The sequence below is a fragment of the Amborella trichopoda genome, chromosome 1 (assembly GCF_054954075.1).
Source record: "Amborella trichopoda isolate Santa Cruz 75 chromosome 1, AtrichopodaSantaCruz75HAP2 v2.0, whole genome shotgun sequence".
In the NCBI taxonomy this organism is placed as follows: Eukaryota; Viridiplantae; Streptophyta; class Magnoliopsida; order Amborellales; family Amborellaceae; genus Amborella; species Amborella trichopoda.
In genome coordinates, this window is record NC_142336.1 from 58,758,071 (window position 1) to 58,814,808 (window position 56,738).

General features: G+C 34.9%; 2 protein-coding genes and 1 long non-coding RNA gene across 13 annotated transcripts; 1 reads left to right on the forward strand and 2 right to left on the reverse strand.

The window, feature by feature from the left end:
• Positions 1-241: 241 nt before the first annotated feature.
• LOC18440663 (piezo-type mechanosensitive ion channel component) lies at positions 242-25,622 on the reverse strand. 5 transcript variants are annotated; one of them, XR_016042618.1, is made up of 21 exons: positions 24,718-25,622; positions 23,634-23,714; positions 22,356-22,515; positions 21,813-21,970; positions 20,701-20,857; positions 20,397-20,583; positions 17,240-17,355; positions 16,445-16,529; positions 14,862-15,077; positions 14,558-14,735; positions 14,215-14,343; positions 12,291-12,464; positions 11,707-11,943; positions 9,540-11,087; positions 6,321-8,818; positions 4,955-5,350; positions 4,272-4,374; positions 2,878-3,384; positions 2,324-2,465; positions 1,524-1,668; positions 242-804 (listed from the first exon to the last, which is right to left on the reverse strand). XR_016042618.1 is itself a non-coding variant. In XM_020671260.2 (21 exons), exons 1-21 carry the CDS (start codon positions 24,764-24,766, stop codon positions 669-671), a joined length of 7,458 nt encoding a protein of 2,485 aa, XP_020526919.1. In that variant the 5' UTR covers positions 24,767-25,622; the 3' UTR covers positions 242-668. The 5 variants fall into 5 exon arrangements, 4 of the variants coding, with proteins under 4 accessions (XP_020526919.1, XP_020526921.1, XP_020526924.1 ...); XM_020671260.2 differs by having other exon boundaries at positions 4,272-4,430; XM_020671262.2 differs by lacking the exon at positions 4,272-4,374.
• Positions 25,623-33,085: 7,463 nt separating this feature from the next.
• On the forward strand, positions 33,086-37,872 carry RPH1 (resistance to phytophthora 1). Of its 7 annotated transcripts, none has more exons than XR_016042638.1 (7): positions 33,086-33,404; positions 33,560-33,667; positions 34,906-35,116; positions 35,247-35,314; positions 36,453-36,622; positions 36,716-37,012; positions 37,509-37,872. XR_016042638.1 is itself a non-coding variant. In XM_088849578.1 (6 exons), exons 1-5 carry the CDS (start codon positions 33,168-33,170, stop codon positions 36,761-36,763), a joined length of 774 nt encoding a protein of 257 aa, XP_088705704.1. In that variant the 5' UTR covers positions 33,086-33,167; the 3' UTR covers positions 36,764-36,803; positions 37,509-37,872. The 7 variants fall into 7 exon arrangements, 3 of the variants coding, with proteins under 3 accessions (XP_088705704.1, XP_006850863.2, XP_020526997.2); XR_016042637.1 differs by having other exon boundaries at positions 36,716-36,803; XR_966891.2 differs by lacking the exon at positions 36,716-37,012.
• A 3,664-nt stretch (positions 37,873-41,536) lies between these two features.
• LOC110007823 (uncharacterized) lies at positions 41,537-50,606 on the reverse strand. Its single transcript, XR_002282097.2, has 3 exons — positions 50,501-50,606; positions 47,931-48,132; positions 41,537-41,799 (listed from the first exon to the last, which is right to left on the reverse strand). It is a non-coding gene; the product is annotated as an uncharacterized LOC110007823 (long non-coding RNA).
• Positions 50,607-56,738: the final 6,132 nt, after the last annotated feature.

A 56,738-nucleotide genomic window follows, 5' to 3' on the forward strand; every position in this document is an offset into this window, starting at 1 on the left:
AAGCATAATAGAAACGGACTATCATGATGGGCTTATTAAGGCTCTCCATTTAATCAACAAAATTATACTCCATGCCAGTCCTTTTGCTGGTAAATGGAAAATTCAGTGACATACTTTCGTGGGCCTCTTATTTTTTGTGTAATAATTTGCTTGAACAGTGATTTTTAGGTGTGAAAGAATGACAACAAAGAAAAAGAACGAAAAAAAATGAAAAAAATGACCACCAAAAAAAAAATAGAAAGAACGAAAAAAACATTTCCTTTCCAATAACCACCAAAATTTACTCGTGCATATACGTACAACAAATGACGCTGCCCCATTTAGAGCCAGCTCTTGATATACAAATCAAGCCTTGCGTGCTTGGGTGACTTGTGACTGCACTGCATAAATCAGCAGCAAATCAATTATAGAGCTTTCCTATCACCCAATTCTTCAAATAACCAACTGAAAATTTCCACACTCATCCAACATACAGAGAGATAGACAATTGGTGGAGCTCGAAGGACAAGGCAAAGGTTATTCTGAGGAACTCATTTTTTCATAACACGTGGGTGAAATGGCTCCTGTTAATATCTTGAGCAGTTTGCCAATCCTTCCTTAGTGCTCTCTTTTTTTCTGTCTCTCCATCCAACGATTTGATGGCAGTAATAGAAGCTAGTAAAGCATCTTCAATCTGGTTTGGTGTATTCGAGAAGCATATGCGGTGACCTGTATATCTTCACTAATGTCCAGTATAAGACTTCCTCAACTTCTAGCTCACCCTCTGCTCTAGCAGCATAGATGTCCTCACAAATGGCTATCAACCTGTGAAACACATGAACTTCTTCATGGCATAAGGTAATGATCAAATCAACAAAAAATACAAAAACCATAGCAAATTTAGTTCTCAGAATGATTTATATTAACGGATTTTGCTAGTAACATCCCTCACTTGAAATTTCCGAGTTGCCTTGAACAACGGGACTATGTTTTTGGAGGCGATGCCAAATCAATCCTTAGAGAGGTACAAGTTAGTATAGGTCATGGACAGTCAATATCATACTATCAAGAGACTTCTCTCTACGTCTATTTCAGGGCATCATCACATGAGACTATTAATTATATCTTTTTATGATACATAGAGGTTGACTTGCACTCTTTCTCAAGGAGAAACCTTTTAAATGATTATAAATTCTCATTAATGATTTTTTTTCTTAGTAATGAAGTATTAACTTTGAGGGAAAGGGAAGAAAACAACAGGCGTGCTTCTGTTTATACTGACCCTTTTATTCTTAATCTAAAGAGTTAAAGCGAAAAGTACTATTTATCATGTTTGCATGTGTGAACCATCATTCTCAAGTAAAATGCAAAGTTCAAGAAAATAATATACGGCTGGTCTTTTGGGGTCTTCCCAATTTTCATGTTTTTCTTTTTCAATTAGCCAGTTCCATCAGTTTCAAATAATTTGCCTTTCTTACATTGCCAACTTCTAGTATATCAAGAGACAATAAAACACAAAATTGTAAAGAAATTTGTGGCTGTACCTGTCACAGGAAGGTAGATTCTCATAGGGTATTCTCATCCTCAGGTCTGAACACTGCAGCCTGATAAACCGACCAACTGCTAGCACAAATGTCAAATATAGACTCCATATGCTGAACTTGCTGAGAGTTTCACCAAGAATACCCTCTGTTCAAAAGAGAGGGATACATATTAGAAACCCACTAAGAATGATCACTGTAAGTATAGCATGTCCCAATGGAATATTGTATATGCTACATCTAGGCAACATCCACAATCCATTCCCATTGATGAAAGAATGGAGACTATCTGGAGTGGAGCCCACAGGCAGAGTCAACCACATACATCCAGGTACAGTTAATCACCATCCATCCCTCAGAGAAACTGAGGGTTGATAGATCCTTAGTGACAAATACCATAGTAGACTATGGTACATTTTCCCTAATCATAAGAGGAAAAAGAAACATTTTAATAAGAATATACTTATATATATATATATATATATATATATATATATATATATGGAAAACTCTTCCCAACACCTATAAGAAAAAATGAACAGTGATTTCATCTACCCTCATCACCATCCAAACTTCATTGCACGTCACAGTTGTCCGGTACTGTTTCAATTTTCATTTTTTTTTCTACAAATCCAAATTACTTGAAATTTGGAGCGTGTGTACATCTTAGTGAGACGCATCTAATAAAAATATGAAAAAAATAATTCGTAAAATATAAATTGACCAAAATACCTTCGATATTTATTAATTAATGATAACGTACAAGATATAGTTTCAAAAGAACATCAAAGATAGAAACATACGTGGGGTCTCCTCCGAGACAATGATCGCGCTTGGCCCTTTCAGTCCATCGCAGCCTTCAATATCTGATGCATCGATGTCATAAAATGACCACCACTTTGAGCTCCCATTGTTCATAACCAGGTCACCTGTGACCATATTGACCTGGACATTAAAGAACAGTCAGTTTGACCATATTGACCTGGACATTAAAGAACAGTCAGTTTGACCATATTGACCTGGACATTAAAGAACAGTTAGTTTTATAGCGGTCCATGAGGAAAGTCCATAGTGGCATTTGAGTAAGAAGGGTGGAAAGCCCATAATTTCCTGTCAGACTCAAATTCTAATACATGAGATAAAAATTGCTGAAATTGCCATAAAAGTATTTTTTAATCAAGGTTGTGTATTCACCCTTGAAACTTAACATTGCCAATTCTGGCATTTATGTAAGAGAGAGAAAGAGAGGGTGGGGCAGGAAAACGAGGTAATTCATGGGTGTTTGTGTTTTGGGAGGTGGGTGGGTGGGGGGATGGGGGGGGGGGGGGGGGGGGGGGGGTGAGGAGGGAGAATGTACCTGTTCCGCTTGTTCTAAATGTCGCACTTCCCCAGAGCCAGTCACCCTGAAATACCTTGGATAAATATCACATATCCTAACGTGGTCACTGGTCCCATTTAGTACTTCTTTAACTGCTGCTGGCTTTGGTGGATCTTCAACAGGAATTTCATATTTCACCACTTCTTTTCCCTTTGGCCTGTCCCTAGTGAATGCCCAAGAGAAAAAAATAGCCATGTCTCTATCAAGGGATTGCAAAAACTTAGCCTGAACCAAACTAGGAACCATCCATACAGTACTTGCATCAGCTTGGCAACAAATCAACTGAATGTCCTTGACATTGTACGTGTCCAGATAACCTTGAGGGTCCAGATCAAAACCTGCCTCAAGAAGGTTTTCCCATGAAAGCTTTTCACAGAGGGTGGTCTGATAGAGAGTTAGCCTCCCTCCTAATGTTTTGAGGTCAATCTGGACACTCACATCTTTGATTGGGTTTGCAATGTTTGTGGGGTTGCCACTGCTGTATATCTGCAATTCAGAAAGCATTTACTATGTTTACCAACCACATAAGTAACATGGACTAGAGATTTTCTTCAAAAGAAAATGTGCCTCAAAAAAGAAATACGAGCTAAACGAAAACTTAAAGACAGTTTTATTTTCATGGAGAACTAGAAGAAAAATAATCTAACCGTCTGAGAAACAGAATGATAAATTAAACATTCACAAAGTAAGTGCCATAAAAACTTGGATCATTAGAGGGTTCAAATTATTTTCAGTGAATCATACATGCCAAATTTGCAAACAAACAGATGGCTAGAAACACAGGCTCGAACCCAAATCAGTGGTTCTAATCGGCCAGCGCTCACCAAGACCCGGCTGAGTCTTTGTGGAAACACAGGTATTCATGACCCAGTGAGAGTTGGGCAAGTCTCAGGGTTTTTGAACCAGAATCAGCCAAAAGATGGGCCCAGGTTATTCGGGACTCAAGTCTGAGCCTGAGTCACTGTATTTTCAAACACTCGTTAACTGGTCAGTAAAAAATAGCAAAAATTCTGTAATTCAAATTTACTAGCACAAGCTTTGATGATGTTTTCACATGTCACAAAATCTATTATTTACAAGTTTTGCTTATAGCATGAAAGTTCCATCTATAATATGATCACATGTGTGATTTTGTAGGCCAAGTAAATGGTCAAACTCCCTTTCTCAACTTAGTACTGATGAATGTCTCATACTTCTGATTCCAAGTACTACTATATATTTTAAAAAGCAACAAATATTGATACCTCAGAACTATTATATAATGCGCATGACATAAAACATCCACATAAAGTGACCTATGAAATCTAAAAGCATTTGTGCTTAGATATCTTAATGGAAACCATATGATTAGGCTTTTGGTTAGAAAGACTTACCAGCATAGGAGCCCAAATAACACAGATAAGAACAAAAAACAAACATATCCCACTGCAGAATTTGGTCATTTTGGACTGCTTTTCCCCAGTTTGATGTGTTGCCCTGTTCAAATCCGCATCGCATTTGACAAGAAACAAACTTGCATGGATGTCCTCCAACTAAAAGGCATAGAAATGCATGCATGAGAGAAACACAATGGGCATTTTTTCTTTCCATTTCACAGATTAGGCAAGGGAATAGAATGTATGGTGCTATGCATGTGGCAACATTTATCACAAGCATAAATAATACACAACAAATTTTTAAAGTGAACTATTAATAGAACATTCTTTCATGACAGCAAGATATGAACTTGGCAAGATGGATGATAGTAACGGGAAATTTGCGAGGGGATAATAACAATTGTACATTTGCAATGAACTCCTCAGCAACCTATTATTTCTCAAATAAGATAGATATTGCTATCCATAAAGAATTCAAGCCAAATAGAAGAAAAGGGATCAGCAAATTACATAATACATCCATTACTAGAATAGAATCACTAGACGTCCATCCCTTCAAACTAAGAGGGTTCATGTCCTAATTCAATGCTTTTTATCACACAAACTCGTACATAGAAAAAAAAAAAAAAAGTCATTCAAGAAAGAGGTTATTGCAAATGAAGAAAATGAAAGGGGATTACCTTTAGCCAGTCATACATTGTCAAAGATGTAGATGTACATGACCAGTCAAGGACACAACGTAACTCATAAAGGAATGGTAAAGCACGATAAAGTCGAAAACCCAGGTAATTTATCTGGCTGACTTTAGTCGTCAAAAATTGTCGATACAAAGTGCTCTTATGTGGGATTCCATATCTTATTTGCAGTGCCTGAAGTGCAAGAGAAATGGCCTTGGTGAGATAGATGGCACGAAGTGCCAAAGCTCCTGTCCTCTGCTTGTCAAGCTCCATGTACCAAGCATATATGGTGACTGAATATGTAAATAAGATGAGATTGAAAAAGTAGAATATGACTTTCCCTGTGGCAAATGAGCAGAGATAAATGATGCGATCAAGCACGATCAGGAAAAAGAGAATCTGCAATGAAACAAAAATCAGATTAGCTCATAAACCTCACATTAATCTACACTGGATGGTGTTGACCCAACAGACTATGGTGTGTCCATACTCGATCGGAATAAGGTAAATGTCTCTTTACTTATTTAAAATCGCATGATACTTCATGCTACTCCATAGCATATGCGGCTTCATGAAACCATAAGAACATACGAGAAACCAGAGATATCTGTGGTTGGTGCTGCAGGGGTAAATCCCCTTGAAATTTATAGTGGAATATCAACAGACTTTTAGAGTTTCTTTTCTCAAGGAACTCTAAGAAAATTAAAAATGGATAAATTCTAAAAATCCCTGGTTAGAACCTCGGATTGGCGAAACTAACGGCAGCCGATTTCAGAATATCTTAAAAGAAGATCTTCATTTTTTTATAACTTAAAAAGTTTAATAAAAACCAAAAAAAATCTCAAGAATAAGAAGGCATTAATATTGGGATAAGGCTCTTATGATGAAGATGATGATGACTTCAGAAGAAAATAATATCATGAGAGAAATATCAAAAATATTTAAATATCTAGACAAATAATAATGTTTCAAGAAATAAGAGTTGAGTATTTTTTAATAGGATAGATTCATCAAACTATATTGGAAAAAGCAGGGAATTATGGGGAGCTTTTGGGGGTTGCATTGTTGACTTGTGCTTTTAATTTGGTTTTGTTGCTTATTTGCTTTCCAGGTGTTTTAGTGTGTGTTCTCTATTAGCTAGTCTTGTCATCCCATTTATTATTTTGTCCTATTCAGTAGTTCTTTTCAAAAAAAATTAAGCGATATGTGACCATATAATGAATGGTTTCTGCTGTTTAGTAGCAGAGCAGTCAGCTAAAGGCTTCAGATGGATCCATCTAGTGGAATGGCATGGGGATGGAGTATTTCGTCAATCAACTAAGTAAAAAATTTAAAAATGACAAAACAAAAGGGAAAACCTAGCACTTACCATTAGAACAAATACAAATTCCTTTGGGAATTGATCTTCAAGCTGATACACATCGAGAAACTTACTGTTGTTCTTAATTGCCGATTGGTAGAACATGGCCACCAAAAAAAAGGTAACCAAATCTGCACAAAATATGTATGCATACAAGTCAACTTCTCTCTTTCCCCCAGCAATCACAGATATTATTTCATATGGAAAACCCAACTCTTCAACAGGACCCTCCCTCTGTGCTTTACATATTTCAGCCGCCACATCTGCTGCTGGCGTCAATGATTTATACCATTCATTTTTGGGACAGCCCTCTAAAGGCGAAGCATACACAACCTCAAAAACTGCTAAAGCCACACTTGAATTTTCAGGGCTTCTTTCGATGCTTTGGACCCTGACTTTGCTAGCAGAATGGCAGGAATTATTGTGGGTTGTCTTGCAGTTCAAATTATGCACAGATTCGAGAAGTTTATTGACTCCTGATTCGATCCTCTCAGGTTGAATTGTATCCTCAGGCCAAATATCAACCTCCATAGACAGCTGAACAAAATAAGGGGGTGCCTCTGATCCATGAGTCAGGGATTTCCAGTACCTTGAGAAGGCTCTCCTAACAATTCTCAAAACATTCATGAATGGTGAGACCAATGTTTTAAGCCTCTGTTTCCAACCATCATGTCCATGAGCCTCGTCCTGGAAAAGAATCTGCCTGCTATAAAATCTGAATTCCCTAACTGACATCCATTCCCCATCTTTGGCAGTTATCGAACTCTGCAAGAGGGTGGATAGATACACCAAGAACAAAGGAAGGGTGCTTATCACAAAGGAGGCAGTTATTTTATGGGCTGGAAACCCCAACCTCCAAAGAATGGGTGATTGAAAGCTCCATCCACAATGCTGAATGATGATCTGATATAAATATTGCAGCAAGATGTTCATTTCTGTACAGATAAGCATGATAACCCAAAACAAGTAATTGGGTCCAGGATTTACACAGAGCGCATACAAGAATAGAGCTCCAAGATACACCATAGATAGCAAACTGAAGTTCCAAAGGAATACTAGTATAAAACAGCAATAACACACAACATCATTATTGGATCTCATTTTGGTCCAAATATAGTGAAAAAGCTTTCCTATCCGTGGGCTTGTCAGTTCTGGTGCTGCCCTCACATCATTGGATATTAGAGAAGAAGTACGCTCCGAATTCTCATAGCAATGATCTGTATTATTATGGCTCTCTGTTTCATCAAACCCCCCATCCTCTGCAGAAGAATACTCATTAGAATCTGAATCATCATGCTCTATCTTCAAGAAGCTTACGATATTGGTAACAGCTTGATTCCCAAGGGATTGTACTTGAGAGACACCATCACCTATCAGTTGCACAGCGGATATTAGAGGGTTCTCTTTAGTTTGGCTTTTGTCTCTCTCCTTCCCATCTGAAAATGCAGATAAACTCGCAGATCTTTCTTCAAGCTCAGTGATTTCACAAGAGGATGAATCTGCATAATTATTCACATTTTCCACTGATGAGTTCTTGGGTTTTCTGTTCAAATGCTCAAGTACAGTTTCAGCCTCATTCTGCTCCTGTTCTCTGTGATCTCCCTGTATCTCAGGTATTCTAGGCATTCTACTCATTAAGGGAGAGGAATTCAGGTCTCTTCTTTGTATACTCTCGCTGTTGGGAGAGGCATTAGTATTACAGTAGTTTCCCCCACCATTCAAGCTATGCAGCTGACTTTGCAGATTGAGCATTTCTGCTTTCATCTTCTCGACTTGCAGGTTTCTCTGGCGCTTCTTCTCCTCGGATTTTCTTATATGCTGCAACTGCGCTGTCTTCCAAGCCGCTCTCTTCTCTTGGGCATGGAGCATGGCATCCATCTGCTCCGCCTCGAGATACCTTGAGACATAATCAAACTCCCTTGAGCAAAAGATATAAGATTGGAGTGATACCAACATGAAAATAACAATCTCAACCAGAGCTGATCGCGAAGTAATCCTAAACCCATAATCATATTTATAAAAGCCAACGACTTCATAAATGTAGTCTATTTTTGCACACTTCTCAGTGTTGGTATCCCCGAGGAAAGGTGACTGGTATGCTAGAGAGAGAACAATGAGCGCAAAATTATACATGCGCAAAAACTTGAAAATTTGATTCTTCTTCTTCATTATGTCAAGCCTCATTCGGAAGAAAATCAATGCAAATCCCAGGTAACCCAGGTGCAATATATCATACTCCAGGGTTCCGGTAATCAATATGAGGAGAAGAACAATATCCAATAGATGACAGTAAGCATACAGCCTCAGATAATCAAGGATGGTCCAGTGGCTCTTTGTTTCATATGAGAGTTCTCTCCAAACTGATGCATTGCTTCGCTGGGACATCATCTGGCGATATGTATCAGACGCTGAGAAATCGACTAAATGATCGGAGCGAAATTTGAAAGATGCTGCAATGAAAACCAAATAGTAGCTCACAAGCATCTGTGGATCATCAACAACAAGCCCTGTGAAAGAAGCACATGAAAACTTTAGAAGCTACCTAACTCGTTCAGTGAAGTTTAGCCAAAATATGTCGCCGACACGAAGCATAGAAGGGCTAATCGTTGACATTCAGTTGTGGGTCACTATTGTCTTAATTTCTGCCATGATAGGAGAAATTTAGGCCAACTTCAGCCAAACGGGAAGAAAATGCAATTTACATATCAAAAAAAAAGAAAATAGAAAACAACATTTGAACCAAGTTTTATGCATATTGTACATGGGCCAAGAAAAAAACATAAATTCAATCTGGGGGCTGAAATAAACATAATTTCGAACATAAAGAAGGCTAACAAAAGATTTACTCAAAAGCCCTATGTTCCTGATCCTGTGCTAGCTCAAACTTGAGACAGCTGCCTAAGTGACCAAGGCAGCGCTGAAGCAGCCAGGAGCAGACCCATGTTTCCATGCCACAGGCATTATGCCTTATAGAAACACAAGTTATAAATATTGCAAATAAATATGCTGATTTCGTTCCAAAATCTGAAATAACGTTTAGGGCACCATAAAGAATTTCGTGGGAAATTGAAATTCTAGTCCAAAAAAAGACTGATATTTTGAACCTTGGCTTGCTGCAGCATTTTGCAAAAACTAAAGCTTCTGTGTTTGGGCCACAAGTTTTTTGGGTCTTTACTGGACAAATGAATGACTAAACCAAGGATTTTGAAAGGGATAAAAAATGCATACCCAGCCAACACTTTGTGCAATAGTTGAAGTATATGCTTGAGTTACTCCAGCAATCATGGCAGCGCACTTTGGACTGGCTCGAAGCGTCAGGATCCCAAGGCATAAAATTTTTCCAGGCAGCCAAGTACTCAACAGTTAGAATGGAAGCAAAGAGGAAGACAAATAGAGGCCATAACTTTCGGATCACATGCCGGTTGAGAAGAACACAAGCCACAAGGCATAATACATAGCAAAGTGAGATAGCATTCAGCACGGTAAAGCTTGCTAGCAGTAACACAATCATGTTAACCTCTAGACCGAACAGGTTAAAAATATTTTCCATCCAAAATTTGAGATAGACTCTCAGGGTCCTCACTTGCATATCAAACCTCTCCTTACGCAAAGCAAGTACCAGCTTCTTATTCCACCGGTGACTCTCCTTGGTACTACCCCAGAAATAACTGAAAGATAATCTTCTAGTGCTACTGCCAGAACCCTCCTCAGCTTCTGTAGAACCTGACCCTTGGAACGTATCAGACCCAAAAGCCGGACATGAATTGGTAACTACACCCCTCTGCTTAATTGATAAAAGACTGCTATCTAATGTTGGGTTTGTATCCTCAGTGCATTTAGAACTACCAGTATGGCTCTTCTCTTTGGACACAAATAAATGGCAAGGTTCTTCCCATTTTCCAGTATTTTTCAGAGAAGCAGGCATCTTTTCTAGCCAGTGGAAAACATTATACTGAAGAGTACATGTCACTATGACTAGGATTTTTCCCCTCAAGCCTGCTTCAAGTCCCCAGAAACCAGCACCAAATACTTGGAATCCAAGAAGGTGAGACAAATACGAGTGTTTTTGACCAGGAAACATATGAGCCTCACTTCCCCACATCTGGAAAAGATATTCAGACGTCACCAGGAGTCCAGTATAAACCAGGTAAAACTTGGAAGGTATACGGGAAACTTTTGGTAGAAAGGCAAACCCAACCAGTGCGAAAAGATATATAAAACCAAAGGCACTGATCGGAGATGAAGAAGCATAAAATACAGCGAAAGATACAATCTTTTCACTGTGCCAAATAAGAACTCTTCTTATAAAACCCAAACAGCCATTTTCAAACTGATTGCATCCCTCAGAACTCTCATAGTACCTGCTCTGCCTCCTTTCATAGCTATAAAGCTGCATCACTATCAACACTGCTAAGGATTCCCAAACATTCTCCAATAAAGGAGCATCAGGATTGTAACCTAGTTCAGTATAAAGATCAATAAACCGGGAAAGCCACCTCTCAAAACTAGGAAAGATACTCAAGCTGTAAGCGAAGATAAAAACTAGAGTTGCATATACTTTTAGAGGAAACCAGAGCCGCCTCCTGGTCTTCTCAACTAGTTGTCTTCCAATTATCCAGAATAACAAGAAAAACAGATAGCCAAAAGATATGTAATTTGGGATCACCAAATATACCGTAACAAGAATAGTCAGAAATGCTATATATGTACCATATGAACGGTATGTTGATAGAAATTTCTGGCTAACAGCACCAAGATAAGTAGCTATCCACTTCTCTGAAATAAAATAACAAACAGACTACCATAAGCAAAGTCACATGATTTCCATTGATTTCTGCGGACAGAAAATAATAAAAATCCACTAGCATCAAATTAATCAGATCATCTTATTTGGCAGATTTACTTGATTAAAATAATCTGAATTGGAAGCATATATCGTATTCATTCAAAAAAAAACAGCATATGAGATCAATTCAGCCCAAAAGTTTTGGTCGTGGTCAGCCCCAAAGATGGATGCTTTTGGGTGACTTTGATCTTTGGCTGATCAGGACCCAATCCTGACCGATTCGGACCAATTTTTAGTAACTGCATGATTCAAAACTTCAAATAACAAAAAGGTGATTTTTCTTGCTGATTATGGCAGAATTAATGGCTTGTTTTGGCTAGCAGCTCAGGTAAAAATTTGATTCTGCCAATGCTGATTTAATGTGATTCTGACAATGTCAATCTATACATCTAGTTATCGCATTGATAAATTCCGCTGTTTTGCAACATTTTCAAATTAACTTTGTAACAAAGTTATGCATTAAATGTGGAACACCATGGAACTTGAATAGATTTAATCACTTTTTGCATTGAATCGCTTTTTGCTTTGAATACATCAATCATTATTTACCATGAGAAAGATCCTGGAACTGATTGTTCCTGGCAGTTGAGGACGCATAGACATACAATAATACTGATTTGTTTAAACCAGCTTTCAAGATGCTAAACCCTATGGGAGGGTGGGGAGTGTGCTGCACAATTGCCGAAAAGGAAGAAAGAATCTTAAATCCATGGTTCTGAACGGCACAAAAGATCATGAGTGCAGCAATCTTCAAAAAGTCCCAGCCGCTAGCATGATACAGGAGGCCTGCAAACATTGTTGATAATTGACATCAATATACAAGTCTCATATTAGGAAACATACATTAACCCAACGGGCTATAATATAGCCCGCTGGATTCATGATTGTCCAATTAAATGATGGACAATAGGGTGGATGCCACCAGAGGAAGCAATGACCCATAATGACCCCAACGGACTATGGTTTCCCATAGGCAATTGGAATGCAGCACACTTCTCAGATGTTCCAAGCCTTTATTCATAAGCAACAAATCAGATGTGTCCCAAGAACATTTGGAAATTCACAAGGCATTATTACAAAGTACCCTTTTACAAGTGATTGAAAGAAAAGACAAGGTCAATACAAAAATGTACCTAACTGTGAAAGGAATGTCATAATAAGGGACCCTTTGTGCTCCAGAGCCCTAGAAATAAGATTAAGCTGAAGGATGTATAGAAGTGCAAAATGCGCTTCGCATAGGAGAATCAAAATCTGGCGGATCCCCCTGCTCACTGAGTGGCTCAACAGATATATAAAGAAGAAAATCACTGAAAATTAAAGGAGAATAAGCATCACCCATTTGAATCTCAATTCATGAACATATAAGTTTACTTCAAGAAAATCAGCAAGCGGACATACTTAAGATATTCCAAACTACATTTACTACTATGAGGTGTGTGTGGTTCAGTAGGAACAATTACGTGATGTGATTCTAAACCAGGTGAAATGCATTTAATAATGCACATGCAGAACATTCTACAAATTAGACAAATTTTAAATGACAAAATGCACCAAAAACAACACATCTAAGCATAGAATGTATATGGGAAACAGGTTAATAGGAAAGTATACTATAATCCAATGAACATGGAGCACCATAGTTCATTGAGGTCATGTCCATCAGATGCAATGTAGAGTGATGGAGAGATCAGCGATGAGTCTTGCAACCCACAGAAACAGGAAATGACCCCAATAGAAGGTCCCACTCCCTTTCCATCAGTGTCCGTTTCATCACACGGTCATGACATTAACATGCAATAAAGCAACATCAATAATGAGTAAAGAAAGAGATGAAATAGAATCTGAGCGATGAAGTTTCCAGGATGGTTTTCCAAGGGTTGTGGTAGGACAGTAAATGGGCTGGATCCCGGTCAACCCTGACCTGGACACAACTATAAGGGATCCAGGTGAGACCCCAATAGGACCTGGACCGAGGTTGGTCCAAATAAATTGGACCTGATTGGGTCCAGGTCGAGACCAAAAATTAATTAAAAGTTATATAAGTCACACACATATACCAGGTCGGGTCTAGTAGGCCCACACCTGGTCCCAACCCGACCCAATGCAATATGTTCAAGACTGGACCTGGATCCCGAACTGACCATCAGGTCCAATGCCCGAGTCTAGATGGACTCAGTTCGGGTCGGGTTCACCCATTGGTTCAGTGGGTGTAGGGGTGGAAACAGGTCGGGTCAGATCTGCGTCCGACCAAACCCAAAAACAATTTATGGGGCCCAGGCCTCAGACCCAAACCTAGAGCCAGACCAGGACCCGACCCAAAAAAAGAAAAAAATATATATTTCAATATATTTAAAAAGTTAATATATAAATATATTATATAAATATATTATTTAAATATTATAACTAAAAATATGGGGCTATATTCATTTAAATATCATTAATATATTATTAAAATATTATATATTAAATATTCTTTAAATAATAACACTATTCGGGTTGGGTCTGGGTCGGTTCCACATGGACCCGGACCCAACCCGCCGGGTCCAACTTTTGGACCCATACCCGGACCTGGGACTAGTCTGGTCGTCGGTCCGGGTTCATTGCCACCCCTAAGTAGGTGTGGGTCGACCTGACCGCTTTCCCTACCCTATTGTGGGTTAAAAGGCTACAAAGACGTCACCAGAGGATGCATCACAATGAACTCTGTGAGGAGTGCAAGTAGGCCACCCATACTGAGAATGTATCTTTCAGTATACAATTCCATTGAGGTCTATCAACAATTCAAGATCTTACTTATTATAAAAGCATTCAAGAAACAGATTGTTCACAAGGGAAATTCATTTTACTTGAAAACGTCAAAAGAAAGAAAATCAGAAAAAAGGTTTGCAGGTTCAACATTGACAGCTCTTAGTAAAGCTAATATGGAAACTACAGATTAGTCACTGAAACCAATCTAGCATAAACAACTGTAGCCTCTTACCAACAACAAAAGTTATCCACATTGCCACTCAAACGAAAATTGAGATAAATCTGTAACAAAAGACTGGATAAACATACTATAAACTGCATGAATAAAACCCGGCTTCATTGCAAGGAGAAATATCATCAGCAGTGTAATAGCACGAGAACTCTTCCGTAATCCCCAAGCTATTGTAGCCACAATCAATACCTTTGTCTCTTCTTTCTCTGCAATTAAAGACAAGACTTTCATAAACGCTAAGAATTTGGAATTGTACATCTTCATCATTCACCAATGGCAGAAACAAAGTGCTTCAAGACAATACAGAAGAACTCCTACATTTTTTGAGGTCGACAAACTAAAGTCAAAAGAAAAATGAGGTAACGCATAATGATTTTAAAAACAAAGATAAAATGGAAATTCGAATAGTGTTTAGCTCACCTTCAGCTGCAGTGTCTCGATTTGAGGATTGCTCGTCCTCATCAGACAGGTATTGGAAAACAGAGTTGTTCACAAGGTTACCCATGGCTACAAGAAAACCAAGGCAAAATTGAGCAAGGAGAAAAAATCCTGGAATTGGGTAATGCCATAAACCAATTGTTTCCCAGATCTCCATATCCTGAAAAGGTGTAAGAAATTAGTTGCATGAGTAAAAGCATTTATAATGATGCAATGAAAACTTCCCCATAAGCATAGCGACCCCAAAAATAAATAAATAAATAGATAAAAAAAAGCACAACGTTACCTGCTTCAGCTTTTTATTCAGAAAGGTGAAAGCCACATTAAAAATGTATGTGCTTGCAGCCCAAAGAAGAATGAAGACAAGAAGTAGCCCATTCAACTGATGCAAGTGGAACAAGGAAGGGGATGCATATAGAACATAGCCAACATATGCAAGTAAACCAAAAGCACATATACTTGCAAAGTTGAAGCTCCAAAATGAAAGAGCAAGCAATGACACCTGTCATGTTCATCACTGAAAGTTTTATATAAGACAAGAAATATTGTAATGTATCCCAACTTTTTTTAACATTAATAGCATTCAAATGAAAAGCAGCTGAATACACAATTTAGAGAAAGAGAAAATCTTCAATAACATGAAGAGAAAATAGAAAAGGAAAAAATAGCCACACTGCCAAAGCATCATGAAAAAGTAAAAGGTAACGACAATATAACCTGGTATAACTCTAAAAGCTTTAACACTATAACCTAATGTAGCATAAAAATTTAACACTATAACCTGATATAATTCATTAAAAGCATACCACTCGTGAGAGAAACATGTTTAGTAAGCGTGTTTTAAAACTAGGAATCGCTCGAGGACTTGACAAATGCCCAGATTCAGTGCAGGGAGTTCGGGGTAGACTCGCTGATTCCTGCCTGAGCCCAAGAAAAATGCCTCCAAAAAATCCCGATAAAAAGATAAAATCGGAAAAACAAAAAACAAGAAAAATTACAAAAAAAATAAAAATTAGATGCAAAAATAGTTTCTTGTTCTACCTCCAATCGCCGATCCCAAATAGTTGGTATAAGGCTCGGTTGATGATGATGATTCTACCTTGGATATAGTTGATCCAAAACTCTCGAAATTTTTGGGCAAACCCATGTTCGATATTCCAAATCTCACAAATCCTAGATTTTGATTCTTTTTTTTCTTTTCGGCTTTTTTTTTGTTGAATCTAAATTTTGAATTTGATAGAGAATGCAAAATACGCCTGAAAGGAACTAAAGTTGCAAAAGGCAAGCAAGAAAGGGGTGGGACAAACCCAGGTACAAAATTACATATTTGGCAAATCTGAGATTTTAAATGTCTTTTTGGCGAACTTGTGGTTTGAATTCGATAGAAGATAAATAAAAAAATATGGTTAGGGACGACTTTACAGGGTTACTGGGGCAAGAACAAGCAAGAAAAGAAGGTCAAGTTTCTACCACCCCCCCTCCCCAAAAAAAAAAAACAAAAAACCCAATATTTGAACAAGTGTAGGATTCGACAAGTCCTGAAGGACCCACCCGAGTCCCTTGGACTCACCCAAGTACTGTAGCAACTCGAGCAAGTTGGGCTGCAGTAGGGGCTCTCCGGGTGCCAGGTCTGAGTAACTTGCCCGAGTCCAAGTTAGACTTGGTGAGTTTTGGAACACTGAATCCACACGAGAATATCTTTTTATAACATAGTGGCTCGCCTTGACCAATGAATGCTCAGCTAGAATGAAAGCCATTTCAATATATATCATTAACATTCATATGTTAATTGATACAAATACTTCAATAGAGAATAAAAGAAATACTTTAGAAAAATAACAGAAAGGCACCAAGTTGTGTAAAGCATACCGGGAACCCATATGTGAAAAAATTGATACTAAAGTTCCGAAAAATAGCTCCCTTGAGCAAAACATTTGTATGCCTCACACCAGACCTGGTACAGAGCAAATAATCCAATGAGAATACAAAAGAAAAAAAAAAAAATTACATGAATTGAATTGAAGAATAACAAATTCCAAACGCAAAAAAGAATATATACTAATTCCAATAAGAGGAATAACCATGTCTTTCTTTATGCGAGTTTGGAAGGTCAAGTAAAGTTCAATTGTAAAAAAAAAAAGGAAAAAAAAAATGCTAAGGCCCAAAAATTAAAAGCATTTTGCATATACCATGGTCTACATTACTCAAAAAAATTCTTAAGATTCATCGAAATTTTTTCTTACCAGCGAAAATCACCTGAAGTGTTCAAGAATTATATCACATCATATGAGAAGGCTAGCAAACGACAATTTTTTCCACTAAAATACTAATTCTTGATGGGCTTCCAAAGATCAGAAAAAATAAATAAATAAAGAACATTCTAATCGAACCAAAGAAAATACTACTAATAATAATTATTAATTATTAATTATAATTATAACTATAATTATTATTATTATCATTATCATTATTAAACTAAGTGTGCTTTAGTGCGGGAATTACGATATGAGTCATGACATCGATAAAATCTTGATGACAAGGGAAACCAAATACACAAATTCTTAAGATGTCAAAGAACCAAATTTTTATGCCACAGAAAGCGCTTGTCAGTTAAATTCCACTTCATTCAGAAGTTTAAGCCATAGCAACATATCCACAAGTTACCTTGATTCTCTAATGAAGAAAGAATGCTTTAATGGTAGAAGTTGCTCCGTCAAGCTGTTTTCTCTCATTGACATGATAGACTCCATTTCTTCTAAATCGCATTTGACACAAGAAAGCTGTTGGAAGTTAAAATTTATGAGAGTATCATAAGCTCTGAAACTGTGGAGTTGACAAACATTTCCAATGTAATAAAGGAAGCCCTTGATAGATATATCTAGGTAACACAGAGACTTAGGAAATGTTCCCACAAGTATATAGAATAACATAAAGAAACAAGTACGAGAACATAGTTCATCCAGCATGATATTAATATGTACCAGTGTTCAAATATTCAGCCCCAATGGCCAACTCTTTTTCATTGCCAAAACTAAGTCAACTTGCCAAGCCACATAGTTAAGTCTGAAACCTTCATCGAGTTTTTTTTTGTCTTAATTGCAAGATTATTTAAATTGTTGTTTTCAAAATTGAAACAAATAAACTGCCTGCCAAAAATATTATCCCAGTTCATCACCCAAGTCATAGTGCAATGCTGCCACATTAGAAGGGACCACATAGTAGTCAAATGACATAGCAAATTTGTATAAGGAAAAATTACAACACATTCGAGTTTTTCATTTATAAAATTCACCCACCAAACGAGCCGACTTAGGCAAGATTTCATGCTCAAAACAAGTTTTTGTTCACTGAATTATACCAACTTGAGTATAATGAAGAAGAATTGTTCCTAATTGCAATTATTCAGACAAATAACACTTGATGTAACCTAATGAGAAAATCATTTCCAAGAAATATGTATAAGAATAACTTGAAAGTGAAGAAAATCAATCATGCCCATAAATGCCCATACTAGATGTCAACTCTCCCAAACTCATTCTCAACAGCTAGGAAGAATAACAATGAGTTTAGCCAATAAGATGCCATGATGGATCATGTTACACAGTCCTACTGAACAAAACAAGGACCCTTCGATGACTATGTGCATGTGTGTATATACTACGAGTCGTGTGTGTATGTTACCATCACCATCTACCAAATATGGTTGCAGTCCATCTTAATATGCTTTTTCAGCTCATGGAAAACATGACTGATAGACAGAGGCAATCACATTTATTCTAAAATTTGCTTTTTCCTCATAATAGCTTTTTCTTTTTTTATTGTTAACCAAGCTTCGGTAAATTTTAGAAAGTTGAATGAGTATGAGAGTATGTGTTTCCGCCTGTACATACATATACCTTGACAACTCTTGCATACCCTTCAAATCTTTTACCTAATCAAATCAAAGACCAAAATGAAATCAATTGATCGCCGTGATCACTAACTCTTATCGATGAAAATCCCTCCACGGTTAGAGAGTCCCAAAGCTCATTGACTCCCTCCAAACATTCCTGAAGCTCACTTTCCTCACTAAACACAATAAAAAATTTCTTCAAAACACTTACTTTTAATCTCCACAGGCATTCTACTCTCCTTGTGGCGCATGCAATTACATTTTCCAAAGCACCTTTGGTAATGTATGATCAGTCCTGCTTAAAATTTCGTAGCCCTGCTAATAAATCGTGTACCTCCACCTCATTTGAGTTGCACTATTATCAAGAAAAAGTCATGTTGGCACAACAATCAAAAGCCAACAAACATAAAGGGGGAGTGCTTTAACCCAGAAAAACCGTACAAGGAACTCTCAGGCTGCACATATACATATGTTCATTTTTTAATTGGTATTTAATATGTATTCAAAGCACAATACTCATCTCTTGCCAATTCCCCTAGCTCGAATCCTTTGCAGGAAGCATCCTACCCCTCTATAAAATTCACATAGTGTGCTAAATATGACCATACATTTGAACTACTTAAAAAAAAATATGACCATACTTTGATCCTCTAAGAAGGTTGGGTAGAACAGCACTAAATACATATCAAAATACTTCTGTAGTTTTTCTACACTTCATCGCATCCCAGGTCCACCTGGACACAAGATTGTGACAACCAGCATCCATGTAATTCATTTCCTTGCAGTAGACCCTACAGTTTCCTTCCCACGCTACTACTCATACCATATGTCTTCCTCTCTCCAGTGCCACCAAGCATGCTATTCACATCAATTGACCTCAGCTACCACGTTCTAGCTGCTGGAGACAATGCCTTCGTCATCTCTTTACGACGAGCTACCAAACCCAACGAGTTCCACAGAGCCAAGTGAACTAGATTAAAACTAAGTCTAGTTGTATTGCACTTTAATTGGAAAACTAAGCAAACACTCTCGATCAAAAATAATAATACTAATAATAGCAGTAATAACAACAACAATAATAATGATAATAATGCAAAAATACCTGATTTAAAGAATGATACAGTGTCAATGTAATAGAAAGAAGTTCTGTTTTTTCTATTATGGTTTTCATGCGCATCCATTTCCCTCGATAACATGCAAAAAGCAATCAAAAAAGAAAAGAAGTACTTCAGTTGTTAAAACAGAAAATAAACATGGGGATCACACAAATAACTAGTTGTTTTCTATGTCTCTGATGAAGAAAATAAAATAACGTTTTGTTGACATTTTGTGGACTGCATTTTCTCTTTAGCTTTAGCAGGGGTATTATATGGGTATTTTTCTCTGTAATGGAATTTTTTGGAATTTGCAGAAAAGCGAGGGACTCCATTTAAATTTTGTGAATGGGAAATTTAGGACGGAAAGGATAGAATTTAAAATTAAAATTTTGCTTGGGAAGAGCTATTGTGTATGGGATAGTGTCCATTAATACTTCTAGAAACTTTAATTGTGCATGGCTTAGGAAAAGGTATTCTGCAAGACTTGGGAACAGGTAGAGTCCATTGATATTCCAAGGAAAGTTGAGAGAGCTTTGACTTAGAAGCCAAGCCAAGTCTATTAAAAGAGGGAGATTTTACCCCACTGGGATGTATGTTTTTGCTGTAAACTCTCATAAATCAGGAACTTAGTTCCTCATACAAGCCATTGAAGCTAGGCTTTTTTAGCTTCAGCCCGATGTCTTTGAATCACAGTTGATACCCTTTATTTTCCACCTAATTGTGAACTCTCTCTCTCTTTTCTTTCTGTTCTATACCAGACTCAAACACAATTTTGTATAAATTTCCCATTTTATGATCACATAATAAGTCTGAGTAACAATCAGAAGCATACCATGAAATAGAAAATTAAAAGAGAAAGCCCAGAACAAATTTCTGGCCACTCTGACTTTGCAGATGCCTTGTACAATCCAATGAAGCTTGCAATTGTGTTGATTATTGTTGGGAAATGAATAGGGAGCTGATATATGTAAAGCAAGATGATGTTGAGAGCAGCATAGAGTAACAGAGGCCTCCACCACCTTTCACAACAATAATTAAAACCAGGTGGTTACATGGTAATTAACGCTGGTTCATCTAAAGATGCATACGTGCACATTAAAGAAGAACGAGGTCTTTTAAGAACTCTGAGCACTTACCAAAACAGTCCCAAAAAGTTGCTAGTCAGTGACCAACTAACAAGACCAACACAGCTACAAATAAAGAACGGAAGAGAAACCCAAGAAGGATAGCTAATCCCAACAACCACCTGAATAGCAGGCAATAGCAAGCAGCAAGCTACCCTGAGGGGAGAACCTTCAATGAGATCATGAAAAGAATAATTAGTCAGGACAAAAATAAAAAGATTGTAGTATCTCATGTGCAGAATTCTTAGAAAGAGAAGGTCAAACGGAACTTTCAAGCCCATCTGTAGCTAATTTCAGGTCTTTAATCAGCACCTGGTCCTGACTACATGTGTTCCATCACTCACCATAATCTTTAACTGTTCTGTCAGTCATGCTTTCACAATAAATAATTAGGTATATCTATAATTCTATAAACATACAAAACAATTAAGGCAGATTTTCATGAGATCAATATCTCATCATTCATGATACATTCATGCCTATGGACCATTTGAGATCAATATCTCATCATTCATAATACATCCATGCCTATGGACCTTTTTAGGAACTATAAATATCCTTCATTGAGATGCTCATTGATCCCTGTTAAGCACTTCACTTTCTGTTACCATTTAGGTATTCCATTCTGGTCACAATATCAACTCCACTATGACCATGGATGAAATGCACATACAGATAAAATTAGTGTACAAATAGAACTGCACAACATGAGAAAAGGAAAAATGTATAGTTAGCTCATCTGAGCAGAAAATCTACTTAGCATCCTTTTAAAGCCATAGGAAAATGCCATAAGCAGGCATTTTAAATAAAACGTAAATGACTATAACATCCTGGTTGAAATTAAGTCCATTGCACTTCATTGCTCCTCGCGATATGCAGATATTTACAAGTCCTACCTGCTCTTCAGGAGCTTAGAAAGTGTGAAATTTTAAATTTTGTGGGAACAAAAGATATGCTCAACAGGAATCGCTTGGGCTTGAGTGATTAGCAATTGACATGTAGCAGCGGTACATCTCAAGTTCCTATCGCTGAACAACCCCCAAAACAAAACAAAACAAAAGATATGCTCAATGGCAGAACATGAGAAGAAAATCCAGACAAAACTGATTGAAATCATAACAAACCTAGAGATGCAATAGATGGAATTCTTCTCCAATTAGAAACTTGCCATGAAATGTGTCCCCAGCCAATCATATATAATTCATATAAAGCAATCAAGGCTGCTGTGAGCTGTAGAGCCAAGAAATAAAGTACGGAATTTGTTGGTATCCAGGGTTTATTTCTGCATATCAATAAAAGAATTATACATAAAATGGAGTTAGTGAATGAATAAAACCATGCAAAAAGCTCACTACTGAGAGGAAATGGTGGAATACATGAGGCCCATTTTCACAGAAAAAACAAATAGAGAAACAAGCAGCAAGTCATATAGTGGTAATCTATGGCAAAATTATGGAAGGACCAAATGGGCCATGTAATTTTATGAATGAAGAAAACGAGAGAGAGAGAGAGAGAGAGAGAGAGAGAGAGAGAGAGAGAGAGAGAGAGAGAGAGAGAGAGAGAGAGAAGAGAAGAGGTGTAAGCTGTGCATGTGTTGCACATTTTACATCAAATTAATTTGTTTCCTAGGAAACTAGAAAAGAATTACAAAATATAAAACGCTTTACCTCACAAAACCAATAAGGGTAGCCCACCAAGTATTGGCTATGCTCCATTCCTCCCCTTCAATAAGCCAAACAACATGAAACACAACTTCTGCTAATATCGCAAAAACTGAAAAGATAACTACAACTAATGCTACCACAGTTTGTCCTTGAGAACAAAATCCTGTCAAACGTACATAAAGTTAGATATCATTGAGAGGACCACAAAGAATTAAGCATTATACCAACTTGACATTGTTTATAATAAGACAACCATGTAAATCCAAACATAATAGGATGCAGAAAAAGCAACATAAAAAGTTTATTGAAGAAGGAACGTCAATTCATTTCCTTTGCATTTCACCGTACGTTTAAAAGTTGGACCAGTAGGTCAAACTTGCCAGCCACCAGTTCCAAGTGAGATTGGCTGGCTGGCCCACTCTGCCAATTCAAAAAAAAAAAAAAAAGTAAAATTTGAATATTAGTTGTTTCCAAATTTTAAGAAAAAATGGTTTACAATATCCAAACCATTCTAAAAACAATATTCTATGTCATATAATGCTCAAAAAAATTAAGGAGTAGTAGTTTGCATTTCAATTCCATGGGGACTAGGACCGCTTCTGGTTAAAACTCTGAACCGGGAAAATCAGTTCATCCGAGCCAATTTTTAAGCACTGATTTCACCTGTGAACCTCCCAGATTCAACGTTTCAAGAATCGAATGATACAAATAATAATAATAAAGAAAATGATAAATATAACAGGTCTGCAATCCCCTCGACTAAGCTTATCACCGGTTAAACACAGTTTGGGCAAATTTCGACACAAAATATTCTGAACAAGAAATATACCACAATCACAGAGTTATGATTGGTAGACTGGACGTTGCATCAGAAAAAAGAAACTTCGAATGCAATTTATATAGTTACTCTATAAGTCACACTATTATGTAGAATTGAGTTGTTAATTTCAAGCACTAAAGGACATTAACTGTTTGAATATGTATAATGATAAGATAATATTGACACTGTTTTATTTAAGTTGGAAATATTATTAGGTTCTTTTCTATTTAATTGCGACACCTTGTGGTACTTACACTAGAGTGTAGTCCCAAATTGTCAAGGAGTGTAATCAGGCAGAGTGACTTAAAAGACAGTCAAATAAATAATTGGGGTATTAGGGCCCAGGCCCCATCATAACACATGCAACTTGTTCCCCTTTTGTAATCAATAGCATCTATTTAACATAATGCTGAAAAATAACAACAAAAAGCTTATGGTATAGAACAAAAATATTATCTCACCCCTTTTTGGAGCAGTGCATTGTAGGATAAGAAATGCCAATAAGTCGACCAGGGAGATCAAATTCCAATCGAGCAAGGAAGCTGCACAAATCAAGAATTATTAGCATGAAAATAATTATAACCATGGCCACGTGAAGGAACTTCAATTTATATTAAAAAGGGTAAATACTAATGTCCGAATCATATTACCAAGATAATACAAAGTTCGTAATTGGGTCCCATGAGTATTGTATACAGTGGCAGAAAAAGCATCACTCTTAATTTATATAATGGTTTAAGAAGGATTACAACAATAAATGCGTTCATATACATGGAACCTTATATAATATATTTTGTAGAATAGAAAGAGAATACAAACTGATGTCAATTGCACTTAATTCACAGAGAGAAAGAGAGAGAGAGAGATGGAGAGAGAAAAGGAGATGGCAAATGCATGTTTACATAACCATTCAAAATCAATATATTAGAAAATTTCTTCTTTGCATATATCGAACGTAAAATGAAGAATTTCTTCATCCTCTTTACAAAACCAACTGTAGTTTTTGTAAAATACTATAATAGCTTCCTCAGGTGAACCCCAATACTAATGCTCGAATCATGCTGCCAAGATAATACAAAGTTCGTCGAAGAATCTTGTTGGGGTCCCGTGATCATTGTATATAATGGCAGAAAAGTATCTATATGTATGTATATAATAATTTAAGAATCTTGTTGGAACAAAAGATTCGTTTTTTTGGGTATCAAACGTAAAATGAAGAATCCCCACATCCTCCTTACAAAAAAAACTGTAGTTTTGTAACCGTTAATCATAATTAATCTCAGCAATTACATCACAATTCCAATGAAAAATTTAAATTTAACTATAAAATAGCTGAATTGACAGACATACAAAAGAAAATAAATAAATTCAAACAATTATTCAGTTCAGATAAATGTCAAATTATATGAAACATATTCCCTTCTCCCGTTTCGCTTTCTGTTTCAATATTGAAATAGAATATCTTGATCATTAACCTAAAATTGTGAACATAAATGGATGCTAGTACAAATTAAATCATTCGAAAAAAAAAAAATGCAAGTTTACCTGTTAGGAGAAGCAGAGGCAAGACAAACCCAAAAAGGAAATTACCCATCTTGTATTCACAACTAATATTCTCAGAGAAAAACGTGGCATATACTTCTCTTATATATGCTCACACATAAGACACCCATGAAAGTATAGAGAGATAGAAAATTGGGGACTCTTAAAAAAACCAAAAATGAGAACGTAAACTTGAGAAAATCAGCGTGAATCTGGGTCTAACATGAAAGGAGAGGGCCCTTCCGAATGACTGATCTCGAACTTAATTTGGATGAGAGAGAAACAAGGGAGAGAACAATGAGATATGTGAGAATTGTAGAGAGAGTTTTGATCTCTAGGTGTTTCAGTAGAGAGCAGAGTGAGAATTGTAGAGAGAGTTTTGATCTCTAGGTGTTTCAGTAGAGATGGAGAGCTATATACAGTATAAGAAATGAAATTGGATGGGATCTGAAATATTGATTGAGAAATCGGTATATAGAGAGAGGTCTGGTTTTGCAGAGAGAAACTCGTTTAAGAGAGAGAAGGTGGAAATTTTAGCCGCGCGAGGGAGAGAAATCGTTGTCCGACCGAAATTACCAATGCCTTTGCATTCCGTTACAGAGAGAGAGAGACTCGTTTTAGAGAGAGAAAATGTCGTCCGACCGAAAATGCCGATCCTTTGCACTCGGTTTTCTTCACTGTAAATCTCACAAAATTGGGATCTTTTTTACTATTTTTCCTTGAGTTGAGAACTTTGTCCCTAAAAGCGACCAAAGTGCCCCTTTACGGAACAAAATGACATTATAATACGCTTTGACATGTTTTGAACACTACGTTAAGACTCCGTGATTTCTTATTAAGATCGATGGCAAGACTGAACCAGTTTTAGGAAGATATTGGTACCAGGCCGGTTGCTCCTAAACCACTTTGCATATTTTGTTTTTTTTCTATAATATTTATATATTTTTTAAGTCCTTTTTATATCCCACACTTAAAACCCCAATTTTTATTTTTATTTTATTTTATCTATTTTAAATATTTTGTGGATCACTATAGAAATTGGAATTTGTGGATTTGAAATAGCATCAGTAGGTAATGAGCCAATTTTCTTATTGGGCCAAGAATTGGCTTAATTTGAACAAAATGGTAGGCAATGAGCCAATCAATTTGAATTGGCCCAATTTGAACAAGATTGGGCCAATTATATTGTTGAAAACAATTTACTTGATGTCAATTTGTCCTGCCCAGCTGGAAGGCCAATCTAACACCTTAATCTATTTTTATTTTATTTTTTTAAATAATACGAATCGAACTTCAGCTATAAGGCTCTTAAATGTCAGCTGCTAACCACTCAAGCTCAATATTGATTCCTAGCTTAAGACAGATTCCTAACAATTATGAACATTACATTTTACAAAATAATTTGTTTATAAAATATTCTCGAAACTTGTGTATAATGAATTACCCAAGTGCCCCTACTCGCTTGACCCATTCCCTAATTACTGGTGTCAATTGTGGGAATGGATAGTGGACACACCATGGTGAATCATATACCTCACCTGACCGGTGTGTCATACTTTCCTAGCCCAGAGTAACACCATTGCGATCCTGACACGGCTTTAAGGATTGGAGAATCTCCCTCCAACCACCATTGAATCGAGTCTAATCAACAATTTATAATCTGACTCGGCTGATTCGGCAATGTCGAATAGCAGGAAAAACAAAAAAAACTAGAAATAATAAAATATCAAATTAGGAGGGATTGCCCCGAATATACTAGATCACAATTGCCAAAGATCAATTTAAAACATGATTTTCTTTAAGTCGATCTGACTTTTCTGATAGGTTCGAAAAGGCATGGCACTCAAATAACTTCAAAAACCTGACTTTTCTTGGAAAATCAAATTATTAAGGTGTTGCGTCATTTAATGACAATCCTACATCTATTTTACTTTATTCTTCTATGTCATCTTACAAGAAGATTTATCTATGTGGCAAAAAAAAAAAAAATTTATTGGTTTACTAGTTGATTACTTACATTATGAACAAAAATTATTTGTTTGATTCAAAAGTTAAAAAACGAAGCATATGTTAATATGTAAAAACACAAATTCACTTGTACATGCTAATGAAATCTAAATTAATCACATTTGTTCTCAAAATAATTTGGCTATTTATCTTTTTAAACCTATTTTTCCACACAACAAAAATAAATTAATACTGACTTTTTGGTTTACCAGCGTATTGTCAAATATTTTTTTAGAGTATTAGATTCACATAAGGAATGAATCTGTCTTTAACGTGTAAGATGAGCAGCTATTAAAAGAGAGCACGAAAACTACCATTGACTGTTTGGTGGTGTATTTGAATGGTAGAAAGATGCAGGTGTATAAATTTATAAATTTATTTCCCGCTTCAATCGCTCGAAAGTGACACCCAAGCCCGTAAAGTGTGCTCTCGGGAGCAAATTGTACATTTGCTCCCTAAGACAAATAAAACGCAAAAGAGTTTTCTTGATTAAAATTTTTGGATCCATTATATAATCACTAAAAAATAATTTTATATTAAAAAAAAAAAAAAAAGGATTATGGATCCCTATACACCTAGGTATGACCATACAATATTATCATCCAAATTTGGAAAGTTTCACTTTCTTCTCTTTTTTCTTTTTTATTTTTGCTTATGTTTCTCAGGTATCATACCTAACATTTGGCGCTGTAAAATACTCATAGTTTTGAGTTTCGCTGGAGGGAGCAAATGTACATTTTACTCCACCTAAAGTAAGTAAATATTAAAAACACGTGGCAGATGGGATTGGACGAATGGTGAGAGGTCGAAACCCATCAAAATCAATATGATCGAGTTTTAAAATATTAAAAATATAAACAGTAGCTTAAAAAAGTAATATATTAGAAAAACAAAATCATCAACTTTCTTGATAAACACTGATTTTGACTAATTTTTTACTAAACTTGATTCTTACTTTATATCAAAATAGCCAAGGCATTAGTCAATAGCCCAATAATGTAGCTACTACGTAAATTTTTTGGCCAAAACTCAAGTGGAATCGTGGTTCCTCCCTCCAAATTTACGAATGTGAACACTTTCGCAATTTCTTCATATTGATATATAATCATGGCTTATAGAATTTTGCGAATTTTTCATGACTTATAGATTTTTGTGAATTTTGGGCTCCAACTAACATTAGGTGACCCTTAGCTCAGCTCTAGATAACACACCATCTCAGTGATGTTTTGACTTTTTGGTCCCTACTGGAGATGATCCAAATCAATTATTTTTTCTTGAATTGCACTAATTTGGGAGCCAAGCAATTATCACTCGGAATCCTGGAGTCCCTCATACTTTTTAGCCTTATTCAGAATCCTTGATGCCTCGGACTTGAAACCATATTGGCGAGTTTGAGATTGAGTCTGTCTTCTTGAACACTGGTTTATTTCGCACCCTGCATTTTATTGCATTTCATGGAAATTTTGGTTACCATCCCCTCTAAGCTGGTCCAGGACATGGCTTGAGTTTTGGCTGGTTTGGATGGATATTTTGTTTTACAAAACTTAAAGGTAAATCATGGGGACTAATTTAATTATTTCTATGATTATGTCAATATCGATAGGAATAGGGGCCCAATTTTCTTATGATGCTGGCCAAATTTATATATAATGGCCCCATATTGCTAGATTGTGTTCACATTATAGTGAAGTTAGGCCAACGTTATTTAAAACTATCACCAATGAGAAAAGTATAATAGTTTTGAAAGGGCATGGTTTGTATAAGGTTAAGGCTCTAAACAATAAAGTAAGACGCACTTTCAAATAGTATTGAAAGATGTTTCAGTACTGGAAATCTTTGTGATGGCTACAAAATAGAATTTCATCTCTAATTACAAAATTTAAAGGTTAAAAAATAGTGTAGATCGAGTAGATTTATGAACGCTTTATAATATTGAAAATTAACGGTTTAGAAAATGCATTGCTTTCAAGTATTTAAATCCATTTTTCTCATGTCCATACAACTTGAGGTCGAGATAATCGATTTGAGGATTTCAGAACATTCAAACAACCTTCTAGTGAACTTTTGAGGTGCACCTTAATTTAATTATTTAGAGCCTCACCCTTGTATACATTTTTCCTATTTGAAAAGGGGTTGGATGCGGCTCTAAAGCTTTGTCAAAAAAACCCAATGGAAAATGCAATTTCAGTTTATGTTTCACATAAAAAATAAAAAAAAATAAAAAAGAAAGAAAGATGTCATGGAGGTTGGATCAACTTGGCAATTGAATGAGATTGTTCGTCCTCTATATCAAATCAAAGGCCATTCCCAATTATTGTTGAGTCATTGCTTGGTCCGTACAATCCCCCATGGAGGTCAGATACCCCGTGGCTAACTGCCTAAGCAAATTATCATCCAGATCGACCATGGAATATATCGTGAGTCGAATATGGTGACAGATTAATTGGTTAAAAAAGATGTCACTTTATCAAATGCTAGGAAAGCCCACCTTCCAATTTTTTTTGTTTTTAATCCTCTTATGATAGGGTTGTAACAAGATATGCATGTGATTTGTTTAATCTTTTTTTAAAAAAAAATAAAAATGGGTAGGGGCAGAAATCCCCATTTATTTACCTATATAAAAAAGAAATGCAGTTTCAATTCAAGAAAGCCTTACAATAGCTTAAAACGTATTCTCACCTATGATTATGAAACTTGAAGCTTCAAAATTTGTGTAAATCTATTTAATTTGGAAACACTATAAAATTAAACCATTTATTGGATTTAGAATCCACTTTCTTCAAAATATTTGATTTTCAAAGTTGTAATGATCGATTTGAGAATTTTTGAATTGCAATTACCAACTATCAGCTGGGTGTACACTATGAATTCAAATCAAATTTAAAGCCTGATCAAATATAATACCGACTTTAGATTGTACGGAGACTAAAATTAGGCAAATTTTATGATTATTTTGATAATAAAGCCATAGCATTGTCCTTCTCTGGTGGTTGGACACGTGTACTCCTAGCCTCTTGGAGACTGGCATGGGGAAGCTTGTATTTTATGGAATTTAACATAGAGAAAAATGTTTTTAACTCGTGCTGGTTACTTGTCACGACCCCCAACATTGATTTCCTTGTTTCAAAAAATAAAAATAAAACAACAATAGAAAGAATAAGTAAAATTAACTGAATTACTTTCACTTCTATTAAAATTATTATTTACCAAAAAAAGAGAGTAGCTTTTCTTGAAAATTGTCGAGATGAACATTGTTATTTTTGTGAGGAATTTAATTTTGTATTCGAGGCATAAAAATTCTAGAGTTCCTGAAAATGAAAGGGGGTATATCATGAGACTGTTTATCTTTGTTACAAGAAAGTCACAATTACTTTTAGTCATTAGATGTCAAATTGAATGGCTTGAAATATTTTACGACATTTGATAATTTTTTTAAAACTTTGAGTCTAATCAATGACACTTTTACAACTATCCAATTTGAAATCTGATAGACAATGTTAAGTACGACACCCTTGTATAAAAAGTATGGTCTCCTTTATACTTTTCCAAATAAAAAAAATAAGGTGCACAAAAAATGTAACATTGAGAATGATACCTTTTATAAAGACTATTTATAGTAGGTATAAAAAGGTCACACTATCTTCATATCCCATACTTGATAGCTCAAAGTGTATCATAAGTTTTTAAAATTTTAAGTTTGGTGAAAAGCACATCTCAAACTATATGACTTATATCCAGCCATTGCATGTCATTGCGACTTTTTTGTATCAAATTGTTATATGCTTTTTCCTTTTTTACACTAGGCAAATCCGAGTCAAACTAGTTAGAGTTATTCGGGCCGAACTATGTGTCGAGCCTTGAACCCCAAATTCATAATATAATTATTTTATGATTAATTATTATGTTTTATAAATGGTTAATCATGTACTGCATCAATCTTGATTGGCTTATGATCAGTCTGCATATGTTTTTATGGTTGCATAGGTTTTTATGTTTTTTTAACATTTGCTCATGCTCTGTAAATGTTAAAAGCATTTTATAATTATAGTCAACAAATTTTAAACATTTATATGTCATTATTTTGTACATTAGTAAAGATAATTTTTATCATTATGAGATGTACCATCACCTATATGAAACATTGAACGTAACTAGTGTGTTTCATGAAGGTAACGTCACATCACCCTATAAAAATGATGGCTCATCCTTCTTAATGATTGAAAACATACTTATTAAAAAATTGATCTATATACAAACAAAGAATAAATAAGCATTCAAAATTTGTTGAGTAAATTTATAAAATGCCCAAAAATATATTTTTTGAAAATTATCGTAAATATACCTTAATTTAAGCTTAATTGGAAAAAAATTCCAAACTTTCGTTTACCTCGCCTATACCATTTTTCCTCATTTTCCATTTTTTTTACCAAAATGACCTTCATGGTAGTCTTTCTACTGTAATACATATTAAAAATAATTAGATAGAAAAATAATAGATAAACATAAAAACAATTAGAGATGAAAGGGATAAACAAAATGAGAAAAATGTTTACGGCATTTTAAGTGTCGTAAAACATGGGTTAGTGTTTACAGTACTTAAAATGTTGTATAAGGGTTAGTGTAAGTTTACGGTACTTAAAGTACCATATAAATGCCCTCAGTATTAAAATTCCCTAAGTATTTCGGTACTTAAAGTACCGTATAACATGCACTAACTATTACGGTAATACAACTACCGTGAGGGTTATTTTGGTAAAAAAAAAACTGAAAATGAGAAGAAAGGGTGTAAATGAGATAAACGAAAGTTTTGGGTCTTTTTTCAATTAACCTTAAATTAAGGTATATTTGCAATATTTTCTCTGTATTTTCTATAAGGTTGCAACCTTGAACAATCCAATTAAGGTGCACCTCCAAATTTTATCATAACATGTAATTTTGGTAAAAAAATTATTAGGACAATCTCAAAATCTATTTTTCTATCTAATTATAAAATTTTAAACTAAAAAAATAATTAAAATCAAGTAGATCTATAAACATATGAAATTCTTGAAAATGGAAGGTCTACATAATGTATTGCAAGATGCATTATTTGTGAAACTCAAAATCTTTTTTATTTTTAATTTTTTTTTAACATTCATATTCTTGATGTCGAGATGATCAATTAGCGGTTTCCTCAACATTAAAACAACTTTTTCCGATGGATTTTCGAGGTGTATATGTAATTCTACATTTTAAGGTTGCAACCTTATATAAACTTTTTCCAATATATATATATATATATATATAAAGAATAGATTTTATCAACCTACGGGCTAACATCTACAGTATCAGTCAACGGTTTATATTCAATCTGGGGCGATCTAACGGTCACAACCTCATTTCGTATTTAAATTTTTATTTTTTTTATATAAATTCAAATCGCTTTAAATTTTAAGTGTTCATTCATCTCATAAAGGCTCACTTAATAAAAATATTAAACAAATAATTCGTAAAATAAAAATTGACCAAAATATCCTTAAAATGTTCCAAGGGTATTTTAATCAAATTATGTTTTGTGAATTATTTTTTTATATATTTTTATTAGATTATTATTTTTCTGAAGAATAGACGTTCAAAATTTCAAGTGCTTTCGATTTGTATAAAAAAAAAAAAAAAATTCAAATACAAAATGAGGTCGTGACTATTGGATTCGACCAAATTCAATTTGGGGTGTTGGCTGACTTTAGCTCTCTACACGTGGGTCACAAAATCCTTTCTCGTATATATATATATATATATATATATATAGAAAGTCTTCCCAACGTCTATGGGAAAAAATAAACAGTGATTTTGCCTATCTTCATCCCCATCAAAAGTTCATCGTACGGTCACGATTGTCTCGTAGTGTTTTATTTTTCATTTTTTTTCTACAAATCGGATTGATCTGAAATTTGGAGCATATGTACATCACCTAATAAAAACATAAAAAAATATTTTACAAAAAAAACCAAAATACCCTTGACAAATATTTGAGGTATTTTGGTTAATTTTTTCATGTAAAATATTTTTTTAATATTTTTCATAGATTCACCTATTTTTTATGAACATATGATCCACATTTCATATCATTTCGATTTATAGAAAAAAATAAAAAATAAAATACTATTAAATGATCGTGACCGTATTATGAAATTTGGACAATGATAAGATTAGACAAAATCAGTTATCATTTTCGCCTAGCTTTGTGTTGTATCTGCCAAAATATATATATATATATATATATATATATATATATATAATTTATTTTAACAAAATTTTCCTCAGATATATTTCATTCATGAAAAATGTATCTAAGGATTTATACGCACCTCATCTTCCTCCCTCTAATCTTCGAAGAGCAAACTCTCACTCTCAGACCTCTAAAACTCTCACTCTCATACCTCTATCTCTCTCTTCATCCAAGAGCTATGCTTGGAATCACCCCAACAGTCCTATGCAACCCCAATATTTCAAAAATCCCCGTGCTCTGTCCATCAACCAGGCTCATTTATTCACACCCCAACACCCAATTCAGAGAAATTAGGGCGAGTTTGAGCAGTTCAGATTCTTCTACCGTCGAGCAAAGTAAAGAAGGAGAGACGCACTTCGACACCAAGCCTGTTATCTCCTCACCTGTTCCTGCAAATGACGAAGAGTTAACAAAGGTAATTGCTTGATATGCTTTTTAAAATGTTATTTTATTGTGGAATATGGGTTGGCACTTCTATTATTTGTTATTTTTTTTATTTTTTTCGATGTTATTTGATTTTGAGTGTGGCCATATCTTGCATTAAAATGCTGTAAACTTATGAATTTGCAGGAATTGGGGGTTTCAATGATCACAGGAAATGAAGAAAGAGAGGGGCGTTTTGAAAACAGGCCTCCACCTTCGTCTATTTCTCCCAAAATCGAGAATGACATAAAAAAGGTCTTCATTGATTCATGAACATTTGGCATTGATTACGGTTTGGAGAGTTTGGGTCTGTTGGGTGTTGTGAAAATTTATAAGCATTGCCTAAATTCATATTGTGTAGGTTTTATTGATGATTTGCCAACTGATCAATCAACTAGTGTGATATTCTTTAGTTGTTTAAGGATTTGATTTTTGGGCTCAAAAAGAAAAGTCGTATTTGAAAAATCTCATTGTTGAATTCACCAAATGTTCACACTCTCTTGAGTTTGTATGGATTTTCTTGACTATGCGGAAGGATTGGATCAAAGAAATTGTAAAGAATAATAGCAAAAATTCCTTTGTTTTTTTTGTGATGGACAGTCGTTACTATGGTTAAGAATAAGTTAGATCATGTTGTGGGGAGAATGAAAGGAGTGTCGCTATAGAAATGATTTTCCTGATTGGTATGTGGAAACATATCCTTCTCCTGATATTTCAGGAACTGATTGATATAACTATCTAAAAAGTACGTCGTATTGTTAGTGTTTTAAACATCAGGCTTGCCTTGGGACTCGGCTGCTACCCAGGAGGAGTTGGCTCGGCAAGTTCCCCGTAGACATGTTGAGTTTCATTTTAGATAATTGTACTTTCTGAAGAATATTCACTGGTTTTTCTGAAGATCTCAGGCCAGACTCGGGCAGACTTGGATCAGACTCAGATGATCCGACTTGGGCTTATATGGAACTGGTGGGGTGCTGGTTCTGAGTAACTCGGGTGGGTCCAAATTGGACTCCCTGAGTTTGTAAACACTGACTTCTACAATTATCAATGTTGTAATCAGCATTACTGTCATGTTCTCATTATCATGGTTAGGCAAAATGTGACTGGTAAAAGGTTGAAGGTTAAACTTGGGGCATTCAAATCCAGTCCTAGAGATGTTGAATTTCTAAGTCATCTTGATGGTAGCACCCATTGAATTTTTATGAGCATCTATTAACCCTGGGTCCAAAATCACTTTCCGTCTTATGAAATATTGGGCTATAGATTTTGAAGTTTATAATAATCCATTTTTTAAAAATTAAGGAAATCAAACCACCTCTAGGAAATCAGATGAGCATCTAATTCTGAAAAATCTATGGCATTTGTTGGTTCCAGGAATTATCTATGGTGGACTACCACTCTTTTACCTTGCTTAAATTTTTTAAATTTTACTCTATTGAAATGATTTTTATATGTTCAGCAAATATTAGACTAAATTTAGATTTCTTACGCAGGTTGTTCAAAAAACTGCTTCAACCTTTGCCCCAAGGGCTTCCACTGCCACCAAGAACCCTGCATTACCAGGGACCACATTATACTCTGTTTTTGAAGTTCAGGGATATGCTTCAATGTTGTTGGGTGGTGCTCTTTCCTTCAATCTTTTATTTCCATCTAATGAACCAGACATTTGGAGACTTATGGGGATGTGGTCTATATGGATGTTTAGTGAGTGAATGTCCTTTCTCCTCTCTGAATTTCAGTTAAATTGCTTATCCTATCATTTTTAGCTATTGTGCCAGTGTCTGCACTTGCATGTGCATGAGTGTGTGTGTCTGCGTGGTTTTCATTTCCTCAGGCTTATATTTTCATCCAATGAATCTGATATTCGGAGACCTATGGGGATGCGGCCCATATGGATGTTAAGTGAGTAGGATTTTTTGACTCCCCTTTTAGTTACACTGAATATTGTCAACTCGAGCTTTGTCTAACAATGAGAGACCTGGTTTTCTGGAGAGATGTCAGGGGTTGCACCTCCCTTTGTGCAAATCAAGATGATCTACTCCATAAAAGAACTCCAGTGCTTGCTTATTTTCTATTTACCGCATAGTCTCTGTCTTTGCCACTTGTGTTCATGTTCAAGAGCGTGGGGCCCTTAAGTAAACCACAAGGTTGAAGTCCCATTACATGTACTGTTGAAGGAGGTGCAGTATGATTTGGTTTTTATACCACTAGTCACTATCTTGTTTAATCGGATGTCACTCATTATGGCTGTCACAATGATTTTCTAAGAAAGAAAGTGTGCGGGCTATTTTATGCTGCTTAGAGGAAGCATGTAACAATCAGTGATTGTGGTATCGAGATCAGTTACAAAGTAAATTTGGCTCTGTTTTCTTTTGTAACATTCTGGATTTATCAAAATGAGGGGGAAAGAAGAAATGATTTATTTTTTAATTATTAGAGCTTTGTGACTGGCCCATAAGGGTGCATGTTTTAGGTGTTTCTATAGTCCCAATTATTGGGAAAATTTTAGTTTCTCTCAAATATGTTAAATTTTCCATATTAAAGGGGTCATGGGATTTTGATAACTTTTATTTAATCTGATTTGCTCCTTAATTTGCTGTGAAGCTTCATTGTTTTTCTTTTTCGATCTGTTTTTCCTTTTGCTTCTTCATCTGTGATAATTCCTTGTAGGTATTCAATCAGTGATTGTGGTATCGAGATCAGTTACAAAGTAAATTTGGCTTTGTTTTCTTTTTTAACATTCTGGATTTATCAAAATGAGGGGGACAGAAGACATGATGTATTTTTTAATTATTAGAGCTTTGTGACTGGCCCATAAGGGTGCATGTTTTAGGTGTTTCTATAGTCCCAATTATTGGGAAACTTTTAGTTTCTGACAAATATGCTTAATTTTCCATATTAACGGGGTCATGGAATTTTGATAACTTTGATTTAATCTGATTTGCTCCTTAATTTGCTGCGAAGGTTCATTGCTTTCCTTTTTCGATCTGTTTTTCATTTTGCTTCTTCATCTGTGGTAATTCCTTGTTGGTATTCGCAGCAATTCCTTCCCTGCGAGCACGTGACTGTTCCAAGAATGAGAAGGAAGCTCTAAACTATCTGTTTCTTCTAGTCCCATTACTAAATGTTTTGCTTCCCTTTTTTTGGAAATCCTTTTCAGTCGTGTGGTCAGCTGATGCCATTGCCTTCTTTGCAATGTATACATGGAAGGTACACCACTTTATCCTCTCTGTTACACATGTCTTACTCATTCATAGTCTCAACCATACATGTAGTTATTGTGTGTTTTTGGGTGTGTGTAAGAGAGAGACAGACACAGTCGGAAGTATTTGGGACAAGTGTAGGAGATAAAAATTCTTCCGCTGAAAAATAAGTACGGACATTGGCAAAGGTGAGATAGAAGAGCTATTGGACTTCCTAACTTAAAGGAAAGCTTAGAAGACAATAAGATGGTGTTATTCCGACACAGAGCGAGAGAGATATTTGCATGTCTGGGTGGGGGAAGCGGTGGTGGTTGTATATTTGGATGGATACAGAATATATATAGATCTGCAAGTCATTATGCATAGGGAGCATATTTGCCATGTTATATCCAAATAGGTACTTCCAAACTTCCAATTTTTCAAAACTTGCGAGCATATACCTGGATGAACACACATTAGTAGGCCCATGTCATGTTTTGATGCCATAAGTGACGGTATCAGGATACTAACGCATGAAAGCTTACATGCATTCGTTGTGCTTGTCTGTATACACCAATGTTTAGAAAGTTGGTGTCGGGCTCTCTCTTTCCAGGTTCCCAAGCCTAAGTCCCACCAGTCTGACTTGGGTGAGTCTGAGTCGGACTAGAGAATTTTTAATAAAAATAAATTTGAAATCTGAAAAACTAGGAGACGCAGGTGATTCCGGGGTTTTTTGTCGTGAAATTGCCTATTTTCCCATTCAGTCCAACTGGGGCGAGTCTTGAGTTTTTTGGCCAATTTCCCCATTCAGTCCAACTGGGGCGAGTCTTGAGTTAAAACGATGTTTTAAACAATAGCAAACACAATATCTATATGTGCATATGAAACGTGATTTATGAATTGACTACTTGCAGCTTGGGTGGCTTCAGAAGAAAGAGTAAAATGTATTCAAACCACTGACCACAGTGTGTCGTGTACCAAAAGAGAAAATGAAGTGCTCTTGTCCCCAAGAGACAAGGTGAAATTGCATTGCAAATCCTTGAATGTTGGACCATATTGCAGTTCCTTTGTCAGAGAGAGATCTCTGCTATCCCTATGTAAATTGTAAAATGCAGTTAAGACAGAGAGAGGAGCAGATTTCCCGGTCTAAATGTATTTTATATTTCACATCTGTTGTATATGGCTTGTATTTACGTTTGGAGATTGAATATTTTTGAGTTAAAATTGAATTGGATGATCCGTAGATTTATCTCTATGGATTGCACTTTGCTGCACAAATACGTGAAATATCAGTGACCGACCACGATCATTTTATTTTAGTTTATCATAAAATCATATACCTGGAAGTTCTTATTGTAACACTTTACACCTGCTGCTTGTTTGGCTGTTCCACGGTGTTTGTATCGATCTCCGTTTCGAGTTCGTAAAAAAAGCGGCACTTTTTACATATAGGATTGAAATATGTATATGTATTCTTTGACATAAGGTTTTTAGTGGGAATCAGGACCCTTCAGAACATGATGCCTTCGACACTTTAAAAACTTAAACACCTCTTTTATTTTTTTTAGAGATGTTATCATAAAAATATTTAATTTTTACCTAAAATCCCGTAGGCCTTTTATGGGCACTTGGCCGTAGTCGTTGGGGATTAGGAATTGATTGGTATTTTTTTAGGTGATTCCAACCATCAACATAACAGGGCATACCACTTTCTCAGGATATACCCAAGAGATCAATTATTTTACAATTTACTTAGGGAGAGGTATTTACTTTTGGTACAAGGAGGTTATATTCAATTTTGTCCATCACATTTTCAAACTTTTGGTACAAAGAGGTTATATTCACTCTTGTCCATCATATTTTCAATCGGGTGGTCACATTTTCAAACTTTTGGTACAAAGAGGTTATATTCACTCTTGTCCATCATATTTTCAATCGGGTGGTTGTGAGAGTGTCATTGATTAGACTTAGACTTCGATTTCAAAAAAATTCTCAAACTTTGTGGTATAAACCAAACCATCCAATTTGATTTTTAAAATTCTAATGGCTGAGTAAATAAAGCCCTGATAGTGTACAATCTTTTTACTTATTTCTTTTTAGATTATTTATACAATCTTTTTAGATTATTTTAAAAAAAGGGTGAGGCTTATATAGTTTCCAGCTTAATCAAGCAAAGTAAGAAGCACTTTCAGATTCACTCGGAAGATTTTGGTGTTGGAAACCTTACCATGTCTTGAAAATCCATTTTTACACCTAATTTTAAAATTTAAAGTTAAAAAAATGGTGTCGATCAAGTAGGTCTATAAACACTTATTTTGTTTGAAAATAGACGGCTCAAAATTATAGGTTAGAAGATGAACTATATTTAGGACTTAAAATCTTTTTTTTTTTTTATATCCATGCATCTCGAAGATCAAATTTTCAATTTTTTTTTTATATCCATACATCTCGATGATCATTTTTTTTTTTTTATATCCATACGTCTCGATGATCAATTGAGAGAGGGGTCGCTCCACAGGTGACAGGGTAGAAGTACCACAGGCTCCACTGGCTCTCGGGGAAGTATGACAAGTGAATGGGGGAAGTATGACAGGTGAATGGGGGAGAAGAAGTATGACAGGGAGAAGGGTCTCTCGGAGAAGTATGATAGGGGAGAGGGGAGTATGACAGGTGAATGGGGGAGAAGCATGACAGGGAAGAGGGTCGCTCCAGAGGGTAGAAGTATCACAGGCTCCACCAGCTCCCGGGGAAGCATGACAGGTGAATGGGGGAGAAGAAGTATGACAGGAAACCGGTGGAAGTATGACATGTGAATGGGGGAGAAGAAGTATGACATGGAAGAGGGGTCTCCCGGGGAAGCATGACAGGTGAATGGGGGAGAAGAAGTATGACAGGGAACCGGTGGAAGTATGACAGGTGAATGGGGGAGAAGAAGTATGACAGGGAAGAGGGGTCTCTCGGGGAAGCATGACAGGTGAATGGGGGAGAAGAAGTATGACAGGGAACCGGTGGGAGTATGACAGGTAAATGGGGGAGAAGAAGTATGACAGGGAAGAGGGGTCTCCCGGGGAAACATGACAGGTGAATGGGGGAGAAGAAGTATGACAAGGAACCGGTGGAAGTATGACAGGTGAATGGGGGAGAATAAGTATGACAAGGAAGAGGGGTCTCCCGGGGAAGCATGACATGTGAATGGGGGAGAAGAAGTATGACAGGGAACCGGTGGGAGTATGACAGGTGAATGGGGGAGAAGAAGTATGACAGGGAAGAGGGGTCTCCCGGGGAAGCATGACAGGTGAATGGGGGAGAAGAAGTATGATAGGGAACCGCTGGGAGTATGACAGGTGAATGGGGGAGAAGAAATATGACAGGTGAATAGGGGATAAAAAGTATGATAGGGAAGAGAGTGGCTCCACGGGAGACAAGTCGCTCCACAGGGGAGAAGTATTACAGGCTCATAGGGCTCTATGACATGGGATATGATAGGTTATGATAGGTCCAAGGCAGAGAAGAGGGGTTCTCGGTATGATAGGTTATGACACCTTCAAGAGGTAGTATGATAGGTCTCGGTATGATAAGTTAGGTTGTCATAGTTCACGGGATATGATAGGTCTCGGTATGATAGGTTAGGTTGTCATAGTTCACGGGATATGATAGGTCTCGCTATGATCGGTTATGACACATTGAAGGGGTAGTATGATAGGTTATGACAGGTTCAAGGGATAGGTTGTTATAGTTCACGGGATATGATAGGTTATGATAGGTTCAAGGGGTAGTTCATGGATATGATAGGTTATGGCAGGTTCAAAGGGGAGAAGACGGGTCGCTCAACAGGGTTATGCACGGGGTATGATAGGTACAAGGTCCAAAGGGGAGAAGAGGGTATATGATAGGTTATGACAGGTTCAAGGGGTTCACAGGTTCAAGGGGTAGTTAATGGGTATAATAGGTTATGACAGGTTCAAGGCGGAGAAGAGGGCTCGCTTGACAGGTTTATGCAAAGAAGAGGGGTCGCTCTAAAGCTTTAAGGTATGACAGGTTCAAAGGGGAAAAGAGGGGTAGCTCTACAGGTTCAGCGTGTGACAAGTTCTCAGGGTGTGACAAGTTCAAAGGGAGAAGGGTCGCTATACAGGTTTAGGGCTCAAGGTCCAAAAGGAAGAAGAGGGTCACTCTACAGCTTTAGGGTAGAGAAGAGGGGTCGCTCTAGAGCTTTAGGGTATGACAGGTTCAAAGGGGAAAAGAGGAGTAGCTCTACAGGTTCAGGTGTGACAAGTTCCAAGGGAGAAGAAGGCCGCTATACAGATTCAGGGGTCAAGGTCCAAAGGGAAGAAGAGGGTCGCTCTATACCTTTAGGATATGACAGTTCAAAGAGGAGAAGTGTTGGTATGTGTGTGTTCATGGGGCCTATTTAATGCTTATCTTAGAGAGAGAAAGTATCGTTATTTAACGGTTAGAAAGTAACCACGGATTACAGGGCCACGTTTTTTGAGAGATTTCAGGAGGAATCCGAACGTTGGAGACCGATTTCTTTCATCCCTCTTTAAGAAGGGTTTCATGGCCATGGAGAAGTCCACAAAAATTTACAGAGTTCTCACAGTTTTGGTAAAAGCTCTAGAGACATTGTCCTTAATCTTCCCTCAAGTTTTTAATAGTTTGAATTTATTTATTCTTTTGTAAATTTCTCTCTTAATTTATTGCTCCTCATTTGCAATTCAGTGTTTGTTTTTACTGGTATTGTTGGTTTTGGAATATTTTCTCTCCGTAAATTCTTTTGCCATATTTTCTCTCTCTAGATTGCGTTTGGCGTACGTGATCATAGCGTAATCAGATGAGTCCTATGTTTAATCTTTTGTAGAGAAAAGTTAAAGAGATAGAGACACTAGAAGAATCATCAAAAGAATAGGAAGGGAGAGAAAATAAGGTTAAGGTTGTTGCAGAAGAGTTATCTTAACTTAGCATATGCCTTAATATTAAGTTCTCTCTCTACGCCTCAATATTAGGCTCTCTGTCTACGCCTCAATATTAGGCTCTCTCTCTAGAGTAAGAACAAGTTGTGTAGTTATTTTTCTCTCAAATCAAGTTGCTGATGCAATACATACTTGAGCTCACGGTCAACTAACAGAAAATAAGACAAATAATTCTTCTCTCCATACAAGGTAGCTGAGCATCTGCGGCTGGCATCTTCTTTCTTCCATCTTTTTGTTGCTGAAAATTAGTGCATATTATTATTATTATTATTGAATCTTATTATGTACACTCCAATTCTATTGGAGTAAAGGTTTACATGCATATATGGAGTAAAGGTTTACATATCAATTGCATATATATATATATATATATTTATTTATTTATTTTTTGTGATCTATAATTTAGGGATTTTCGACATATTTTATTTGCATAATAATTGTCATTGCATTGCATAATTATCCTATGCAATACCATATTTTTTGTTGAAAAATATCAAATATCATTATAGACTCTCTATCTTGTGCTAAGACATATTCACATATTTATGAAAATTATTCTTATGCAAGATTTGACATAAAGTAGTTGTTACCTTACTTTATTAATTTTTTGTTGCATCACAGCAGTGCGAACATAAACTGTTCGAGAAAATTTTTTTTGGAGTTGCAGCTCACTGAGAGTCGACAAACTTATTGATTTAGCTAGCAGACAACCTTTTCTTAAACACAATTAAATTTGTTTTTGAACTTTTAAGTATTATATAAAAAAAGTTTAAAATGGCATTTAGGCTAGTCATGTCAGAATTATCCAAATTTGAAAAACTCAATGGGACCAATTTTTCGTGAAAAAGAAAAATTGGATGTGTTTTTTTTCAAGATAGGGTAGATTATGTCCTAGAAACAAAACCACCAGTTTTAGAGCCTAATGTCAATGGTCAAGCCAAAAAGAGACTTGAAAAATGGTTAGAAGACGACAAAGTAGCTAGGACTACTATGTTGAGCTTTATGGAAGATGATTTAATTAGAGTATTTGAAGATTACACCACAACTCAAAGTATGATAGGAGCCCTATCTGAAAAGAATGAGACCAATTTTGAGACCCATGTACAATTGTTATTAGAAAAATATAATTCTTGCAGAATGAAAGAAACAGACTCAGTGACCGAGCATGCCAATAAAATGACAGTGCTCGCAAAGGACCTTGCTGCAGCTGGGAATCCAATCCCCGATCACATGCAAGCGTTCATTGTCCTTAACAGTCTTCCTCTATCTTGGGAGTCTATTGTAATTGCATTGAAAGGGATAACTATGTTAAATCTTCTAATGCATCTTAGTATTGAAGCTGAGAGAATAATGAGAAAGAAGTCAAATGAGCTCCACTTTGCCCAAAGTTCATCTTCTCAGATCCTCAAGAGATCTTTCAATTATAAAAAAAATACTATGTATAAGGGAATGAGGAGAAATTTTAAAAATCAAAAGAATAAGGTTGAAAAGACCTGTTTTTATTGTAAGGAAATTGGGCACAGCAAATTTAATTGTCCTAAGCTGAAAAATAAAAATAAGAACCAAAATAACAACCATGTTCGAAATAATCAAAATAAGAGAAAGGACTTGATCTGCGTACTCCTAGAATCAATAGTTGTCGATCATGACCTGAGAAATTGGTGGGTCGACTCAGCCTCCACTCGACATGTCTCGAGGACCAAGGATAGATTCACAGAATTGAAAGAGCTTGCAGCCGGTAACCAGCGGATTTATTGGGAAATGACACCTACTGCGATGTACTAGGTGTTGGTACTTTCAAGCTGTGTTTACCAAGAGGAACAAATCTCTTATTGACTGATACATTGTATACGCCCAATATGAGGCGCAATTTGATTTTTGCCGCAAGGCTAGACGACAAGGGTTATGAAATAAGGTTCAGGTCTGGTCGGGTTACCATTGGGAAGCATTCTAAAGTTTTGGTGTACGGTACTAAAGTTGACAATTTGCACCAACTGAATATTAATGAGAAAGTTCATCATTTTTTGGTTATATTAATGCTTTTTTTGATGCTTTTATGTGTATGAATGATCCATATTTATGGCACTTAGGATTATGACATATAAATAAAAACAAAATGAATCAAATGGTTAAAAGAGCCTTGCTCCCCAATTTAGAAGAAATTGTGTTCAAAACATGCGAGCCATGTATTTCTGGTAAATTAACTAAGAAGCATTTCCCTAAAGGGAAAAGGTCTAGTAAACTATTTAGTATTGTTCACTATGATATATGTGGCTCATTAAATGTGAAAACACAAAGAAGTATGGAATATTTTATAACATTTATAGATAATTATTCACGTTATGGATATGTATACCTAATTAGTAAGAAATCAGATGCATTAGAAACATTTAAAGAATATAAAGCTGAGGTAAAAAATCAGTTAGGTAGACATATTAAAATTCTTCAAACAGATAGGAGAAGTGAATATTGCTCTGCCTTATTTTATGAATTTTATAAGGAGCATGGTATAATTCACCAAACAACTATACCATATACACCACAACAAAATGGTGTGGCTGAAAGGGGAAATAGAACTCTAATGGACATGGTTAGATCCATGATGAGCCATTCAAATTTATCACCTTATTTTTGGGGTGAGGCTCTCAACACTGTAATATATCTCATTAATCGTGTTCCAACTAAATCTATAGACTTGACCCCATATGAATTCTGGATAGGTATGAAACCTGACCTTACTATCTTGAAAGTTTGGGTTTCTTGAGTACATGTACTTATACTACTACAAAATAGAGATAAATTACAAAGTAAAACTATAAAATGCTCTTTTATAGGCTATTCATAAATTTCTAAAGGGTATAAATTCTATAACCATGAAAATATTTTAAATAAGCATATTGACTTACATGAAATTGATAAAGATAAGGGTCTGGAAGACCCTGTTTCTCAGACTCCCTTTACATTGGTGAGATTGATTCAAATGAATCAAGTATACCAGATAGGCCTAAAAGAACTAAAGCCACACCTACTACTTTAGAAGAATTTTATGTATTTATCAATGAAGATACTTACTCTTCAATGAGTGATAATACAATAGATGAACCTCGTAGCTACAGTGAAGGTATTAGCTCACATGAATCAGTTGAGTGGATTCAAGTTATGGATGATGAACTTGATTCTATTAAAAGAAATCAAGTCTGGGAGTTAGTTGACCTCCCTAAAGATAGAAAAGCTATCGATTACAAATAAGTCATAAAAAAAAAGCTTAATGCAAATGGATCCATTGATAAATATAAAGCTAGGTTGGTAGCTAAAGGATTTATCCAAAGGGAGGGCATAGATTATGTAGAAACTTATTCTCCAGTAGCAAAATTTTCATCTATTAGGATCATCCTTGTATTAGTTGCATATTATGATCTAAAATTATTTAAGATCGATGTCAAAACAACTTTCTTAAATGGAGAATTAAAAGAAGATATATACATGAAACAACCAGAAGGATATGTAATTAACGACCAAGAAGACAAAGTATATAAACTTAAGAAATCTTTATATGGTCTAGAACAGTCTTCTAGGCAATGGTACTTTACTTTTCATAATGCAATCACTGAAATTGGTTATATAGCTAATATGTTAGACCATTGAGTATATGTCTGGAATAGTAGGAGCAATTTTGTTATATTGTCACTATATGTGGATGATATTTTGATAGTCGATAATGATATTGGCATGATTAACCGTACCAAACCATGGCTAAGTTCTCATTTTGAGATGAAAGATATGGAAGAAGCTTCATATGTATTGGGCATTAAGATAACAAGATATAGAAGTTCAAGGCTTCTATGTTTATCTCGAGAAAATTATTTAGAAAGTGTTTTAAAAAGATTTAAGATGGAAAATTGTAAGGCCATAGATACACCTGTTTGTAAAGGCTTAAAATTATCAAAGAAAATGTGTCCATTAAATGATAGTGACAAAGCTGAAGTGGAAAAAATTCCATATGCTCAAGTTGTAGGATGCATAAATTATGTCATGTTATGTACAAGACTTGATTTGAGTCATGCATATGGTCTTGTAAGTAGATTCAGAGTAATCCTGAGATGGCTCATTGGCAAGCTGTAAAAAGGATACTTAGATATTCAGAAAACTAAAAATTACAAGTTATGCTTTCAAACTGACAACTTAGAGGTTATTAGGTACTCTGATGCAGATTTTGTAGGAGACACAGATGATAGAAAATCAACCTCAGGAATTGTATTCCTCTTTAGTGGTGGATGTGTTTCTTGATCTAGCAAGAAACAATATTGTGTAGCTTGGTATACTACGGAAGCCAAGTATATTGTTTGTAGCATTGCTACAACTTATGCCGTCTGGATTAAACGTTTCATAAATGATTTGAAGCTGGATATAGCCGACGGACCTATTAAATTTTTTTTGATAATCAGGCTGCTATTTCATCAATTAGAAATAGAGCTTATAGTTCCAAGGGTAAGCACATTTAAATTGATTATCATTATATTTATGATATTATTGAAAAGAATGAAATAACTGTAAGTTATTTGCTATATTCAGATATGATTGCTGACCTAACAAAGGGATTGAGTGCAGAAATATTATCAAAGCATATAGTTTCGATGGGACTTAAAAATATTTAAGTCAGGAACTCCCAAATGAAATATTTTTTTGATGTCTTGGTCATGAGAAGAGGGGGTCACAGATTCAAAAGGAGAAGAGGGGGGGAAAAAGGGGGTCACATATTCAAAAGGAGAAGAGGGGGGGAAGAGAGGTGACCTCTCTTCAGCTAGGTATGGTAGGTTCAAAGGGGGGGAGAAGAGAGAAGAGGGGGTCACAGATTCAAAAGGAGAAGAGGGGGAGAAGAGAGGTGACCTCTCTTCAGCCAGGTATGACAGGTTCAAAGGGGTGGGTCGTTGCAGCGTGTCACAGATTCAAAAGATTCAAAAGGAGAAGAGGGGAAGAAGAGAGGTCGCTCTACATGTTCAGAGGGGAAGAGAGGGAGAAGAGAGGTCGCTCTACAGGTTTAGAGGGTGGGTCGCTCCACAAGAGGAGAAGAGGGGAAAAGAGAGGTCGCTCTACAGTTGATAGGTTCAAAGGGGAGTAAGCGGGGGAAACAATCCAGTAAACCGACGTTCAGGGTCTTATCCATCTCATTCTCGGATCTGGATCTCATTCAGGATGGATAGTTATCCGACACAAATTCTTGTTGAAAGCGGTTCAGGGTATGACAGGTTGGAGAAGTCACTCTACATTGACAGGTTTAAAGGGGAGTAAGCGGGGCAAATCTACGTTCGGGTCTTATCCATCTCATTCTCGGATTTGGATCTCATTCAGGATGGATAGTTATCCGACACAAATTCTTGTTGAAAGCGGTTCAGGGTATGACAGGTTGGTCTTGTTGAAAGCGGTTCAGGGTATGACAGGTTCACAGGGTGTGACAAGTTCAGGGTGTGACAGGTTCAAGGGGGAGAAGAGGGGGAGAAAAAGGGGTTTGACAGGTTCAAATTGGAGAAGTGGAGGTTCAAAGGGAAGAAAAGGGGGTGTGACAGGTTCAAAGGGGAGAAGAGGGGTCGCTCCCACAGGTTCAGGTGTGACAGGTTCAAAGGGAAGAAAAGGGGTGTGACATGTTCAAAGGGAAGAAAAGGGAGTGTGACAGGTTCAAAGGGGAGAAGTGGGGTCGCTTCACAGGTTCACGGAATATATGATAGCTGGCAGAATATATGATAGTTGAGTTCAGGGTGCGACAGGTTCAAAGGGGATAGCGGAGTTCAGGGTGTGACAGGTTCAAAGGGGAGAAGAGGGGTAGAGGGGGTGTGACCGGTTCAAAGGGGAGAAGTGGGGTTTCAGGGTATGACAGGTTGGCGAGAGGGGTCGCTCCCACAGGTTCAAGTGTGACAGGTTCAAAGGGAAAAGGAAGAAAAGGGAGTGTGATAGGTTCAAAAGGGAGAAGAGGAGTCGCTCCACAGGTTCACGGAATATATGATAGCTGACAGAAAAATAGTGAGAAAAATGACATATATATATATATATATATATATATATATATATATATATATATATATATATATATATATATATATATATATATATATATATATATATATATATATATATAAAACTGAAAAATATATTTTTTATCACCAAATTGCTTTCCTAAAAAAATGATGTATTTTCTTTTTTTAAAACTGGAAAATATAATTATTTTATATCAAAAAAATGGACAGAAAAGTGAGACAATATAAAATAAAAAAATATGAACAGGAAAGTGAGGGACAATATAAAATAAAAAATAGATCAATTTTTTTTCATTTTTATAAACAATTCATTTTTATAAAAAAAAAGCCAGAAAAATACCATAAACCGACCGGAGCAGCTTCCTTCTTTTGGATAGATGGTTGCTTTTCCTCGGTCTCTCCACCTCCACTTTCATCTCGCATGGACATTTACACTTTACATATCCTCCCCTTCCTCTTCCTCTCTACCTTATCTAATGTAGCCCTCCCCTTTCCTTTCATCTTATTTCATTTAACCGATCCCTTCTCCTCCATCTAATCTACTGTAACACGCAACTCAATTATGAATTAATCTTCACCCAAAGATTATAGATTAATTTTTTTATCAAAAGTTTGAAAAATATTATATTGAGCAAGCTAATTTTTGTATGGGGAGAAAGTTTATTTAAAAACTTCGTATTTTAAAAATTTTATGCTTAAAAATAATTTAGGAGAAAATTCTTTATATTACAAATTCTGTAATATTTGTTCAAATTTATAGAATTATGTTATCACTTTCCAATATCCTGAAACTGTTTTAATCATAACTTCAAAATACAATTAGTTTTAAATTTTTTTTCGTATTTTAGTTTTTGGACTTTAATTCTTTTAGATTTTATTGATGACTCATTAAACGATATTCTCAATGACTTTTAAATAAAATTATAATCTATTTATCAACAAATTTTATACACATTAAAGACTTTTAAATAGAAAATTATCATCTATTTATCAACAAATTTTATATTCATTAAAAACAATTTAGGGCAAGTGGTCCAATTTCTTATGATGAATTATCAAGATTCTTCATATGAATTATATGACTTCCCTATAACATTAGGCAATAGGTATCCATATTTTATTACTTTTTCCAATAACTTAAATAACTACCATTTTTTTAAGAGTTCCTTATGCATTTAATATTTAATAAGAAATAATTTTGGAATTTAGAATATCATAACTTAAATTATGAATTTAAAATATCATAAATTAAATTATGAATTTAAAAGTTTAAATAAATTATATTCTCTTTGCTAGCATGAAATAGAATATCAATTTTAAAATATTTGATGTTTTTAAGTGCTGTTTTTTTATGTTTTTAGAGCTTTAGGTTGCATTCATCATAATTTATTAATATCTTTTTTGAAAATATATATTTCATTCAAAATGGAAAAAATAATTTGAAATCGAAATTTCTATTATTTCAACAAATTTATGACCTATTTCCGCATTTCTCATTATAATTTTTTCTTTCGTTCAAAATGGAAAGATTGTAATTTTAAATGAAAAGTTTATTTATTTCAAAGAATTTATGACTATTTCCTCACTTCTCCTAATAAATTCTTAAATGCTTCACATAAATTATGCTGGCTTCTCTTAAAGAAATAGGAAACACTAAACTATCGTTTCTTAATTGTTTAATAAGAAAAATAACTTTATAATTGTTCATTATTTATGTGCCTCTAAAAATAAATTCCTAAAAATTTTAAGTACAACAATTATTACAATGGAAAAAGTTTACGGTGCATCTTGCAATGCACCTCAAAATCAAGATGCACCTCAAAATCCATTGGAAAAGGTTGTTTTAATGTTGAAAACCCTCTAATTGATCATCTTGACGACGAGATGTATGAATATGAAAAAAAGAAAAAAAACAAGAAGATTTTGAGTCCCAAAAATAGTGCATCTTACAACATATTATCTAGATCGTCCATTTTTAAGATTTTCATATGTTTATAGATCTACTTGATTTTAACAATTTTTGGAATTTAAAATTTTATAATTAGATATGGAAATATATTTTGCGATAATCCTAAGAATTTGTTTTACTCCAAAACCACACCCATTGGTTTCAATAAGGTTGCAACCTTAAACAATCCAATTAAGGCGGACCTCCAAATTTTATCATAACAGGTAATTTTGGTATAAAAAATTCATAGAATTATCTCAAAATATATTTTCATATCTAATTATAAAATTTTAAACTCCAAAAATGGTTAAAATCAGGTAGATATGTAAACATATGAAAATCTTTAAAAAAAAAGGTCGAGATAATGTGTTGCAAGATGCGCTATTTTTGGGACTCAAAATCTTTTTTTTTTTTTTTTCTTTCACATCGAGATGATCAATTAGAGGGTTTTTCAACATTAAAACAACCTTTTTTAATGGATTTTTTAGGTGCATATGTAATTCTACATTTAAAGGTTGCAACCTTATATAAACTTTTTCAATGGATTTTTTAGGTGGATATGTAATTAAACATTTGAAGGTTGTAACCTTATATAAAATTTTTCCATATATATTTGTTAGTTCATAAAATTCAAATTTAGGATACATTTTAACCTTTTGATGCTTAATGCATTTACATTCTACTAGGCACATTTCTTTCCATCCATCGTGATGATGGTAGTTTATGCTTGAAGGGATGTAATCAACCGCTGCATTTCTTTGATGCATCAAATATTTTTTTTGTTTTTATTTCCTAATTATTTTTGTACATCATAATATTCATACACGATTATGAATATCATACATTATATTTCTTTTAGTATATCAATTTTAATAATTAATTTTTCATTCATAAACATTGAAAAGTCGCTAAATGTATAACTTATTGCTAGAATAATCTAAAGAAATATATTAAATACTTACCCCCTTCCTCAATCTACTCCAATGTCTCAAAGCTTTAATATTTCAAATGTATGACACAAATTTAAAATGCTATTGCATGATAATGTGGAGCTTTATACACAACAATCAAGATGAAAATTATGTTGATAATCATGGGACAAGCATGTTGAAGGTCATATCAAAAGGGTTTTGTCACAAGATTCTTGAAGGTCATGTTAAAAGGGTTTTGTCACAAGATTCTCGTTTCAAAGGGATTATCCACACTTGTAAGGTGTGGTTTAAAAAACGGATCGAGCAACCCAAAAATCCATCCGGATTGGTGAATCAACATTTCTAATAGGGAATTGATCGAATCGGTTGAATTCGACTTTGAATAAAATTCAAAAAAATTATTAAAAATCATTATAAATTTTGTTTTTAAGAATCCAATAACAGATGAGGGTATTACATTAATAAATTTTATTTTTTTTGCAACAATAAGTAAATATTGAGATGTTTTTTTCCTGTATGAAGATTCTCATCAAACATTTATTAAAACATAACTAAATACAATATTAGATATTGAAATTAAAATTATTGGTTCGTATTTTATTATTTTATCATCATTTTACTATAACATAAAGTGAAATTAATATCATATCAAAGTATCAAATATTTATTATTTCTTTTTACTCATCCAAAATTATTACAGCCTAACTACGTATACTAGTATATATTGAAATTGAAGTTGTTGGTTTATAACTTTATATTTTATAATTATTTGATTATCCAAATAAAAAAATCTAAAATATATTATAATATCATCTAAATTAAAAAATATTATTTACAATTATAAGAAAAAATATATTAAAATTTTTATAATATAAATAAATTAATAAATAAAATACAATATTTAGTTATTAATGTATAATTGTTAATTACAATATAATAATAAACATGCTTAAAAATTGTTAGAAAATGCTTCTATATCATATGATTAAAAATAAAATAAAATCCCCTATAAATTTTAATGTGATCATATTCATATGATTATACTAACATAAGTTTAACAAGTTATTAAGATAAATAAACAATACGACTTTCAATATAATTATACTAATTTTTGTAAATGAATTAAATAGAATTTCTTTATATAATTATATGCAATTAAAACTTAACTATATATACTTTTATTTTTTGTACATTATAAAAAAAGAAATAAATATTATTAAATAGAATTTCCTTATTTATGATATTAAAAATATTTGTAATTATACAACAGCACTTGGTGAAAACTACGCGTTATTTTGAAAGAAAATGAAGAAGACGAATGTGGATAAAGGCTGTAAGAATTCGGATTGTTCGATTTCGGTGGACGATATCCGATTCGAATTGTTTGATTTTAGATTCGAATTGTCCGATTTTGCGTCCACGTTTCACCGGCACTATATTATTGAAAGAATTATGAAAGTTTTAAGTTAGCATCCACGTTTCACCGGCACTATATTATTGAAAGAATTATGAAAGTTTTAAGTTATTGTTTTCTAGGTATTTCCTGTATTACATAACAAAGTTATTTATATTAACTTAAGGGGTGGACATATGTCGCAAGAGTAAAAAGTTGATCTTATTCTTAGAGATAATGTAGGCCATGTAACCTTCAAATAGAGGAATTTGGTATCATGTAGGATATCTTTCGACTTCTAATCAAAAGCAATCCTATCTTTTCAGGATAGAGAGAGATATTTTATTTATTAGATATTTTAGGATTAGAAATAGTACATCTATGTACTTTGAGAGATTTTATGAGAGATTTAAAATTGATGCGAAAAATAAATTTTTATTTATAACTATTTGACGATAAATAGTTCATCATTACCATCATTTTAGTTTTTTCTCAATTAATTGGGTTAGGCTATATGAATCATGACTTTCTATTATGTTCTATTAAATGTCATATCCTTAATGAGGCCATAAGTCCCTATATATTTTCGAACTACTTTTAACCACGTCCTTTTGGGCTACCCCTTGGCCTTTTCAGTATTTTCGCTTGAACTAACTCGCACCTCCTAACAGGTGCTGTACTTGGTCGGTGCCACACATGGCCAGCCCACCTAAGTCTACTCTCTCTCAGTTTATTGCCTATTGATGCCACTCCTAAATTCTCTCGAATAAATTCATTTCGAATTCTATCTCTTCTTATCTTGCCACTCATTTATCTCAACTTCCTCATCTCTACGACACTCATTCTTTAGGTATATTGTCTTTTGTCTGCCCAATATTCCGCCCCATAGATCAAAGCTTGTCTCACCGCTATTTTATAAATCTTGCCCTTCAGCCTCATTGGTATGTGGCGATCACATAAAATTCCAGTTATATATCTCCACTTCGCCCACCTAGCTCTAATTATGAGAGCGACATCTTCCTCGATCTCTCTATTTCCCTGGATTACCAACCCAAGGTATAAAAAATACGATATTTTTTGTACTTCCTGATCATAAATCTTAACTACTTCATTGTCTCTACTCCTATTATTACTAAACTTGCACTCCATATACTCTATCTTAATCCGATTAATTTTTAAAACTTTTGGATTCTAGAGCATCCCTCCAAAGTTTTAACTTTGTGTTGACGCCGTTTCAGGTCTCATCAGTCAAAACTATGTCATTTGCGACAACATGCACCACAGTACCTCATCCTGTAGATGCTTAGTCAAGTCGTCTATAACTAAAACAAAGAGATACGGGTTCAATGCTGACCCTTGATGTAGACCAATAGTCATTGAAAACTCACTCGTCTCTCCACTAGTTGTTTGTACATTAGTTGCCACTCCATCCTACATATCTCTCACCAAGTCAATGTAGTGTTTAGAGACATCTTTCTTTTCCAATACCCATCAAATCAAATCTCGATGTACTCTATCATAAGCTTTTTCTAGATCACTAAAGACCTTGTGGAGGTATTTTCCTTTGCCCCTAAACTTCTAAATCAGTTGCCTAAATAGGGAAATAGCCTCAATAGTTGACCTTTCTGGTAGAAAATCAAATTGGTTTTCAGATTCGCTCGTTTCACGCTTTAGTCGTTGCTCAATGACTCTCTTAGAGTTTCATAGTATGACTCATAAGCTTGATCACTCGATAGTTTGCACAGTTATATATATCTCATTTATTATTGTAAATAGGTACCACAATACTTTTCCTCCATTCGTTTGGTATTTTTATTGTTCTCAACACCTTGTTGATCAACTTTATCAGCCAGTCAATGCCAATTCCTCCCATGCATTTCCAAACCTCGATCGGGATATCATCTGGTCCTAATGCTTTTTTTATCTTCATCCTTTCAAGGCTTATTTCACTTCCGACATCATAATCCAACAAATGTATCTATGAAGTCCCCCGTCACTTGTATCAACAGTCCCTTCTACTACTATGTTTCCATTGTGCTCATCATTTAATAATTTTTGAAAATAGACTATCCAACTTTCATTTACCTCACTATCCTTCACTAAGGCCCTTTGATATTTAATATGGTTTAGATGTCGATACTTTTTCTCTCTTATGTTTGCTAAGTCAACAATAAATAGTTATCAATAATAATTAGTCAAATCAATAGTAAAATAATCATAATTTCAATAATAAATAATAGCTCTCTCTCGCTTTCTCTCTCCAATTTGTATGTATTAATTGAGCTATTGAATATTTGAATACGTGTGAAATGTGTGACAGGCCGAGAGAAGGTATCTGTGGATGGGCTGGGGACAAAGGACAACTTTTGCTTGAAGAATTGGGCATGGGCGGCTCAAGAGATCTAGGAATTAGTTAGTGTTTGTGCGTAATTAAAACATATATTTATTAGGCTCTTCTCAATTCTTTATTTTTTTTAATGGCAAGTTAGGTTCTTCTGAATTTGAGGTCAACTAAATACTTGCTTTATGTTTCATATCATTTTAAGGATTGTTAGGTATAGTAGATGCACGCCTAAAAATTATTAGGGACCCCTTGATATTATTAGGTTTGATATTTTATTATCTTTTTTAGGCACACCAATACTAATTTTGGGGATTTTTAGGTTGATGCCAATCGATGTTTTAATTTTAATGAATATTATTGGCATATAAAAATAATAATATTTTTAGGTTTTATTTGTACGTTTATTTGAAGTACTAAATATATAACGATTATAGAAAGATTATCAATAATTTTTTAGCAGTATAAACAATTTTAATAATTATTATTGTGATGCACATTAACAGTAACTCGGATTCACCCTATTTACTAAAGTCCGAGTGGACTTGGGTGAGTCCCATCACACTTTCATGAAATGTGGAAGCATTGATCTGATCTGTTGATATTTAATGGATGAAAGTTTTGGAGGTAAACTGAATTTTTTTGGATGAGACAAAAATAAATATGAGGTTACCCAAACTGTCCTACTCTACATCACAAGTTTTTTTTTTTTTTTTCATGGCCCAAAAAAAAAAAAATCCATGGAACATATAAAACCGAGCAAAATTTGCCTCTCAAATAATAAAGTAAGACTATTAGGAATCCACTAATGAAGCTCTTAAGCATGCAAAGATTATTGTCCTCAGAGTTTTCAAGACTCAAGCACAAGGTCAATATGATGAATTGCATGACTGAGAGGCTTGATAGAGAAGGTGATGAAGCTGAGTCCCTATTTCCAATTAGAAACCACCATGGCTGAGTTGGAAAAGATGTTCAAAATTTTTATTTGGAAGTGGTGCATGAGAAACACACATATCAGATCCTAATGGAAAATCTCAAATTTAAGTATTTTGATTGTTTCCTCAATGGAAAGTGAAAATTCCCAGCTCTTATTTGTTAGTGACAGATTATCATAAAATTTCTTTCAAAAAAAAAACGGAGAAAAAAAAAAAAAATTCCTATTGCCATTTTTACTTTTGATATGCAATATATTGCGGATAGATAACAAATGCTGCCATAATATTCGCACCATTCTATAGTTCAACTGATTGATATGTGATCTTCATACTATCACAGAATGCAGTGAATGCCAAATTATCATCAAATATCGAATCACGTTTCTAGGAGAGTCAAAGAAAGGGAAGGGGTTTACCTGGGTGATATTTGTTGATAATTTACTGAAGGCACAAAATTTACTGAAGAACTAAACATGAATTTATGAGTGATGTTGTGAGGTTGTATTTATAAGTTTGTGTAGTAGAAAGTTATATAACTACTAAGTGGTTAGTAGTTATTGTTGTAAGTTAGTAGTTGTTGTAAGTGGGTGGTTATTGTTATAAATGTGGTTGTAAAAACCTCTATTTAAAGAGAAGTGTGTGGTGAGAAAATTGGATCACATGTATTAAGGTTAATCATGTATGTCAAGATTGTAATGCCTGTATCGCATCCTTCATATTTGAATGAAACTTTTTTTTCCACGACATTTTGATTGTTTTCTTCTATTTCTTTACATCTTTGAATGAAAGTTTTTCTTCCACGTCATTTTGATTGCGTTTTTTTATTTCTTTACATCTTTGAATGAAAGTTTTTCTTCCTGTGTGAAGCGGATTGTTCCCATATTTTCGCAGTTGTTCTCCACAATTTTAACTAGATTAAACCATCGTATACAATACATAGACTACCCCACTTCAGGTCCCAATCTTGTCGTAAGACAAAGCATCGACTGTACACCAAAAAAACAGAAGAAAAGAAGGGAAACAAACATGCATATTGATTTTCAGAAAACTCCTCCTAAACCCCAATTCACAAAGTTTACTGAATTTCAAACATGGCCACACAAAAATTCAACTCTCATTTTCAACTAGATATACTGGAATTTCCTTCCTTTCAGCCTCCCTCGAGCAACATTTCAAAACTCACCTGCCTAACCAGGACCCTAAACCCTAAACTAGATTAGCTAACTCAATTTTTTTGGAAAATTTTACATAGAAATAAAAATAATAACAAAGCAGCAAAATAGTTGAAATGGGAGGTTTCTAGATCCGTATTTGAACCCCCACCAATAATAATAATACTTCTTTTTAGACCAGATTGACTACCGAACGGCAAAGGGTTTTGGTCGGAGCTAGCCTTTTGTTGGGCTTGTTGACGATTATAGCTGCAAGATATTAAGTTTCCTATATTGTAGATTGCAAGGTATTGAGTTTTTTTATTTTGTGAGATTACTGTAGTGTAGTAATGATGAGATTTGTTTTCTAAAAAAAAAAAATTATAACTCTATAAATATCTGGTAAATGAGAATAATCCTATGAATGAGATATTAATTTACCGTTCGT

What these genes read in the sequence shown, in the direction of transcription:
- LOC18440663 (XM_020671260.2), bottom strand. Translation starts at nt 24,766, where the DNA reads ATGGGTAATTTCCTTTTTGGGTTTGTCTTGCCTCTGCTTCTCCTAACA. An exon ending in ATGCACTGCTCCAAAAAGGG is followed by an intron (nt 22,516 to 23,633) that starts GTGAGATAATAT and finishes TACGTTTGACAG; the next exon opens with GATTTTGTTCTCAAGGACAA. An exon ending in TTCTTCATTAGAGAATCAAG is followed by an intron (nt 16,530 to 17,239) that starts GTAACTTGTGGA and finishes GCTCTGTACCAG; the next exon opens with GTCTGGTGTGAGGCATACAA.
- RPH1 (XM_088849578.1), top strand. Translation starts at nt 33,168, where the DNA reads ATGCTTGGAATCACCCCAACAGTCCTATGCAACCCCAATATTTCAAAA. An exon ending in ATGACGAAGAGTTAACAAAG is followed by an intron (nt 33,405 to 33,559) that starts GTAATTGCTTGA and finishes ATGAATTTGCAG; the next exon opens with GAATTGGGGGTTTCAATGAT. An exon ending in GTGGTCTATATGGATGTTTA is followed by an intron (nt 35,117 to 36,452) that starts GTGAGTGAATGT and finishes TGGTATTCGCAG; the next exon opens with CAATTCCTTCCCTGCGAGCA.